The sequence below is a fragment of the Ptychodera flava genome, chromosome 1, assembly GCF_041260155.1.
Source record: "Ptychodera flava strain L36383 chromosome 1, AS_Pfla_20210202, whole genome shotgun sequence".
Classification (NCBI taxonomy): domain Eukaryota; kingdom Metazoa; phylum Hemichordata; class Enteropneusta; family Ptychoderidae; genus Ptychodera; species Ptychodera flava.
This window is the reverse complement of record NC_091928.1, coordinates 54,394,552-54,464,209: the sequence shown is the minus strand read 5'-3', so window position 1 is coordinate 54,464,209 and position 69,658 is coordinate 54,394,552. Positions and strand designations below refer to the sequence as shown.

Below are 69,658 nucleotides of genomic sequence, written 5' to 3'. Positions count from 1 at the left end.
CATCTCAAAAACGGCTTATCAGATCAGAATCAAATCTGGTACATAGATTCAATTAGCAAATGGCAAGAACTGATTAGTTTTTGGTGGGTGTGGCTTGCATACTTTGTGCTCATTTGCATAATTAATGATTTTAGAAAAAACGGATATTCATTAAAAACGACTACACACAATTTGATGAGATTTGCTACAAATGTTGATCACACCAAGAACCATTAAGGGGTAACATGAAAGAGAGTTGCTAATTTGCATATTTAATGAACTTTCCTAATTAGGGATGTATGTCTGATTTGACTCGATCAAAATCGGCCAAACTTGGTATGTATATTAAAGAAACTATGATTTAACATTATTGAAAGTCATTAAGATTTAACTGCAGCCAATTTCTTATTTAAATATTTAATGAACTTTGCTAATTAGAGATATATAGTTAAATTGAGTGGACCAAAGTTGATGAAACTTGCTACATGTATTGAAGCTACTATGATACAACATTTTTGAAAGTCATTAAACATTTTTAATTCAGTCAATTTCAATTTGCATATTTAATAAACTTTCCAAATTAGGGATATATATCTGAATTGACTTGATTGTAGTTGTTGAAACTTGCTATACACATAAAAGATACTGTGATATAATATTATTGAAAATCAAAATACATTTTGACTTCAGCCAATTCCTAATTTGCATATTAAATGAATTTTCATAATTAGGGATATTTATCTGCATTGATTAGATCAAAATTGATGTAACTTTTTATGTACATTTAAGACACTATAATACAATATTGCATTTTCTCTTCAGCCAATTTCTAATTTGCATTTTAAATGAACTTTCCTAATTAGAGATATATATCTGAATCAACTTGACCAAAGTTGACAAAACTTGCTATATATATTGCAGATACCATGATACAACATTATTGAAAATCGTTAAGCATTTTTACTTAAGCCAATTCCTAATTTACATATTTAATGAACTTTGCTTATTAGGGATATATACTTGTATTTACTTGATCAAAGTTGGCAAAACATGCTATGTACATTGATGATTATACCAGGTTAAAACAATATCGAAAGTCATTTCACATTTTCATGTCAGCTAATTTATAATTTGCATGTCTAATGAGCTTTCACAGCTCGGCATATATGGCTTGAAGGACTTGGCCAACGGTAATTACACTTGCTAAATAAAGTGGTGATACAATGACAGCAGTAAAAGAACTTTAATATTTTTATTTCAGCTAATTACATATTTGTATACTTCATGTCCTAATCGGCGGTGATTATTGTTCATTACGTTGATCATAATACTTTCAATGAAGTTGCAAACATGTGGCAAAGGTTAAAATTTACACATAACTGCAATATATAGTGAAACACGTGAGCATTTTCAGTTCATATCTGGTAATTTCACTTTATTATATTTTCATTTCAATTATGATTATATTTTTTGTTTGAAAAATGTTTCAAATGAAATGTTCCTGCTTTTTTAATCAAAATAAAATCATGAAACAAAAAATTTTTGTTTCGAAAGTCTAACGTTTGATTTTTTTCCTTTTCAAGAAACAAAAAATTATGTTTTCAAATATATTTTGTTTTATTTGCAATCGTTTTTCGTTTTTCTTTCGATATTACTTATTACGCAGGAATTCGTTTGTTAAAAATCGCTTTTAAAATAATATTTGACATAACAACAAAATACACTTATAATTTAGAGCTATTTTTATTAGTGACAACTCCAGGCCACCATAGTAGTGATGTAGTTACAAAAAAGACATATCTGCTTAGAGGTATTGACGGACAGTGTTTTGACGACACCCTCGATCGTCGCGTGTGGGAGGGAAATGCGGGCGGGAAATTTTATTACTTTTCTCAGAAATCAACTGTCAAAAAGGCCGGCAAGCGGACAGGGAGAATGTTTCGCTTATTTAATCAATTTCACCACGGGAGTGGCGGGCGAAATCTTGTGGTGGGGAGAGGGTAGTGGGGTACTTTTGTGTGGAGGGGAGAGTACTAGCGGAAAGTTCTCCTGGTCGGGAATGCGCATAGAGGAGCTCGAGGGCGAATGGGCGAGAGGCGAAAATGTTGATATCATGTTGGGACTAAAGCATCGAATAGCTTTCTCTTTCCTCTTCAAATCTTGGTATATCTACAAGTCTGAACACTTTACATCTTCTCTAAATTTTTCGTTTGGATGCCCATGTAGCGAGAATTCATAACTTTCTATTTGACGATTAAAACCCTGTGAAGACTGAACCATAGATGTTAAAATGAAAGGTCATTGAGCGGGCATCGCTGTTTTTCACCATAATAATGATCGCGTACTTTTTATAGGTTTGGAGGGACTGATTTCCAAATAAGTCTCCATGACAACAATGGGGGAGATTGTAGTCTTCTACAGTATACGAACACAGGGCAATGTATTTCAATACCAGGATTACGCTATTTCTACATATCATGGTTTCCATTTTTGTCAGTGGTAAACCTTGCCACAAATTTACTTGTCAAGAGAAAACCAAATATGATGTAGTTGGTTCACGAATTTGTGAGAAGACAATGATGGGAGATGCGTTTACTTCGTAACTCACGACCCCTTTTCCTTCCTGAATAAATATTGACATGTCCCAGTCAGTGGTAATAGATGTTTTTCTCTATATCGCTTTGACCGAAAATAGCTTGATATCTTACTCTTGTCGTCTTCTGTACACCGAACAAACACTCTGACCACCGTCACCCGATACTTTTGGTGACGTAAACGACAATTCCCGTGACTTTTTTCAGTTTGATCTTTGCTCTTCCTTATCGCTAACGCGTGAGAAATTTGCATTTGATAAGAAGGGGACAATGTTGTTTTGGACCTGAAACTTGAGAACAAAGGTCAAATCTGACTACTCTTGATTATGCTCTTTGTTTATAACTTGATATGAGAACAATTGGACCAAAAATCTGTTTGTTGAAAGTTGACATCTGCCATATCTTACTTTACAATAGATTCTGGCAAAAGACCAAAAACAACAAGATAAATCATTTGCAAAAGATTAACCTACTGGCATCCATGCCAATCAAAACGCAACACTGCAACGTTTGCCGAGCCGATATTATTTAGCAAATTAATGTTGTTCGTTACAATGACGGTCGATAGCACAACCTAAATCTTAATAATGGATACGATGTCAATATTTGACAGGCTCAAAGTGTTGGTACTGCTGAAACAATCGATGTAGAGTCATGACATTACTAACATGTTTTTCATCAGATTCACAACCACTATTCCTAATATTGTTTACTGAACATGTATATTCAGTTAAAGGCAGGGAATGCTGGAGTAGTAAACGTCACAGTTCTGAAACAACGGTTAACGTCGATTGGAACAATTTTGTATGGTGAAAACTTCCCTTTGATATCTGTCTTGAGATTTACTTCGGGCATGCCACATCTCGTTTCTAAATCCATACCCTCTGTCGAGATCTTGAGATATTTAGATGTTGAACTTAGCGGTATGTCAACCAATAGGATAGAAGTATAGCTTTGTATAACTTTGGAGCATGTGCATAATATAACTTATCAGAAATGCCGATTATAATCGATGAGAGACAGTGTCCTGAGAAATTTGCTAAGCGGAATCGCGGTATTTGTGAAAGCAAACAATTGAAATACCGTCAAGTGACTGCTGAATACTTCAGACATCAAACGTTGACTAAGTGCCATGATCACAGTGTATCCACCTGCTGTATTCTGAATGTTTTTTGTAAATGCAATTTTCCAACTTGGGACGTTAAAGGTGAGCTGTATGTTGCCTACAAAGTTTTAGCTACTATAGACTATAGTCTATAGAAGCTATTGGGATGGGTATCCGTCCGTCGTCAGTCTGTATGTATGTATGTATGTATGTCCGTTTGTGAGGCGTCCGTCCACTCAAATATCTTGAGAACCGCAGTACTTACTGATTTGATATTTGTTGTGTAGATGAAAAATATGATTTTGAGAAAATGTTTTTTTTTTTTTAATTTTGTGATATTGTTGAAAATAGGCAAATTAATGTCAAAAAAGGTGTTTTTGGTAAAAAATCTTCTTCTTCATAACCGCTGGTCAGACAGCTTTGTTATTTGGTATACAGGTCCCTAGGGATAACCCAACTTAGATTTGTTCAAATTGTGATGAAATATGCAAATGTGTATTTTTAAGGAATTTTTTGTCATTTTTGGTCAAAGTTTGACTTACATTGTATGTAATTCTTGTACTGTATAAACCCTATCAATTCACCCAGAAAAAAATAATTATTATGATTTTAAATAATTGAATTAATTAGGAAATCATCAAAGCAAAAATAATTTTAGTGTGGAATTATCAGAAAGTTCAACTTTTTTTGACAGTTCATTGTGAATTGAGGATTAAAACATGTAAAGGCAACTTTCGTGAATTCCAACTTTGATATATTCTGAACCACAATTTATGTTATCTAAAAGAAATTGCTCATAATAGTTTGTCATGATAGGGTGGTCAAATAAATAGAGATAGAGAAAGTTCTAATTTCCATTTATGGTTGACTTGGTAAGGATAAAATAAGATTACCTTTTGAGGAAAAAAATAGAGTGGTCAATTAAAAGAGTGGTCAAAGTGATAGGGTTTTTATGGTAAAGCTGGGCTGTAAGATTCCTCATGTGCTATTTATAGTAATTATGCAATCTGTGTAAACAGTGCAATGAAAGTGTAACATGATTCCTTATAATGCTTTTGATGACCTTGAACTTCTTAAGTTTCAATCATTTGTCTCTTCTGTGTGCTTTCTCTGAGTACGTACAGTCTCAACTATTCAACAGAACTTACTTATAATGTTAATTTGAAAGTTAAAATGTGCTTGGTTAATAGGATGAAAATACTGATATTAAAAGATAACCAGCTCAAGATTCTTTATAACCTGACAGATATGCTGTTTTTTATGACGTAAATCTTGATTTAAGCAAGTCTTGTTTACTTTAATTAGAATGTAATTAACTCTCGTTTATTTGCTATTATAGACTAATATAGTCTGATGAAATATGCAAATCTGTATTTTTACGGAATTTTTTTCCATTTTTGGTCAGGCAATCCTGAAATGAGCTATCGAAGATATCCACCTTCTTCATCAATTCATGTGTCACAAAACATGCAAAAGATTATTCTCTACATAACACAGCAGAGCTCTGTCAACTGTTGAGTCGCTTGTTTTTTCAAAACCGCTTGTCAGACAGCTTTAATGTTTGGTTTACATGTCCCTAGTATGACCTTAGTGAGATAATTTCATACAGTCAGGAAATGCTTAATTTTGTGTCCATGTCTATAGTAGCTTTAGGGACTTTGGCCCTATGTTTTAAAAAGCAATATTTCTCATAAAAAATGATACGAAAACCCCCTCATACAATATATTTTCAAAAAGCAGAGACTCTAAAATTTAGTATGGTAGCAGTAGTTTACTCAAAGGATGAAGTGGGTATATATTTCGGGTAAAAAACCTCAATTTTGGTATTAATGATGAAAATGAAAACTTGACGCTATTTTCTGAAATGTAATATTTCCTTGAAAGAAGAGTGTATGTAAAAAGGGACTATTTTATTTTGCATTATTTATCCTATTCTAAAATGGCGTGGGTTGAAAGACTGACACTCAAAAATAGTGATTGAAAACATCATCCAAAATTAAAATGCCTCTTATTCAAAATGCAAAAATTGTAGTGCCAAACAAAATGGACATTTTGTTAAATGGCATTTTAAGAACATAATGTGAAAATGTCTGAAAATTTAACCCAGCCAGAGTGGAGTTAAACTCTTTGGAAGTCTTGAAATTGGCAGGAAAAATGAAGATAGGAAATGGGGTGATTAGCATACATTTGCAAAAATTAACACTTCTTTATCACACAACTTATGACTGCTTGACAAACTTAAAAAACCCAAGCAATATTTTAATGTTCGGTTGACAAATTTATTAAAATTGAATGAATATTAAGCAAAATATTTTCTTGGTGCAGCGCCCCTTAAAGTCACCTTCTGATACTTCGACGCATGCGTACGAACGATACTATTGGAACCGGGGAATATCTTTGTCAATGATGGTAGAAAATTAACCAGATCGAGAGTGACGAATTGTATCGAAAGTGTATGTTTGGAAAATCGATTACGTGGGTTAACGAAAACCGAAATTAGAGAATTTCACTTACTCTTTCCGTGATTTATCATAAGGGCAGCAAAGCAAACTGACAAGTTATAGTTTCTAATAAAAAAATACACTCAAGATCTATAAAATCACTTCTTGACTTTATACGAGCTGACATAAAACTCTATAGTCTACTAGCATTACATTTTAAACATTAATGCCCTGACAAGGTCAAAATACAAAATATCCTCAGTTTTCAAAACGACACTTTCGTTTCCTAAAGCGTTTCCATTTCCTGACGACAGTCAAAGGGAACTTATCAAGAGAATAATTGTATTCTAGGTAGGGCATCATTTTAGTTTAGATATAAAAATCAGTGAAATGACAAATTTGTCAAAGTGGAAACTTTATCAACCATTCAATTTTGTCGTGTCACTTGAACTGCTTGGGTAGCTCTTTTCTTTCTACTGTAAAATTTTAGAAGGAATCGTCAAAGGAAAAAGGGAAACATCATTTGTCAAGCTGTGTCTTGATAAGCTACTCCTGATTATCACATGGATTGTTAATCTGTCACTGCAATCTGGCTTTTTACCCCATTCTTTGAAGTCTGCAGTCGTCAGGCCGCTCATAAAGAAACCAACCCTGGATCCATAAATTCTCAAAAACTTCCGTCCAATCTCCAATCTACCTTTTCTGTTGAAGGTAATTGAAAAGGTCGTTGCTACTCAGCTGAAAGACTTATTGAACCAAACCAATCTACTCGATCCTCTTCAATCTGCCTACATACTATATCATAGTACAGAAACAGCACTCCTCCTTGTTCTTAACGACATTCTAACTGCTCTTGACTCTGGACAAATTGTTGTACTGGTTCTGTTGGATCTATCTGCAGCGTTTGATACCATTGATCACGACATACTTTTGCAGCGTTTATCAAATCTTGGAATCAAATCTACTCCTCTTCAATGGCTTCGTTCATATCTCACAGACAGAGCCCAGTCAGTTACATTAAATGGACAAAGATCACTGCCTCAAATGCTGCGGTACAGAGTTCCTCAGGGATCTATTCTTGGACCTCTCTTGTTTCTAATCTATCAGCTCATCCACCACCATAAACTCCAGTTCCATCAATTCGCTGATGACAATCAGATGTACCTGTCTATCAAGAAATCGAATAGCACGTCTGTCGTATCTTCTGTTGAAGAAACTGTCAATGATATTATGAGCTGGATGACACAAAACAAACTGAAGTTAAACAACTCTAAAACGGAGGTCATTTTAATTTAATGTTTTCAGTTCCAATCGTTGATTGTGCTATCCCTTGCTTAGTGCATCGATCTTTGACACTCTCAACAAACTGCAAGCTTTCTGTAGTGTTGTATATATGATGTATTTACAACGTTTGGCCTGAGGGGTCATTTTGGTCTCGTCTCGTCTCGTCTCGGTCCGGGTTTTGCGACTCGCCGATCAAAATGTAACTCTCTACCTGATTCGAAATCCTATACGCTCTAGCGACTATCACGTGATTCCATCTATTGATATTGAGATAATTCGCACGAGTCAAAGCAATCTTTGTCTCACTTCTTCGCTAAAATGTGAGAAATGTTTGACAGAGGGAAGAGTTGTGTATAAAAGTCCAAAAGTGGCAGTTTTGAGAAATTTTATCTATTTAAATTTCATGCAAGAATTATAGATAGAGCGAAGCAATATTATATATGTATTGTAAATATACAGTTATATTTACGATCATTTGGTAAATATACATGTCACAATTTGTAGTATTCACCATTTTTGTGAAATCAGCTCAGAGACTCAACTGAGACTGAGGTAAGAGCTGAGGTAAAAACCTTATAAACGTTTAACTTTACGCATGTACAACGTTATATAGTACATTTTGACAGTACCAGGAAATGTACTTGTCAGTGACGACAGGAAATTAACCTGTTTTTCAAAAGTATCTAATTATATTAAAACGCGTTACGAAAAATCCCTTCATTCGATAAAATGAAACAGAAATTAACTACCTCTCAATTATCTATTCGAATATTTTGTCACCTAAATAACACGATTGGAACTAATTTAGGAGAGTTGGACCTCCATATTGTTCAAATTTCTCAAACGTGTTAGGTGCCCTATAGCTGAATGTTGCAATATTATAAATTACTCATAAAAACAAGTGTGTAATATATATGTGTGATGATATAACATTTGCAGATTAAACATACAATACTTCACCATCCAATTATCCCAAATTAGTTCCAATCGTGTTTGAACGTACTTTGCGCTTCAAATAGAAAAGTTAGTCACACTTCATTTTGAACTTATCCGGTATCCCTTGACATCCTCGAAACATGAAGTGATTGTGTACATTTTCATGGGTAAGCCTAATTCACGTGCCACGCGCCGTGTCGGGAGCCAGAAGTAGGTGCATTTTCACTCCAATTTAATTCATTGATTCATTTTCATGAATAAATCAACATTCGGGCTTCAACGCCGCCTTCTAAATGCAAGAACTGGGGACAAGCGAATGACCAGCGAATTCTGTGCGTATGCAGAAAGCGACTCGAGAAAAATTAAAGGGAGGGAGGGCCAGTATTTTTCAAAATCACACTGCACGTAAATTTGTAACATTAAAAATTGATCAATCAAAATTCTGTACATTGATTTTTTAGACCATATGTTAAGGTTGCTATATTTCAAATATCTAGGTCTTAAGCCATGATAATATCAAGAAGATTTTACAATATTATATTGATCAATCAAAATTCTGTACATTGATTTTGTAGACCATATGTTAAGGTTGCTATATTGCAAATATCTAGGTCTGCGTGCGATTGCCGCGCGATTCACGGGCCGCTTGCGCGTTCCACGAATCAAGCAATTAGAACCAGATTCACATTTGTCGATTCACCCAAGCTGATCACTATTGACGTTAACGGTGCGAATGTATTTCACATAAAACAATAGGATAGTTTCGATTTCAGAGCTCAAATTATAGTGACGTCACCTAAAGCACCCTGCGTCTGATTGGTGCATATTAGTTACGACATGGCTTTTTAATTCGATTATGATAGCCAACTGATAATAATCGTGAGAATCAGATCTGGTGGTTAAGGTTGGGATAATGCCACAGTCACAGCCTTGTCGTGAAGATGAATGGTAATTTGTATTCGGTGCGACGCCCATTCTTGTTTCAACTGTTACGGGTTAACTGGAAATGCCGGAATGCACGAAGTAAGTAATTCTGTGAGATCTGAAAAGTCCAGCGACAACCCCCTAACCTGGCATTAAAGACTGCAGTTGATATATTTTCTAATTGGTCAAATAGCATCTATTCTTTTTGTGGTAGCCAATCAACTTCATGAAGTGAACTTTACCATTGACAGGTATCAATCAAAACGTTGCAAACAGGTTTATTTTGTGGGCAAGTCCATCATCCTGCCAACTTGTATCAATCAAAATGTAACCAAAACGCTGTATTTCGCACGCGTGCAAGTAAACCACAGACCCACCACAACATATAGGCTGCGGGCAGGCCTACCATGAACGCGACAGGCATACACTCGTGTCAGGCCAGGTCAACATTGATTTTCGAAACACGATGCAGTCTTGGCCAGTCTTGGTGTCCTAATCACGGGCAAAAGACGACTCTCTCTCTCTTTACACTGAGTCTTTATACCTCCATGCGTAAACAAATGCATTTCAAGTTAGCCACTGTGACGCCAACCAGAGACTTTCCTTTCTTGTTCAACGAATTTCAGGCTGGAACCACGGTCCCTCCACAAACGTACATGTGACTGAAGAGACCACTATCGCATAACGGTGATAAAACTCGATTCGATACATTGTGCAGGATCAGGACGCTGCCTCAGCCGATTTTCAGTGCAGTGGCGTTCCAAAGCATAGCGCGATACTATTCGTTAAGGGGCAGAAATCAGCACGTGTTGCAATAAAAAGCCACTAAAATTAAAAATGTCATATGGACATTCCCATAGAACAAAGTGAATTTTCCCCACTCCAGACATGCCGCATATCAGATCTCGGGGAATACTGTTGTTGCAATTCAAACTGGATTAAGTAAACAAAGATACAGTGCGTATCGTTAACTTCAGTTATCAGGGTAATTACAGGGGATTGTTGATAACCCGATTATCAAAGATAAGAATAGTAATATAAGTAGTATAAACAACTATCGTCCGATAGCATTATCGAACATTGCTTCTAAGATAATGGAAGTTGTTATTTTGAGTAAAATTGACTCGTTTCTAGAAACTTCGCCTTTCCAGTTTGGCTTCAAGAAAGGACATTCAACTGATATGTGTCTTTTCGTTTTAAAGGAAGTTATCAACTACTATAGGAAACATGGAAGTAATGTCATTGTAACTTTCTTAGATGCATCTAAAGCATTTGATCGAGTGAATCATTGGTCACTTTTAAAGAAGTTGATTTCCCGTAAAGTACCAATCTTTATTGTGAGATTTCTCCTTGTCTGGTATAGGACTCAGTGTATATTTATTCGTTTGGGCGACTGTGTTTCATCTGGTTTCACAGTTTCTAACGGCGTGAAACAAGGGGGAGTTTTATCACCAAAACTCTTTAATGTTTATGTTGATCAGTTAAGTACACGACTTACAAATTCTTTAACAGGGTGTTATGTAGGGGGTTGCTTCGTAAACCACCTCATATATGCTGACGATATTTGTTTGTTGAGTCCCTCTGTCAAAGGGATACAGAAGCTGGTAAATATATGTAGTAATTATGGTGATATTTATGACATTACTTTTAATACTGGAAAGACTGAATGTTTATGTGTCACTACTGACAAGTCAAGTACTGTTCGTTTGCCCACGGTATATCTTAATGGTGTTAAACTTGTTTTCGTAGAGAACAAAAAGTATCTTGGTTATATATTAACAACCCACTTCAGAGACGATGCTGACATTGAACGACAGCAAAGATCGTTCTACGTTTCAGCTAATATGCTTCTCAGGAAATTCCGCTCATGTTCTTTTGATGTTAAATGTACGATATTTAAGATTTATTGTCATCAATTGTATGGGGCACACCTCTGGTTTAACCATACTGCCAGTGCCCTGAGAAAGTTGAGGGTCGCCTACAACAATGCGGCTCGGATATTTCTAGGATTTGACAAACGGAGTAGCGCCAGTGAAATGTTTGTTACCAATAATTTGTACAACTTCGATGCACTTCGTAGAAAACAAATGTATGGTTTTATGACACGCTTATCGAGAAGTGAAAATATGATTGTTAGGCTGGTACATGATCGTCTTTATTTCATCTCTGATATTTGTAAATTGTGGATCGATTCCCTGTACCTTTGATTTTGTCTTTCTCTACCAACACAGAAAATCATATTTTTGTAATGCTTTAAGAAAATTTTTCTACACGTGATTCATGAATTATATGGACTGATTTAGTCCGAAATAAAGTGAAATAAAAATAATAATAACAACCCCAAGCGGTCTTCCTACATGAATGCTGCTCTCTTCCCTTTCAGTCCATTGCACGTTATGGAATACGATTTTCAGTATCTCAGGTTTGTGAGGCTGGAAATATTCCTACTCTGTTTTTGTCTCGGTAGACTATTTTTTGTTCTAAATTTTAGCATGGCTGGTAAGATTAGTGCTTGTGACGGAAAATCCATGGCTTTAAAACATATTACGGTGCATGAAGATTAAATAAATGTAGGAAAAGTGGGTGCATATCTGATGTTCCTCATGACGCCGCATAGGCTGTGCTTGCGGGTTTTATTTCTCCATTCCAAAACAATTTTTGATGGGGGAGGCAACTCATATTTACAAATTTAAATTTTTCTTATTTTAGCACATGATATTGTACTGGAATTTCAAATTTTAAGTGAAACTTCAAACATATCAAATTTTGTAAATGGCGAGATCCTTGACTTTTAGCAACAACCCTAATCCGAGACCTTCAAACTCTAGGGTCTATGATCCAAGGCACCAAATATTGCATGTGATTGAGAAGAAACCAGCATGCAGTCCGGTTACATTCAATCTCTAAAGATTTTATTCCGTCTAATTAATTTCAATCCCCGACTTTTGTAAGTTTGGCGTAACAAAGGTAGTGTTGATGGGTATTATGGTGTAGCTTGAATATACTCTGGGCATGTATAAACTAAGTTAAACGCAATTCCTAGATTCCGTATACACTGTTTAATTAGGCCCTTCCTCCCTCCCTATAATTTCTCAAGAGTCCCTGGCACGCGGCACGCGACGCGTGGCACGCGGCACGTGGCACGTAAATTAGGCTTACCCCAATTTCATAACGTGCTTTTTGATTTGCACGCCCATTATTAATCACAAGTGTACGGCAGGTCGTGAACGATAGATTCACACATACAATGTCTCCGAGTCGGTATTTGACAACACTGTTTTTGTAGTCGCATTAAAAATCCCCAAAATGAATTGAATGACTGGATGAGCTATAAAGAGACAGCTGATATCACATATGGAAGCTAACTTTCCCTTCAAACTATTCATCTTTTCTTCGTCACATCCTTCTCTTTGCTATGATGTCATCCCTGTCAATGTCTCCACTAGCTCTGCATGGCAGGGCTTTGTGTTACAGGCGTTATATGGCCTGTGGTGGGAAGCCGTAGCGGGTAACACACAGCCCTGCCGTGCAGAGCTACACCAAAAAAAACATCCAAAGTAGCGATGTCAATAATTTTGCACGCCACTGACGAATACTTTAAGCCCTAAGTTGTGTCTGAAGCGATGAAGTCCATTTGAGTATGGATGGACATTGGTATGTCTCATAAAGTCCGCCATTCAAACAATCATACAAATTTGCAGATATTTTTGTGATCTCCGTAGGCCCATTAGAGACGTTAAGAGAATAGAACGAAATGTATTTACTCATAAGCCGAACAACATGTTTTCAATTTCATGGACTTGACTTGATTTATTTTTCAATAGGGATCAAAGGGTGTAAAATAGCGTGTGATGTAATTACCCTCCTCTTGTTATGTATGCACCCGAAATGAACGGGGATGTCAGTGGTATTTCCCACAAGTCACGTCACGTCATTCAATTCGTCAATAAATAGGCCTGGGCCAGTAGAGTTTGATACATTTGTACATTTTATGCAAACCTTAGATCAAAGCGACACCGTTCAACGTTATTCACATTTGTCGGTGAGGCAGAGAGTCGGACGTGGATTCTTTATTGCTTATTCATATGCTTATCCATATTTTCTTGTAATTTTTCCCTGTCTCACCGAACTCGATTATCATGGCTGATGAAGCGCAGAGAGGCGGCAAAGTTGTGTCGCGGACTGTGATGTTTTCCTGCTTACAGATGATTATCACAATTGTCATCTTTTCTCTCGTCATCGCAATTCTATGGCTCCACTTCCAGAGCGAGCTTTCCAAACTTAAACAATCCACGGGAAATTTGGACAACTCGCAGGCCAGTGGAGATCAGTCGAATTTGACGTTAACTTCTGGCTGCAATTCAAGACCTTGCAATTGCAGTAACCCTGATATCGATTCGGAGACGACGGGAGGCCATGGCGGCGTAAATGCTGATGACAGGAACATCAAAGACGGGGCAACGAGTCAGAATTTGTTAAATTGCTGTTCAACAAACCAGGAAACGGTAGAACAGGTAAAAGAAGGATACTATATTTCTTCTTACTGGCTCCTTCGAACGTAGTATGCACTGTGACCCGTAGCTCTGCATGGCAGGGCTGTGTTACCACAGGGAACAATTGAAAGGACCCTGGGGTGGGGAGGAGGTTTTTTGGTGCAACGGTTTACCTTATATGATTTTATTAATTTTGACTGTCATATTTCAAATAAAGAGTTCAACTCCAGACCGTCTGACTGCTTTATATATTACCGACAAGTCCTTATCTCCTCTCCAACTTGTGTATACACCACTGTAATTGCTCCGAAAACATTGCCAACTTGCTAATCCGCTGTCCGTATCAGTGGATAAGTGATTGAGTCAACACCACAGCCGTCCTTATTTTAATGCGTGTGGGACGGCCGGCTGTGGTGTTGAATCAATCACTTAATCCGCTGATACGGACAGCGGATTAGCAAGTTGGCAATGTTTTTGGAGCAATTACAGTGGTGTATACAAAAGTTGGAGAGGAGATAAGGACTTGTCGGTAATATATAAAGCAGTTATTTGAAATATCACAGTCAAAATTAATAAAATCAAATAAGGTAACCGTTGCACAAAAAACCTCCTCCCCACCCCCGGGTCCTTTCATCTGTTCCCTGTGTGTGTTACTAGCGTGTGGTGGGAGGCCGTAATAACGCCGGTAACACACAGCCCTGCCATGCACAGCTATGCGACCCGGGCGGATATTCCCACGCCACACTATGAATAGTGCAATGGGGATTCCCCTACTCATTTGCTTTAACGGAAAAAAGACAGCGACAATAGCTTTTATGTATCAAATTGCGTTTGAATGTCGAAATATATTCTGGACCGCGGACATCCGGGAACTTGCGGTTTTTCACGTCATTTTTGCGTCACACTAGACTTGGTTCAAGTCGGTGAATTTTTAAAAAATAAAAAATCATTTATAATAGTTTCCCTTGTTTCTCTACTATTTCGTACAAACCTATTCGGAATTTGGTAGGGCAGGCACAGGCGCTCCTGAGATGGGTAGTCTGCTAAGTAGATCGATTTTCGGATCGATCTATTGATCCCGTAGTCGATATGCCCGCCACTGCAACCTAGGTTACAGTGGCGGGCATATCGACTACGGGATCAACAGATAGATCGGAAAATCGATCTACTTAGCAGACTACCCAGCTCAGGAGCGCCTGTGAGGGCAGGACAGCGATGGAATGCGTTACCTTTGAGTCTGCGCAGTATTGTGAGTTAGATTCTGCCGAATGCTGCATGATCTGCAACTCACATGAGTGTACAGAAAGGGGCCAAGACTTGTACCGACGGCAAACTCTATTTCTTCACAGGACAGTGTCTTTTTAACCATCCTTGAATAACCGGCGATTATCGCATTTTGCAACATGGGCCCCACTAACAACATAGAAATTTCCACGCGTTTTCGGTGACACAACAGAGGTCATGCTGACTTTTCTTATGAATAATATACAAGTAAATAAAAACGTCATCTCATGAACAATTTATAGCAACTCAAACCCTGCAGGAAAGCCAAGTCTGTGATTCCGGGTGAAACTCCCCTGTGGCTAGTTTTCACCCGACTCATCGCGTCCACTCCACTCACTCGCGCGTTTCACATGAAAGCAGAATACAAATCATTGCGTTCACTCCACTCAAACATTCATAAATCACAGACATGAACCAAGTCCTACGTCACACTGCCGTGAGAACAATATTGAAGTGTGGATTTTTCAACCTTCACTTACACCAGTATTCAAAGTTTCAACATTATGTCAATGATAAACACTAAGTTCTGTCCTTTGTCACATAATTTCTGCATTGTTCATTGTCCTGTATTGTCAAATCCCAATTCACCTCACTCGCGTCCGTGAGGTGAAAGTGACGTCACTCCGCGGTCAAGAATTGATGAGAGTTGACGGCAATGTTGAACAGTGCAGATGAATTCATTTCCGATAATGCAAGTGTAAGCCATGACAATGAATACACGGACTCAAAGACACTATGGTCAACAGTAATATTACAGAGACAGACGTACATTAGGAATGATGAAATGGTCGATGAATTTTTCAGTATTAAAGCTCACAGCGTTTGCCGTACTCTCTTTGATGTGATGACTTGTTAAGATTTCAAGAACCACACATAGACATGCTGTAGTGTAGGCACACAAAATGTGTAATCCTGTCGCCAGCATGAATTTCAGTCCGGACTTACAGTTATGTGTTTTACCTATTGCAGCTTGACAAATTTTAATGTTTTAACATACTTTGAAAATTAGAATGAGATAAAAATATTTGATGTAAAAAACAAAGATACTGGAAAACTATCAAAAGAAAAAGCTACTGTCCTTTTTAAGAGACACTTGGTGATATTTTTCTTAGTTTTCTCAGTTTGTCTTTAAAATATTGCAGTTGCTGGCAATGTTCCTTCCACCGTTTTCAATATTGTTTGTTTAAATAAGTCTAATTTCGAAAAGGAAAACCCTGCAATATGACAGAAACACAATACATTATATTCAATATTGAAAACAACTTATGCAATTGCAGGAAAACCTAAATAATTAGCTGTATATATATATATGTATTTGTAATCAACATTACTGAAGCCAAACTGACTCATTACATATGCAAATTATGCATATATATATATATATATATATATATGCAAATTAGGCATCAATAAAATCACTTATTGTACGCATTGACGTACATTACATTTACGGTAGAAGGATGTAGCGATGTAGATGTTTTACAAAGTTAAAGTTATGAAAATATTATAAAAGTTACTGATTTTTTCCGTCATTAAATAATTAATTTTACTGGGTTTTTTTCAGTTGATTGCAAAAGCCCTTGAAGATGAGAGGCGGCTACTCGAACAAGCAAGACTAGGTAAGTAGTTTCAACCCTAAAAATAGCAGTGACGCGTGACCATTTAATTCCGTTTTTCGATTCTTATTTCTAAAAATATCTTGCATTGTATACGTCATAAGCCACATTGCCACATTTACCGATATAGATTTGCAAGAAGGAAGATGGAGAGGGACAGTCAGGTGGACAGATAGAGAGGAGACAGTCAGACAGACAGACAGACAAACGGGAAATACAAACATAAAATGATACAGACAAGGCAGAAAAGGACCGAAAATAAGAGACAGAAAGAACGTCATCGATCAAAACCGTGGTCTTCCACCAGCTAAGGGAGCAGTCGTTTTTTACAGTGGGGGAGTCGGTGGAACTTAAGCGATAAATAAAACTTAAAAAGCTACCCTGTCCAAAAGAAATGTCTAAAATTTGACCCCCCTGCCAATTCATGATTTGTAAAATGTAACCCAACCTCGATTCAGATTTGATTCATTAACTCTTTGCACGCTATGGCCCAGGGGTGAAAAATTTGAACCTTCAAAACTGAGTGTTTGCAAGAAAAAGAGTGATCCTCCAAAATTTTCATGCACAAAAAAGTGACCCTCCCCAGATGTCAGAGTCCATATCAATAATATCTTAATTGACATATAACTTCTCATTTGAACTTTGAACCTTCAAAGAATCCAATATCACATTTGTTTTTCACTCTTGCTCTTGCAAACATAATATTCTCAAGTACATATCTCTCACGTACATTTATATATTTTGTCAAACATTTATAAATAAGCTTATACGGATGTAGTTAGTTTTGTATTTTAAAAAAAAATATTCATAGTTTCCGCATAGACTACTAGAAATGTATGGTGAATCAACATTTCGGTGAACGTAAAAGTCACCCCACTCATTTCCACCGACCCCCCCCCTACTGTAAAAACGAAGCTCCCTAATGATACATGATGGTTGCTTTTTTGGAAAAAGAAAGATGTCTTAGGATATCAAGGTTGCATTACACAAACTTCTCCACTTAGTCACCGCCAAGCTTTTGACAATTCTACTACCCGATGGGATACTTTTTATCACTGGTAAGTCATTGTCATCTCGTTCAGTTTGTATTGTCCTATTTTCTCAACTTAGAAATCCAACAATCAACTCGTGGGGAGATTGAGCGGCAAATTCAGCGTCTTCGAAACAACAACAGAACTCAAGAACAGACAAGTTTAGGTAGCCGTAGTTCAATTCCCGTGGCTGTTCATGTGACCAGACAGATCAGAGAGATCAGAGATACCGTGATATGCCCAGCTGGTAAGTATACACAGATTTGCTCATCTCAGCTCTTCACATATTGATTGTGTCGAGTGTGTGATTTTATGGCAATACAATGCAATGTGTGAAAATCCTCGAAGCTATTCACTTATTTACTTAGGGAGCTTTCAGTAATTACAGGAGGGTGGACCGGGGGAATTGGGGGGGGGTCACTTTTTGGAAAACAGTTCAAGGGGGAGGGTCACTTTTTATAAACCTATCTTGGGGGGAGGGTCACTTTTGACAGAAGCTGATTTTATGGCCAAAACTCTGATTGTCCGTGTGATATTTCCTGAATAGGAAATCACCAACAAAATACGTATCCACAAGTTTCACAAGCAAAGAAGATGCAGTGGTATCCTACATTAAACACCTTGAACAGTTAAAACTGATAAAAGACAAGAGACAAAAACATATGCAACAGGTGGAAAAGTGTATATCAATTAACAAATGTACATAAATGCAAAAATATTGTCAGTTTTATATTTGAAAAAATGCATGGGGGTCTATGATGAAAATAGGAATAATTTTTTTCCAGTACAAAATTAGATAAATCTGTGCATTTATGTATGCTTGATTATTTACATTATTGTTCTTGATTACACTAGAGTGGTTACAAGTCCATGGTTGTGTAAGAAATTTGATTTTGGAATTTCACTGAAAAGTTTATTTACGGTATGTGGTGGTCTATGAGAGAACTCTGCACAATTGGATAAAGCACTAAATCAGCCACATCTTGCCTTCTTATAGATGCACAAAATATGGTGAACCACCCTCAAATGTATGAAATACCATATCTTTTCAAAAATTCTTACGTGATAAATTGTGACTGTCCCTCAAAAAACACCAGCCTTCCCCTCTGTAATTTGTCCCTAACATAATAATTGAACCAATTGTTATGTAAATTAGCTGATACTCTTTCAATTATTCCTGGGGAGAATACCGCAGTGGTTGGGGGGAGGGTCAAGTTTTAGAATGTCGGACAAGGGAGAGGGTCACATTTTAGACTGGAGGATAGGGGGAAGGGTCATATTTTACGGTACAGGTGTGCGTGAAATTCCCCCGTCCCACCCCCTGTAATTACTGAAAGCTCCCTTATTCATCTGTCGTCCTATCTCTCTATCGGGCTGGCGGAATCTACAGAAAGATGTACACGTGCCGCCTGAATGGTTCTTCTGATAAAACTTATGGAGAAAGAGAAAGAATATGAAAAGCACGTGTTTAAAGTTGTAAGCAACTACCATAGTTTCACCGTGCGAATGCGATGTGTAGCATGCAATAGAGTACAGTAAAGTGATCGTTGGAATTTCAAGAGAAAGTGAAAGAAAATGAGACGTTACTATCTTTCCAGATAAAAACATCTGAAGTTGTTACGGTGAAATATCAATTGAAATCGAGCAGAATTGACCAAGTCGGCACTTCGGAAACATCCAAGCATAGAATATCATAAAACTTGTTGGCAGGGGATGTCTTTCGCCACTGAGCGTGAGCGTTCGTGGTGCACACATCTTTATGGCGTTTCCGTTCGGTTAGACATGTAGTGATGTACACGGGTCACATTCTACGGTATTCAAATTAGTTACTGCGGTTTCGCAGACGCCAATTAAAACGATTACGTATACATTTTACGAGCAGAAAAAATACTTGTTGGCGGACTACCGGGATATTAGGTAACAACATTTGACGCCCACGTGTTATGCATTAAGATATTTACAGACAATAAACATTCCTAGGAATGAAATCGAAGTATTCGTCGAAATACAATTATCGGGACAACTCAGGGTCTGTTGATTTACATATGAAAAGCTCTCGATCGTATTGTTTGGCAGCGGAAATGTCATCTGCAGGCTTAAAGTTCATGAAGTTTGTCAGCTTACAAGGCTCCTGTTAGACTTGGTTCAAGTCGGTGAATTTCAAAAAAATAAAATCATTTATAATATAGTTTCTCTTGTGTCTCTCCTATTTCGTACAAACCTATTCGCATTTTGGTAGCCCAGGCCAAATTTTCCCAGCCATTTTATGCATCACCTTTGAGTCTACGCAGTGTAGTGAGTTAGTTTCCGCCGGATTCCGGGTGAAACTCCCCTGTACAGCGTTCACCCCAGTCACTCCACTCATGGAGGTAAAAGGAGAGAACCTCCATGCTCCACTCACGCACACGTTTCACATGAAAGCAACATACAAATCATTGCGTTCACTCCACTCAAACATTCACAAATCACAGACTTGAACCAAGTCTAGGCTGCTGTTAGCGATAAGCTTATGCAGACCATTTCATCAGATTTACATTACCATTCAGCAGTACATACAAGTGTTGTTGACATCACAGGGCCCTCAGTGCATCTACGAAACGATCAATATAACAGAACCTGTGTTCTTGAGCTGTAGCTATGTCTTGTTATTCTCCATTGGTCTATGTATAGCATTGTTAGGAAAGTGAAGGTAATGGTATTTACCATCGCCTAGCGGTAACACTTGCCAAAGCAAAGATAAACTAGTACTAGTCTGTGATACTGAAAGGTTATTGAGTTTAATAGCAAATTTATCGAGGTCAACGCCTACGTACAAAGTGTGAGCGACCATCATGGTAGAATATGCCTTCTGATCTACCACTTGTTGGGTCTCATTTATAGCTCTTTGAGTAAGAAAAAAAATACTATCTTTGTTTTTCGAAATTCGAAAAGTGTAATTTTCCCATACAGTTAACACAGAGATGGCGGCCATATTGAATTTCAAATATCAGTAAATGTTATGTACTTTGTTTGCCTTGTACCGAAGTTTGCACGGTGACCTCGGATATTTATTCTCGATTTGCTAAGAAACTGGTTGAAAGTTTCACAGAGGAAAAATTAAGTCTTCAACTTTTCGAGGTGCATACTCTCTTAAAGCGTCTAACTGCACCTGTTGATTTACTGTATTATCAACAACTTGACAAGCCAACAATACCATCACCATTCAGCAGGACGGTTTCAATTTCCCTCACATCATAGTTCCTGTAATAATATAATGATGACAATAGTCATTTCTTTAACGGTCTTCGACGATGTTTCGATCAGCAAGTTAGTTTCGAGATGACATATCCGGTATTATTTTCGGTGCGCAAGCCGCGCAAGTTTCTTTCGGAAACCACAGTAAATTGACAGTTTTATGTGACCGCAGTTGCTTTACAGTAATATTTATTAGCCGATAGTGGAGTACAAAACACTATGCGATATAGTAAGGGTGTTGAAAATTTAATCGACCACACTGGACGTTAAATAAGCACACAGTCATGCGTCTTAGACTAACCGATGGATGAATAAACGGACTAGGTGGAATAAGTTATTGCGTGAATCATATGAATGAATGAATGAATGAATGAATGAATGAATGAATGAATGAATGAATGAATGAATGGATGGATGGATGGATGGATGGATGGATGAATGAATGAATGAATGAATGAATGGATGGATGGATGGATGGATGGATGAATGAATGAATGAATGAATGAATGAATGAATGAATGAATGAATGAATGGATGGATGGATGGATGGATGGATGGATGGATGAATGAATGAATGAATGAATGAATGAATGAATGAATGAATGAATGAATGAATGAATGAATGAATGAATGAACGGACGGACGTGAACGGACGAATCAATTAATGAACTGGTAAAGACAAGACAGTTGAATCTCTTACGTAATCATTTATTTTCATAAATTTCAATTTCAGGTCAACAGATAGAAGGGAGCTTGATCAAAGTGGGTCCATGGGAACCATCCAATGGACTTGCATTCAGTGAAAACGTCAACATGGCCAGCGATGGTTATCATTTGATAGTTCCGAAGTCCGGTCTCTACTTCGTCTATTCACAGGTCAGTATATAGAAGTACATCTGAAACGATAATGCGGTGTCAGAAACAGAAATCTTCAAACAAAACATGTCATTTTACATGCAAACATGTCGTCACCTTTACCCGTACACCCCCCCCCGTCAGAGTAAACAAGTCCAGAATAATAATTTATGACAGTAGGCTTGTCATTAACGATTGTGGTAAAAGGGCCATATTGTGCATGCTCATCTTCAACACTTACATAGTTTAGTTGCCATCGTGAGCTTCGTTTTGCCAGATAGGCCGGTGAGGGCGCATCTCCATATGTGGTCGAAGATTGGAGCTTCGTAGCGTACGAGCGGCTGTGAGAGAGTCTGGCACTCAGCTATCTTCTTCCCAAACGTATTACGGTAGAAGTTCTGTGTTTTTACTCTCGGTGATGGTTCGCAGCTTCTTCTAATCACGCCAATGAATGTATCTTTTTAGGTTTACTTTGTCTATGAACATGATGAAAAGGAAACTGGAAGATCCAATACGGACAACGAGTTGGTACACCGCACTAGTCGTGGTATGTATTTCAACTTTAAAAATCATACGCCGTTTACTTTTTAGTTTTGATCTAGACATGGAAAACGTTTCTTAATTTAACAAAAAATTCATTCCATCGATCAACAAAGAGATAATTATCCTCGTGGAATACTACACTTTACATAATGCCGACAATTCAAGGGCTAGTTTTTGCTCAATCTCAACCGTACCGAAATGAGCGTTCAATGTAAAGATTAGACATATTTTGAAAACGTTGAAAATTTGCATCATACAAAATCAAACCCTTAGTAAGCTATGTAGAGATGTAGAATATGCGGTGGATTCATCTGTTTTGATTTGTTTTGTTTTGGTTTGTAGTTGCAGGTAAAACCGATAAAGACTTAATGAAAAGTGTTCGCATCGGAGAAGGTGAGGTGACAAATGTCAGCAGTTTCCATTCCGGATTGTTCAAACTTCAAGAGGGAAACAAGATCTACATGAAGGTGTACCTACCTAGCAATGAAGTGACGGTGAAGTGTGAAGATGAGTCGACATTCATGGGAATGTACATGGTCAATGACGACCTGTAAACGTAGTGGAAAAAACATCCACTTCCAAAGCAGCTAATTGGAGTAATGTAGCTGCAAGCCTTGATACAGACAACAAGAACATAGAGTCCGGCAGAGACACAGAAAGGCATTACCTATAATCGAAGCTCACATTTCGTCATTTATAAAACAGTGTTTGGTATATTTTAGGTTAAAAGGTCATTGTGTATTTGCCTTTTGAATTTGCTTATCAACCGTGTTCTCTCAATGAACACCAGTATCACAACACAGAGTTGGCGGCTTTTTTTTACGCGGACAGTCGAGAGAATATATTGATAAGCTACGATGAACGAATGAGTCTAAAGTACTTTATTCACCTGTGACTCGCTGAGATTTTTTTATGTGAATTAATGTTGTCTTCAGGGGCATTTCCAACGAACCAATTCTCATTTAAAGAACTGTACTACGTTGAAAATTTATCAAAATTTCCAATCAAACCTGTGCCATTTTATTGTAAATTCAGTTATTTATCGGATGGATGAATTTTGCTTGCCTTAAACCACTGATGAATAGTTAATTTAGGGGACACGTGCAATAACATAGCGACTATTTTCACATGTCCCCTATCTCACACTCAGTGATGATAAGAAAGTCTTTTCTTCAACATAGCGAAAAGTTCACTCTGAAGTTAGTTTAAAAGTTTAGTGTCTCATATTGTTCTGTGTGCTGTTCAGTTTATCTATTTTGTGAAAATCATGTACAGACATATTGAAATGCACGCTCTATGCATTTTGACAAAGAACATTAACTTTTAATAGAAGTCATTAGTAAAAAGAAACTAATTATATATATATATATATATATATATATATATATATATATATATATATAATATATCTATCTATATATATATATACGGATTATAGATATATAGACTTATTTTTGTAGAAGATAAGTTTACAGCAAACACAGGAGCATATTCTCATCTTTTGTCGGTGATGACGTTTCTAATAGGTAAACATCAAGGCGAGTGGATCGTCGGGTACTCATGCGCGATACTCGAATCAAAAGTAATATAAGTCATACATGCAAGAAAATTGTACAAAGCTTTTCTAATGACGTAGTCGGATACAATTGCATCTTCCATGTGTCAGCCTTCGAATCCAAGCAGAGTGGCACTTTCATTCCAGAAATAAACAAAACGCATTTGCTACTGTTGCAACAACGGACAATTTTGAACACTTCGATAATTGACCTGCGCATGCGCACCTGGTGACCGACCTGCTTTGTCTGTTTTTAAAGGGACAAAGTTACCATCATGTGATGTCATTTCCTTCTTAGTAGTTTCACTTCCAGAACTACCTTAGTAACTACCTTGTGTCGTGAAATATGATTGGTGTAACATTTCCGAATCAGTAACATAATAAATCCATGCCATGGAGGGAGAATGACATCGACAGACTGTCACTTTGGACCGTTCAACAAATTATAAGAAATGTATAGAACTTTTTTTCAGATTTTGTTTGCACAAATGCTGCGATGCCGATAAGCACGGATTGTAATCGCAAAAGTAGCGAGAACATTGAATCCAGAGGACATTACGTAGGCCAAGACAACGTTTTCCTGAGGTCCTGAGGGTGCCTCTTGAAGTGAACAAAATTCTTCTGTTTTACTATCTTTCCACTTTGATATCATTGCTTGGTCCCATGCTTGTGTTTTATGTGTGCATGCACAAACTGACATTTTCTCAACAGAATAATAATTATGCAGAGATCTCTGAAATCGGAGTTCATATGACAACTTGATAATTTGTATTTTTGAAAATAAAACGCACAATGATATGAATGAAACACATGCTTATGTTAATGATTACTTTTTTTGTAAAATACTGACAATCTGTTCTTACCAATTTATGATTTTCCATGATTTCGGTAAGAGTGAGGATTAGAGGGTATACCCTATATCATTAGTAACCTAGGGAGTCCTACTAGGGTGAGGGTTAGAAATTGAGTTCTCAGTTGGAGGTTCACATAAATTATGAAAATGCTTCTATTTTCAAAGGTCCATTCATCTCCACTCATGCTGAAATTTCCAAAATATGTATTACTGTTTAAATTATATATATATGTGACAGGGTTTTGTGGAAAATTAATTTAAGTACATATTTGATTTGGAATAATTTCTGTTCAAAGATTTCCAGATATACTCATTTACGTAATGAATAAAAAGTGCCAAACATTCCGACGTTGGTGGCGCCACATACTCATTTACGTAATGAATAAAAAGTGCCAAACATTGCGACGTGTATATATATAGGGTTTCCATGTGTCAACCCTTAGCCTTGCCTACCATTTTGTGTCTTGTAGGTGAGTCACTTTTGTACTCTTGTAATCCGACATTGTCAGGTATGTAATCTTTGCCATCCGAAGATTTTGACACTGAGCATTTGTATATTGAACATTCATCTTTAGGACTATGTAGTTTTATTTCATTTTGATAAGTAATTTCTGTGTTTTTGAGTTATTTGAAAATGTGTGGCAATGTCAGCCATGTGCCATGTGTATTACTTGGACAGTATACTTTCACTGTGCCACACCTCAGTTTCTTTACTAGTTTGTGATATTTAAACTGTGAGCCTTGCCCACCATTTTGTGTCTTGTAGTGTTTTGGCGGCCGTCTTTAATAAATGTAATGTGTGACAGCTGACAACCACAATTTACGAAATCTTGGTGTGTTTTTCAAGACGCCCATCTCAACGCAATTCCCAGCTTGCACCCTCAACCTGAATGCTTGTTGGCGACCTTCACATACACACACACACACACACACACACACACACACACACACACACACACATACATATATATATATATATATATATATATATATACGAGGTATGCGGTTTGACTTGTCCGATACAAAGTGCTCAATACAAAAGTAGAGCGAGATATATAAGGTTGCTGGAGAATTGATTTTAAAATTTCATCTCTACAACGTTGTTTCGTGAGTCACGAGACTCACTCATCAGGAGACTAGACTAGAGTGAATCTACATGGGCTAAACATCGCTGGTTCCGCAGGTGGTGGAATTTTGGTTGAGATTGACAGTTGTTGCATAACAATATATTGCTGCTGCTATGAATATTTATGTTTACGGAGAGGACTGATTTACTTCGTTGGATGTATTTGGGAGTTACTAGTTTTCGCATAACAATGTCTTCTGTGACGGCATGATGACATAAGTTCATTTCTTTTATTGAGTGTGGAAAATTCTGGATGGCGGATGATAATTAATTTTTCGTTGTAGGAGATGAAATTGTAAAATCAATTCTCCAGCAACGTTAACCCTTATATACCCACTATCACTGACTGGCCTTTTTATTAAGTGTAACTCATAGCTTGAAGATGAGACTGAGTCTGAAAACTTATAAGGAAAGAGTACAGCTTCAGACAGACTTAGATTTTGCAGACAGACGGAATTGAAAACTCCTATGATCTGGCCACAAGATAGAAAGTATCACAAAACGCTTACTTGGATACATACTGTCTATAGTTGCACTTATTAAAGGATAAAACAAAATATGTCACTTTCATTAAATACTACATTTTCGCAAATATCTTTCTTACAAGAATTATCAACTCTTCTTGACTGTACTCAAACTGATGTCAATAGCAGACACAGTTCTCAAAAGGACTATTCTCAAAGACACAGTGCTTAACACAAGATATCCACAAAACATCTTGTACATTTATCCTACTAAAACTAAAGAATATACATCTTTTGCCACACAGCTTTAAGCATGGAGAAAAAAGGTTGGAATAGAGAAACCCCTAAACATATTTAGGATTTTCAGAACCCGCCGCTAGAGGGCGCTTTTTAAAAATCAATGCTTGGGTCAGAGCACAGTCCCTCCACCCAGGGAGGACTGTGGTCAGAGTAACTGTTTGCAGGCAGTTTCCTTTGGGATATGTAGCTCCAATGTTTGGGTGTATATGGTTGCCTGGACGATTCCATTATTTTGTAGGGGTGAAAGAGAGAAAATATGAATAAAGGAAAGTTTTATATGCATATACTTGGACATTTTATGCAGTTCAATTTTTTATTAAAACCATTTATCAAATTTTCACATTTACACAGGATATTCATGTTATTTACAATTACATTTTATGTTTACTTTTGTCAGGATGTGACCAAAGATCTTGATCCTTGACTATGTATTACTAAATAATATAATTGTGGCATAACTAAGGAGGGATGCATTTCTACCTATGGAGAGAAGTAAGGGCATATTGACTACTCATAGAAACAATTAGTTATCTGGAGCATTTTAATGTATGTATCAAAGTGAGCTGGCTTTAATAAAGGCTCATCTATTTCACCTGCTTGCTGTTGGTGACAAAAGTTTCCCATCAAGCTCACTGCATGCTGCTGCTATCATTTGAAAGAATCTATGAAAGATTCCCAAGCTGAGATGCAGCCCTCAAACTGCTACCTTTTGGAAAAACATTTTTTAAATCAAGTTTGAAAGCATGAAAATTAGTGACAAAATAGGTATAAGTATCAGTAATGCAAAAACATCAAATTTCAAGAGATTATGGAAAGTGTTCTAACCCTCTTTAAAGGGATGTCACAGTATGGCTTGGCTTTGCAATTACATGTATGGTACAGTGACCATGTAGATTTCTTGCTGCCAGCTTGTACATAGTCGATGTGATCTTTCTTAATTTGGTCTAAGGTCCTTGGTTGTACATCTTGTTCTTCAGGTGGCAATAAAGCTGTACTCTTGGTGGTCAAACACCATAAACAGAAAAACTTTCCTACAAAAATAAAGGTGCTTTAGTAAATTGTGTCATTTCCTGAAATGTAATGTTTGTTACATTACTGTGTTAAGAAATCAGTGTCTATTGTAAGTTTTGAAATGTAATTATGCATATGTCTTACCAGATGCACCTGACAAACCATACATCATGGTGGGATAGGGATAGTCTCCAGCTAGACTGAGCACTATTTGTTTGCCCCTATAAATATGATAGAAACAATACAGGTGAAATATGAATGCATTTATACATTAAAGAAACAGCTTTATTTCATTCAGTGTGCTTTGTAAGCTAATATGACATCACCAACCAACCTACATCTACTGGTATGGTGACTAAAAAATCATAGCCCTATTAGATGTAAACCTATAGGACTAACTTAAAGAAATGTATAGAATTCTTGAGAGACACACTTGCAATAAACATCATTGCATGGGTACATTATATCTGCAAACAGAAATGAAATTATGTCAACTTACTTCCACACATAACCATCTAGTGCATTAACCTAGTCTCCATTGATTCTGTAGGCTAATCTTGTGTTTGTATCTGAGTTGCCAGCACAGAAAATGTTCCACACAACAGTGTTTTCCACTGATTTGGGGTGAGACACATTACACACTTGAAATACTGACTTCATAGTCCCTCCCCTTTATCCCCACCAAATTTTACCAGTATTTGATCTGTGGCAAGGCTGGATAGCTGTCTAGTCTGAAAACAACATACTTGTTAGCAAGTACAAAATACAATTTCTCCTGTCTTGAGATAAAAAGATTATTCTCAATTAACAGAAATGAAAATAGAAATATTTGATAAATAACAACAACAACAACATCATCATCATCATCATCATCATCAGAGGTCCTTATCATGCAGGGAAAGGGTTAACTATTATACTTGTCATATACTACTACCCAGTGTCTGTAGGGAAATCAAAGGATACATTTTATGAGTTATTGTTAGCAAAAGTCAATGCATAAAACATTAGACTTAATACTGTAGGTGATAGGAAAACTTCTTTGCTGCATATTACTACCACTCATACTTAAAGAATTACAATGATGACCTTTTAACAAACTATGCCATGCATTGTTTTAACCATAAATTTACTTTTCAAGATGGTTTAGTTTATCTAGGATAGCAGCAGTAACATCATCAACAGCAACACAAGGAGCTAGCCTAATCTCTGAACAGTGCTTGCCATCAGAGCCCCTGACTGCAAAATGAAATGGTAAATTCTGGGGGGAGACACATTACTCCTGTAAATAAACGGATTTTGCTTTTTGAACTACCAACTGCCTTCCCTTTGCTTTCTCTCTATCCTTGGCTTCACTCTGCAGCCTGATTTTACATTCTTTGAACCATCTGTGAAATAAATATAGCTGTTATATCCAGTCAATTAGGGAACAATGAGTTGAGCAACAATGTTCCTACAAAAACTGGAGATAAAAACTTGAAATCAGTTTCAGTTGTCCTGTTGAAAATAAATTAAGATAAATGGTTAGAGCGCACTTGAAAAGTACCTCCTTAATTTCTTAAACTGCTCCAAGACAAACCACTTTCAGTTTCTTAAACTGCTCCAAGACAAACCACTTTCAGTTTCTTAAACTGCTCCAAGACAAACCAATTTCAGTTTCTTAAACTGCTCCAAGCAAACCAATTTCAGTTTTTAGACAGAGACCAGTATCCTCTGGAATTTCAGGTAGGTATGGCGCCAACACAGATTTTCTCTTTTCCTTTTCCAAAGACTTCAGCTCTGCTTGCAACTGTGGTGCCACCATGGTGCTGGAGCCAACTACTTGGGAACATGTCTTGTTCATAATGTGTGCCCTCAGTTGCAGTGTTTTCTGTGACACATCAGTGTTGTCTTTTCCTGGAGCCCTTACGGACAGTCTCAGATTGTCGCATAAGTTTAAGAAACGATATTCCTTCATTTAGATAAAACCCCCCTCCTCCCCCCTCCCCCAACGAAAGTTCAGAAGTGCAAAATGTTGATGTCTGCCTGAGAGTACAATGTAGCATTTTACTATAGCTACTGAAGAACTTGTGATCACAAAATAAAAGTGCGAAAGTGAAGTTCACTAATTTAATGGAGGTCAAACCCCTCCCCACGTAAACTAACAAATTTTGCTTTTTGAACTTATGCGACAATCTGAGACAGTCCCTTATAGTCTTCATATGAAAGGACTAAAAAGGAAATGAAAGAAAATAGATCAAATCAAGTATTATTATTACTATTATCATTATAAATACCGGTACTCTGTTGTGACCAAAATTGTCAAATAAAAGATCATACAGAACAGTCAATAAAAAATACATCACAATAACTCACTCTAAAACTGCATTATGTAATTATTTAAGAAAATATACTCAACAAAATACACTGAAATAATTTCATTCATATATTTTTGCAACTTACTAATTGTATACTCTGTGTCACTGATTCAAACTGAAAGTCATATTTTTTTGCAAAAATATATTAAAGAAACAATTTACATTAACTTACCTGGCCTTTTGTTTTAAACCTGATTAAATCCTCTCTGTTTTCACTAACTGTATCTTTCATTTCACAACTTTGGTTGCAAGGTCTTCAAATCCTGGCACCTGTTCTATGTGTTCATGATCAAGCAGAACACCAACTGCCTGGACTGGTGTAACAGGTTTTGGCTTTGGAGTTGGTAGTGTGGATACAGTGGGGTTACTGACATGTGAAGTCTCCATGTTTGCTGTTACAAGCACAGTTATGTTCTACAAGTACTGGCTTGGAGGGGGGGGGGGAGATACATGTATCTCCATATGTACCAGAAACCACATGAGCTGCCAGGTTGTTCAAAGTGCAGACTTCTCTGCAACCTTCCAGTGAAAATCACAAGTTAATTGCAATTCATCCATTATGTTATTTAGGGTTGCTGGAACTTTTGTGACAGACATTTCTGTGACTTCAACTCTGCAGAGAGGACAAGATTTTGATGTCCTAAGCCATTCCTTCAAACACCCTGAGCAGAACAAGTGGTTTCCCTCACACAGCAATTGTACTGACTCACTCAATACCTCCTTACATATCTGGCAAATGTACGCTTCACAAGGAGAAATAAATCTATCTGGCGGTGGAAGGGAATTAAAGGTATACTGTCACCTGTTTCAATTTTGCTACAGTTACCATGGAAAGAGAAAATCTAACCAATCACAAATTTTAAGCGGGTTGCCGCTTTTTGAAAACAGTGCCCTCACATGGCCATTTGGAATGCCTCTTTGACCATATATGGGCATATTTAGATTACAGGTGACTGTATACCTTTAACAGCAGTTCTGTACACTGGCCCTGCTTTTCTGGTAGTCAGCTCCAAAATTCAACTGTTACTGGCATCCTCAGATCTTGTTTTGGAGGTATTGACCACTTTACCTGCTGCTGGGACATCACTTGTGAAAGTCTCTATCTTCCTATACTTTGCAAAGCTAACTTTCTTTCCCCTCTTGCTAAAATGTTCGCATGTTTGACAAAAAGTTCTACCATGCCTTTTCCATTCCACATTCACCTCTCTCACACAGTGCCTTATGTTATTTGCTGCCTCCTTCACATCTCTGTCAAGCGTCCGTTTACAGTTTTTGCAAAAATTTGATAGATGCACAGTAATTCTTGTCTTTCTTGATTGCTAGATTGAAAAATTCACTCAATGGTCTGGAAAACTGACAACAGCTATATTTTGTTCCGACTAATTTACCAGCACAAACTTGGCAGTGATTTCGCAAAATGCCGACGTGGTAGTTGTAAGAGTTCGCCAGGATCGATTCTACTGGCAAATTTAGAAATTTGCGACCCTAGATCAAACAAAAGCGTAAACAATCCGGTTGCTATGGCATGACATGGGTGAAAATTTACACAACTGCGACGGAAAACTATCGAGTGTGACGGCAAATAACATATAGCAATCTGGAAAACAACATTTGGACGACACTTCATAATTATTTTTGAGATTGATGAATTTTAATTTATCAAGAACTATGATGTCAAAATACAGTGAGAGGTAAAAATTCAACGTTATCTTGCCTGTAAACTGCAAACCTGATTCACCGCTTCGACCACGCAATCCGATGCCTCGCTAGATACCTCCGTGTCTGCATAGGTACATGAAGATTGGTGATGAGAATTACTGAATGGGAAAAGAGATATGTAGAAGTTTTGGTGTAGAGAAGGTTGTTTTAATAGGTCTAGAATTGGAGCTTTAAAGGTGCATTTCTACTGTCCGTCACTTTTTGTTTCTCTTTTCCATTATTTTATCCTTTTACGTCAATAAAATTTCTTACTCTTCTTCAAAAATCATGTTGAAATGGCAGATGTTCAACTTTTCAACTGCATATGTGGGTGTGGTATAAAATGTTATTGTTGACAACAATAGACTTGAATTCATTGAACATTGACAATGTCTACTTTATATAATGTGCTGATAGAAAACCAATACTAATGATATTTCAATATACCACACGCAACGGAATAGGAAAGCGTAATTGTTTTACAGAACCAAAAATTATATTTATTGTCTGTTAAAGATTGTAATTGTTAAAGGGCCAGTAGGTATAACTTTTTATAACTGTTTGATTAGTTTTGTTTTGTGTGTTAATTGCAAGTTTACCGTATGTTCTATTTCCCAAGGTATGTTGACACTTGATGTCTAGTCTGGACAAGAATTCACTTGTCAACAATAACAATGCAGTCAACACATGTACACATTGAGTTGACAAGCTGAATACTATGTATATCAACATGCTTTGATGAGTATAACAAGAAACTGTATTTGACATGAAAACAACAAACGTGCAAATATCATCGAATAGTTCCAACACTGTCCCTATAAATGACTGTGAAACTAGTAAAAACTCACCTTTAATTCTTCCCAAAAGCCTGTTTTGTTTTGTTGTTGGTCGCTTTCAGTGGTTTTCATCAACTCTTTGACTCTGGTGTCAATACCAGATGCACTGATACGTGTAGCATTGAATGGCTGTGAAACAAATTCAGTGAAACAATATTAATTAATTTATCATTTATTGAATGATTAACACAACAATGTGTAATGTTGACCATATAAACTCAGTAATTTCATGAAAAATCAAGAACACTTGATCTTATCATCATCTTGAACATTATAGATTCTATAAAATCAAATTTGAAGTGTATCAGACAAATAGCAAGTAGATGAAAACTTTGTGTTAAATTCAAACAACACAGAAATTGAAGGTGGTGCTGCCAGGCACACCTGAGCCAGCATATGGATTATTAACTCTCCGCAACACTCTGTCTGAACGGATTGGGCAGCTACAGGAAAATTCATGCTGCAGGTATTTGTACCATATTACATGCAATTCTCTTTCGTTATGGCAGCTACAAACACTACTGCATCTGTGCATGACAATCTGTCCGATGAAAAGGTCAAATTACTGATTTCAGTCTGTTTTTTAAACAAATAGCTGAAATTTTGGCTATGCAAAATCAAATTGCTGAAAATCTAAGACAAGAAGGTTGTAAAAGGTAAAAGATGAAGTGGTACAAGGAGAATGTCAATGCCAACTGTCCCAAAACCAATTGCAAAGATAATGGGCGTGGCCATGTCATCGTGGCTTATAAGCCACAATGACATTGGCCACGCCCACCATCTTGCAATGTGATATGCTTGGCCAAATGCACATTTTGAACTCCTTAACCTTCTCTGTGTGGACAAATGCGGACTCCAATTATTAATTCTCCATCTTTGCAAATAACAAATAGTGCAGGTATGAGCAGGTATTGAAAATGCAATCTGGGACCACAAGCTGGGACTCCCAGTTTACCAAAACTGCAATCTGGGACCGGTCCCAGATTGGAATTTTTGACTATCTGGGACCAGTCTCAGATTGTGTGTTTTGCCATCTGGGACCAGTCCCAGACCATATTTTTTAAAATAAATGGACATTGGCTTCTGGCTGTCACACATCAGTGACCATTTTTGGTGTTGTGTGTTGTGATGGCTATTGGTGGTGTGCTGTGTGGCTATTGGTGACGGTGTTGTTTGTTGTGATGGCTATTCTTTGAAACCGATTTTATTTTCTGTTGAAAGAAGTGAGAGTGGTGATTTCTAATTTTGTAGCTCAAAGCACAGGAGAGTGTTCATATGGGGTGTGTGCTTTTTTGGTTTTGTGTTAAATGCTACTGCTGCTGGTGTGCCAGTGGGTTTTGGCATAAAAGGAAGGTGTTTTTTTAATATTTGTATCATTTATCTAAGTCTGACTTAACTGTTACCGCCTTCAGAAGTCATTTTCTGTTTGCACATTGTGGTTTCAGAGGGTATTATGACGTCAGTTTTTCAGTCTTTTAGAGCATGGAAGATGTCAAGGAGGAAGAACAGGACCAAGGCACACTTTATTCCGTAGTTAGGGACTGGTCATGTTTCTTCAGCCTGGGGGGGGGGGGGCGGTGGATTCATGGGGGGGTCACCCTGTTTTTGACTTTGGTGATAGGGGGGTCACCATGTTTTTGAAATGCCCAATAGGGGGGGTCAGTGTGTTTTTGAATTTTGACACAGGCTCATCATTGCCTAAAATGCTAGTGTCAGCCACAAAATTCATCATTCAGTTGTATTTTTCGGCGCGCCCTTCGGGCGCGTAACTTTAATAATCAGTCATATTTTTCAGCACGCCCAACTTTAACATTTCAAGCATACATACATCAGAGATATCTGTATGTTCAATATTTTTCAGCGTGCTCTTCAAGCTCATTACTTTAATATATCATACATCTTTCAGCATGCCCTTCAGGTGCATGACTTTAATATACAAGGCATATATATCAGAGATATCAGGATGTTTCATATTTTTTGGCGCGCCCTTCGGGCGCCATACTTTCAGAGATATCTTGATGTTTGCTAAGTGAAAGTGTACCATTATGAAATCTGCATTTCATATGAAAAGGATGACAAATTCCTGATACTTTTCTGTTCTCTCTGTGAGAATTCAGTATGAGAAGCAACATGCACAAATATTTCACAATATATATTTGATACAGTGACTTATTTTAGAGATAGAAAAATGACAAGATATCTTTCCTTCTCATTGATGCAATTATTTTCCTTTGTTTCATAGGTTTTCTGTAGAAAGATGCTTTTTTATGAACAAAATAACAGTTAAAAAAGGCAGTTTTTGTCATTATTAGCTGTGCTTTTATGGTTTCAATGTTACACAAGAAAAGGTCCTCTCAGACACTGTACACATCAGATTTGGCTAAAAAAGCTCTCTATGGCTCCTCAGTAGATTTAATTGCATGGTTGGCAAGTCTTAACACCCATCAAAGTTTTTGATTCACTGCTTTTTCCTCTTTGATATTAATGATTGACATCCATTTCTGTACAACAGTTCAGGACATCTGGTTAAGCAGAGAAAGTGTAAAATACATTCACAGCTCATTCAAAATACAGCTCATTCAAAATGTACTGTATTTAAACTTTAAGATTGACACTTTGAAATTCCTATCTTACAACTGACATGTCAACAATTTCACTAAAACATAGAATGACTATTTAAAATATAAATATATGTAAAATGTAAAATATATATAATATATATATATATATATATATATATATATATATATATATATATATATATATAATTTATGTCCATCTTTTGTTTTACCTTTGTCGCGCCTGGGGGGGGGGGTCACCCTGTTTTAGAAATTTGGAATAGGGGGGGTCACCCTGTTTTCAAAATTTGGAATAGGGGGGGTCAGCCACTTTTTGACGTCGGCAAAAAATAATCCACCGCCCCCCCCCCAGGCCGAAGAAACTGACCAGTCCCTTAACAATAAACTATTGTCTGAAACCTAAGACTCATTAGGGATGACTTTTAGAAAAGGTGTTGTAAACTACTTGTTGCAAAATTTTTAATTTTTTCAGGACAGAAACATTAAATGTTGATGAACAGACATAAAGTCAGGAAGTTGCAGTTATGGATCTTTCAATGCACAAATCAGAAATACTGTGAAATATTGAATTTCTGTGGATTTCAGGAACAAACTAGACTTTACACACTGACTGTCAGGCATTTTGTTTTGTCAGATCAATGGTGCTGGGACTGTGGTCAGATCATAGAGCTAACACTTTGTTGGTTAAATAATCTCTATACTATATATACTCTCCATAATTCTACTTTTACACTAGAGCTGCCATCCCCTTTGACATGATGTGAGACTTGCAGTCCTAAATTGTAAACCTTAATCAGGAACTTTACCAGAAAGCAAACGCTATGACCAGGGACTTGTCCAAGAATGCAAAAAGCACAACTGTCCCAGTCCCAGATAGCCAAAAAACACGTCTGGGACCATGAGGCCTAGTTTCACAGCTTGTGAACGCAAGTTGTACATGTACCTCCATATTATTATTACTGACCGCAGTAGCCCTACGTACAGGTCTGTATGTTCCCGGCGTTATACGTATATACGGTCTCCACACACAGACCTGTACGCAGGGCTATGACCGCAGATGCATGATTTGCCGTTCTCGAAAACACAAATGTAATTGATATTCCATGCGCTAAATGTGAAGGCAAAAAACTTCCCAGTTTCGTCTGTTTTTCGCGTCGCACGCAGTTTGAACTCGTAATTCGGTGTTTTGATGGCTCCCAGTCCCAACCATATTCAACCGGTGCAAGACGAACTATGTATCTATTGCAACTCATTTGTTTTGAAAAAACCCACAAGCATCGGTTTCGATTGCATATCTTATCATTATTTCTATCACAGCTTTTCCTTGAAACGTATGAAATTAAACATGGTCATTACCTACCGTAGGTTTCAGACAGTCTTAGCCTACTGACTGAATCTTGCTGTCGATTACGAAGCCATGGAAAATCAAAATGGCGGCTGGAGACGTCACATGACAGAAAGCCCTACAGTATTTCCGGGTCTCGCTCTCTTCGATCGTTGCGCAATTGTCTTTAAATGTAGGTGTGATATGTCACTTTGATCACAACCATGTATTTTCAAATTGCTACAATGGTGCTGCAAATTTTCACAGAACATGTACGTTACTTCCGGGTGCGCGAGGACACTTTAGGCCTACATGCAGATAACAATACACTCTGCAACGTCATGACTGCATACCTATTTTTAGACTTAACAGCCTGACGTCATTCTTTCCCTGTCAGAACCTCCAGCGTGTTTCTGCCCAAGTCAGAAAGCAATACACTTTTAATAGTAATACTATTTGAAGTGTCGCTCGCAAAGGTTAAGGCGTGTTGAAAGACACGTCACCAGCCAAAGTGTATATAAAAAGAAAAGCAACAGACGGGTAAATTAAAAAGGTATCGTCCGACTTTCTCAAAACAGCCGAACAGCCGAGGAAAACAGAGTTGCTGTGCAGATTCTATAGGCTACTTAACTTAACTTACTTAACTCGGCCAGCTCTGGTCAAGCCACTGGCCCAGCTCACCAGTTTTTGAATACTTTGTCTGTTACCACGAAAAGAGTTCACGTAGCTTGAACAAGAGCAAGTGAAAATGGGACTGTACCTTTCTAAGATCGTTGAAGCTATTGGAAACTTGTCAACATCACAAGCTCGAATATTGATGCTGGGCTTGGACGCTGCAGGTCAGTAATGTTGGACTATGTACAACCAATAGGCTATATTTCATTGGTTGTTCCTCCATCCCCTCGCCTTTCAACATTTTTTACATCAAAGTTCTCTGTTTTCGTTTTTGTCACCCCGAAAACCGGCTTACGACGAAAAGATGTGCCATTTATGAAAGGCACTCTCGACGCTCAAGCCTACTCATCCCAAGTTTTTCATCTTAACCAGTAACTACGACGTTACGTGTTTCAACGTTCACATGTACAAGTCCATACGTATTTTCTCTGCTCACCCTGTAGCATAGCAGATACCGTATACTCTTTCTATGAAGCAGGGCGCGCCATGGTGTTGGAATATGATTTATTCATCTGTTTTATTGCGTTTGCTGAGAAATGTAAAGTGGCCATTGACTTCTGTTTTTCCAGGTAAAACTACAATTCTGTACAAGGTCAAACTCAATGAAACTGTGACAACGATACCAACAATAGGTTTCAACGTGGAAACTGTCAAACCGAAGAAAGGGTTAGAGTTTACTGTATGGGATGTCGGTGGACAAGAAAAAATCAGAGCATTGTGGCGACACTACTATACAGGATCAGACGGTAAGGACTGATGATACTCTGTCCTCCCTGACCTAATGCACATGTCGGCTCACTAGCCACTGCACACAACCCATCTCAAACACATCAAACAAACTGAATATACTGAATTGGTGGTGTAGGCCTACAATGAACAGAATCGACTTTGGGTTGTTTGGTGAACTTCAGCCTCACACGAATGGCCTTCATCTTCACAGTTGCGTTTGGTTCGATACACGGCCACTGTATGCTCTAGAAAAGTTGCCGTAAAAATACCATTGTCCTATCCGTCGGAATGGTTATTTTTCTGGTTCTTATTGTTCCAGGTCTAATATTTGTGGTCGATAGTTCCGACAAATTGCGACTTTGTGAGGCCAAAGAGGAATTGTTTGCCATTTTAGAAAGTGACGAAATGACGGAAGGTGTGCCTGTTCTAATTCTTGCAAACAAACAAGACTTACCAGGTAGGTTGTAATACCACCCAAATCTTTCCTTTATACGACATGTATCATTAAAACTAAAACGCGTGTCCACCACCAGCTTTTAACCATAATGGAAACTTTACCGACGGGTTTACACAAAAGGTAAGCTTACTTTTAATATCACCTATAGGCTACATAACCGAACGCAATGGACTCTAGTCACACAAACAATTACAAAAATTAATCGATCATGATTTAAACGTTACATCCTAAACAATACAGAAGCGCACAAATTGAAAACCAACGGATGCTGAGCGCATAATCTGCCACATTTCAAATTTACTAATCCAAATCTACAAATTTTAGCCTTAATCCATTGGGCCTATTAAATTGAACGTCTTGCTATCAGGTTTAAAATCACCGACAAAGGACTACCAACTGTATTTGCTGATGATTGATTGTCATCGAAAGGTTTGAGTTACAGCAGTTTGTAATGTTTTTCAGATTGGCTCTTTGCTAACATTGGATCCATTGGTGGCAGGATATCGATGTTTTCACACTCGAACGCTTGATACCAAGAATACCCGGCATCAAGCGTCGCGGGTCGGAGTGTGATAAGTCCGCCCGAAGTTCTGCCGATGGATCCAGGCTAATTGTTGGCTTTTTTGCTTCTTTGCAGTGCCTTGAAAACAGAGAGACAACAATAATTGCTGATAATGTGATCTGTGTATATTTCAGGTGCATGTAGTCCCGCAGAGATCATCGAAGCATTGGGTTTGAAAAGTTTACGTCACCATGCTTGGTATGTGCAAGGTGCTGTGGCTACTAATGGTAGTGGTATTTACGAAGGAATCACAGAACTTGCGAACATGGTAAAGACTCACAAAGGTCGCCGATAACAGTCTACACAGAATGACATCACAAGCTTTGTGACCCGAACAATAATAACTGACTGGTCGTGGACGAATAAAAATACACCTGAATTTTTTCAGTGTTTATGGGTTGGTGTCCATAGACGTACCAGAACAAGGTTCCATGTTCATGCTTCCGGTGTAACCATATCGTGGAATTACTCTTGGTTTCAGTTCACAGCACATTGCAATAAGGCAACTGTTTGGTGAGATTTCTTGGTACTGAGCTTTGATTCACACCTACCAATCAACTTTCAGAAGAGTTTGTCATAGCCGGCACACTGCAGAGGACATTTCAAAGCATTTCGTGATCACACCCTTTACATTTCCCGAAACTGTACTACGTAGTTGAACTTAGGCAAACGCCTTATTGAACGGCTATATAACTAGTTGCAATGCATGTGACAGGGGGTATGGAGAAGTTTGTTGGTTACCGAAAAAGTTGCCAATAGTCGTCTCTCTCTAGTTCTGTTGTCGGCTACCGAAAAGGTTTTCGATAGTCTCTCTCCGGTTTCGTTTATCCGCCGCCAAAAAAAGTTGTCGATAGCACAGGCGCTCCTTTGCTGGGTAGTCTGCTAAGTAGATCGATCTTCTGCTCGATGTATCGATCCCGTAGTTCATATACCCGCTACTGTGAGTATTTAGGTTGCAGTGGCGGGCATATCGATTAAGGGATCAATAGCTCGAGCCGAAAATCGATCTACTTAGCAGACTACCCAGCTAAGGAGCGCCTGTGGTTGATAGCCCTAGCCTCTTTCCAATTTCACTTGTACGCCGAAAAAGTTTTTGATAATCTCTTTCCAGTTTCATTTGTCAGCTTCAAAACATGGGCCCAAAAAAGCCCCTCACAACTGTTACACTACCCCTAAAATTAATGATACACTCCGCTGGTTACTCCATTGGCAGGATACTTGACAATGTTAGGTCTGCATCAGTGTAGCTTTACGCAGGCAGAACTTGTTGTAGAAATGACTATGATAGGACCTATCAGTTACCAGTAATATTTCATACTACATACAGTGGACATTTACAAAACTTCACATTTGTTTGTTTAAGTGAAAGGTAATTTTTGATTTGTGGGCATTTGCTTATGGTAGCATTTGCATGCACATCACACCGAGGACTTTAACTCAGGAGTCGTTTTATATTTACTCTGTAATATTTATATTTAGTCTCAGGTAGATTTTCACGATGTACATATCTTTTTGTGACATGTATACAGGCATACATTTTATGGTATTATTCTGAGTGAATAAATCACATATCTATGTAGTTCCTCAGTCCTTGGCATCCAAACGGTGATTGTTAAATTTTTTATCCAACCGGGTATATGAGAGTGTAGTTCTAAATGTTTTGAATGAGCGCACGATCATTTGAAAAATCGAGTGGTGTGTTTTTTGAGTGATTGTTGCACATCTTGCGAGTATTTTGTTAAGGTGCGGGCATATCGACAGAAAATCGATCGATCTGGCAGACTACCCAGCTAATGAGCGCCTGTGTGTAGAATGTCCATTACGAAGAGAAAATGATCAAATCTAATTGGCTTATTCCAAATCCTGAAGGAGCAAACACTTTATTGGAACATTAAATCATGGATGAAAAAGATCGTGCAACGGGAGATGCATTTCCCGAGAGCGGTTGAACGGAAATAATGCCATGGTGATAATAATCAGAATTCTGTACGCCACCAGCGGCATCCTCGTAAATTTTTTCGTTTTTATAATCTGCTGTAGCTGCAGTTTACACTCGTGTCGTATGGTATATCGGCTACTCAGACTGATGAGAAAGCCTGGCAAACTTTCGATACAGTAGGGTTAAATGATTGTCGTGTTGTACGTAGTCTCTCAACTCCGGAATAGAGACTGCAGTTACATGCAGATTACACAGCTGTCTCGCCCTGTCTGATCGGTTCTATAACTTAGCTTACAACACAAGATAGCCCTAGAGTATGACGAGTGTCCGGCTATCATGTGGCTAGGCTGCTCAGTCGGCAAAGCCAAGTTGTTATTCCACAGCTGAAGTTACGTCCCCTTTGTTCAGTATGACTTTGTAACGTTTTTCTCAAAAATTGTCAAAATTCCGAACCGTAGGCTTATATTAGCCTATACTAAAATGAAGACATGGCGGACGATAAATTACAACGAAACACCGCATGAGCGCGAAAAACATCACTATCTCGGAAACGATATGCGAGAAAAATAAGTTTCATGGATGTTTGATCAAAAGACATTTGTTTGTTGTTTTGTAACCTGTTTTCATAGCTAATGTGTTTCACTGCTTTCAGCTAATGCACTCGACAGTCTTGATCTTGGCCAACTTTCCGAAGGTTTATGTTAACAGAATCCTGATCCAAATCATCCGATGAACAAACTCTCAAGTAGTATTCATGTTGAAGGTCATAGAGTTGGGCTTTTTCATTCAATACAATAATAACTTTATTGACGTTATTCCCTCAAAGGTGAACATAGTCAAGAGCTAATACTACAAAAATAAGAAAAGGATACTTATCAAAAACTAATAAATATATGTGTATATATATATATATATATATATATATATATATATATATATATATATATATATACGAAAATGGTTTGCTTGTCAATGCAGGCAAAGTATAGTGCTCAATGCATTTCTGCAGGGCGGTAATACTGAGAATCTAGGAACTTGTAGTTGTCACTCTACAGGCTGTTTCATGCGCTAAGCAATCATCAGGAGATCCTACCGGACAGATGTAAGTTGACCACGTCACGCGGAAATACCCCATGTTTATATAGATCAATTAGCGGTAACGTCCGCGTGAACAAATATGTAAACACGAGAGATTACAAGATACCGCGGAACAATTACCTGCGTGATAAAATCGTGTATACGTTTGGTGGAATACGCCCTCAACGTTCATACCGTTGTCATTCTAAATCTACCCGGAAGATATGGCCCTGCATTTTTACGAACACATTTCGCTCCTTTTCATTTTGTTATTGAAGTGTTTTTAATGTTTAGAAGTTTGTTTGTATTCTGTACTTCTTAAATGTAAGATCCGTTCATGCCATGGGCGATAGTTTCACCCATTAGGCTACGTGGGACCATTTTTACCCTGCGTACGTGGTGGTGCGGTAGGCCATGTACCGCACTTGATCACGTTGCACGCATGTTGCATTTATGTCAGATAAGAGTGCCTGAGAATTCTATCTTCCATTGGTACGTCTGAACTCGCAAGTCTTTTGTCGCAAGTCCCAATCAGCGACTGTCTCAAAGTATATATGCGTCTGTCTCCGATAATATCTTTGTTCAGATGAATTTACTTCTACGATCATTGCAGCTACAGTTTACGACATGTCAACAATTGCGAAGAGTGCACATCTTGAGCAGTTTTGGCAGGGTACGTGTGATCAAAGAAATAAAATACATGAACGTAACAAGCTTATTTTCTTATTGTCTGTATTATTTCACGCAGATGGAATGACTGTCTTTGGATTTTGACGGTTGAGTGTTAAGTAACGTGTTATTTTAACATGGATGATTTTCCGACCTTAGTTATCGAATATTAAGTGGCACAGTTCGGAAAAATTTACTTACGTCGCAAAAAGCTTGTCATTTTTTCAACAGACAATCTCTTCCAACATTGTTATCGATGTAGTAAATGTACAAACCCATACCTTTACTTACTTTCAAGTGGGGTGAATTAACCAATCATAGTGTCGTATTATCTTTTCTAAACCAAAAAAGCCTCTGCCGGCTTTGACGTCGATTTATTTTATTTACAGCTTTATGGGCCTTTTTTCATTTGATATCGGGACACGTTTTCAAATGTCGAATTATCTCTTCTGACTTTATCAATGTATTTAATTTACAAGCCCATGGGCCTTCATGTTTGCAATTTTGGTATCAATTAACCTATGTCGCATTAATTTTTTGGAAGAAAAATCGCATTCAACTTTGTTGTTGACGTATTTTATTTACACATCCATAGGCCTTTTCCCGATATCCAGCCGGGACAAATGTACCGACATTGTAATCACTTTTCTGAGTCGAAATTTCCTTCCGACATTGCCATCACTGCATTTCTTTCTAAAAACACGGTGCTCTGTACATTTTCAGTATCATAACAAATGTTCCGATGTCGTGCCATATATTATTCTGAACCTGAAATCTTTTCCGACTTGACATTTCGAGGAATTAACGAAACTGTACAAGAGTTCATCTACTTTCGTAGGGATAATGGAGATGACATGTAATGGGTAACCGTACTAATAATCGAGTAATTTTTTTTTTCATAAAGTATTTGATAAAAATTCTCACATAATATTAGATATAATATACGATAAATTACCAAGTTTTCACATGCAAAACAGACCAAAACTGAACAACACGTAATTGTCAACGCATACAAAGGTTAGGCTCAGCCAACCGGCCGATGATGACTCGGACCGGACAAGATACCCGGTACATGGTACATGAACGCATCAGAACACTTTATTAGTTCATGATCCCATCAGGAATGCAGTCTTGTGGAACTTTTTTATTAAAATGCTTGCTTTTCTTACTACGGTCATCTTCAAAGTTCCTGCTTTCCCGAGATGTCCAAGTTCTGGCTCTCCCGATTTCACCCATGTCTGTGCAATATGGATCAGAATTGACTTTCATATTTCGAAGATTTGACTTTATAGAAAAATCCTTAACAATTTCATTTGCAGATTCGACAACGGGGATGACTGTAACTTGAGTAAACTGATTTAATTATCCAATTAATTGCTGTTTCGGTACGTACTGTTTGCGAGAGTAAAGCACACTGAATTTGAAACGTCATTTCTACTGTTTAATATACGCATGTGTATTTGATTCATACGGGTTGCAACATCACCTTTGTACGTGTCGACATGCCTGGCCTTCCCACAAGCACGGTCAGGAAGGTCTCTGCCCACGCCCGGGGTCTCTGCTGACTGATTCAGCCTACTAAAACATTGTTTGGTCAGATCGAAAGATGGAACCATAAAAGAGTGACAAGTGACTACTGCACCACGTCGAGGAGGCAGACTGTGTCTACAGTTTCTCGCGAACCACCGTCACGGTACGGTCGCCACTGTGTAAATATGCTTCCCCCCATCGAGCCACCACTGGCCAAATGCTCGAGGGCGAGTGCGAAAGCACAGGTTAAATTTTTAGATGCACTGACAAACAGCTGAAGCGGCTACGGGCAGTCTGCGTCGATATAGGGCCCAGCGAGGTTTTTAATCGAGTGGTACTGGCATGAAGTTGAATCATAGACCCTCGAGAAAACGAAGGTCTGTCGAATGTGCCAGTGCTGCGTGCAGTGTCACTTATGCAAGCATGGCTCGTTTGCTAACCCAGCTATTTCACCTCGTCTCAGTGAAGTCTTATTGAAATCCTGAGCAAGCATTTCGGGCGTTAAATGTGATTTTGATGACTACTCAATCAAAAGTTTAAATCCATTTCTGATCGGAGTTTATAGGAGACGAACTAGTGTAATTCAAAGTGGCGTATATAACGGCAGTTCCGTGTGATGATCAACTTCGCTAGCCAGCGGTGTTTCCTCGGGCAAGGACCCGGGCAATTCCCTCGGAATGAAACGTTGACCTACCAACACCGTGCGGACCCAATGATTTGTAATGTGAACCGGGCCGTAGTCCTTCCTTATTCAATGGAGGTAACAAATCACTGAGAGCCGTTAGCATTCGTTGATAATCTAGAATCCTTCAGGTCAAATAGTTATTTTTCGGAAACAGTCTCCATCATCAATGGTCATGGTCTCATTTTAATACGACACGCGTCGAAATGGCCATGCAAGACCAGACTGAGGGGCAAGACAGTCAGTTGCCGATCTTCTGCAGTGGAGGATGATACAGAAGTGGGCAAAACTGTCAAAACATATAGCGTGCAGATACCTCGCCTTTCAATATGAAAAATGTAACAATATAGAACGGGGAGAGGATTGCAGAAACGCTGTCAGGCACGCAGTGAACACAACCAGAACGATGCACGTGGTCTGGACGCTCGATCGAACGTATTCAGTACATGCAGTGGGTGCATACGGCGATGATGGGTGATAAAAACCAATCACGTGCACACGATAGTTTGTAGAGCTTACTTTATCCCCGACTTTATCATATCGATATATGTATATTTCCGAAACATTGTGACGCTACCAAAGTTAGGCAAACGCAATTTTTTTTATTAATTTATTCATTCTATATGTCAAGTGCAGTTATTGTGTCGACATCGCCCTTCCAACGTGCACTCTATGGAGACGTCATCAGTCTTGATAATACCGTACTTGTCACGTGCACAGCAGAAAACGCCAATGTTTTTGTTTTGAAAGTTTGTTTACAAACAGCTTTTCTAGGCAGCCGCAAAGTATCAAAATGAACGTGTTTTGTGTGCCGGGATTGGTGAGAGGCTTACTTAAATTCCTAGAAAGAGTACTTCCACGTAGTATGGGTTATTTGCTTTAGTTTTACGAGAAAAAAATGACAATTTTGATTCATATTGCAACTTTAAAGCCTTATGTCTGATAAAATATTGTCTTTAATACATAACTCCTGTAAAACCATGGAAATATGTACGAAACCACGTCTATTAGCATTTTATTTGACCTGTTATGAGCTGGCAATGAAGCGATGTGACTGATCGAGTGGAAGGACGGACGCGTACGTGAAACGCCCCTGCAACAAAGTTGAATGAACTTTTGGTGAACTCTATCCCTGAACAACGGTAGTTTTGCGTTCTTTCAAGGACGAATCGCGGACATTCGAGACTCTTTCAGAATGGCGTGTGTCTGTGTGATTGTCTAGATCAGCTGTATTTTGTGTTCAATTTTATGGCTGCAATATTATTTTTTTCAAAAGTAACGAAACACAAAACAGTGAATTTTGGTGTACGGCAATAATGCAATGACCCGGATGAAATCATACCTTGATAAAATAATGCCGTTAACATCTTTTTAGATTTCTTGAACGTCACGAAAACGGGTACAAATGATCGTGCATACAAAGATCAGTATAGCAGATTCTACGTTCGGTTCGTCGTATTAAAATCATAAAACCCGGTCAAAACAATCACTGATGCCAACAACAAAAATGCATGTGGCGAGGGACCAGTTGTTTCGTCCCGTAATGCTAAGATAAGGAATAATTGTCAGGCCTTCAGGATAATTTCTTGTGCCGTACAATTATTCAGTGACCGATCAGTAACACTGCTAGTTTGTCTATGGAGAAATTTACATCATTACATCACAACGGCCACTGCCTGTCGCAAAGTGTGGGGACGGTAATATTTGCTCAATAAACACTGAAAGACACTTCCAGGTATAATCTGTTTGACAAATTCTCAAGTAGTTAATCAGCAGTTGACAGTTTGTTTGCAGATTACAGTCTGGTTTATATTTCCAACTTCACCTCTCAACCTACAAAACGATCACAGCGCGTTGTGGCGTTTTGTACACAGTTGCTTTGTGGCGGCCTGAAGCAAGTTCCGTGAATTGCCTAGGAAGAAATTCCATTGAGGAATCTCAAGTTCTAAATGAGGAGTAATTGTAATGTCTCTAGAAATGAAGATCAAAAATTAATAACAAGCATTACCGCGCAGAGGAGTTTGGCAGCGATGGTGAAAGTTCAGAAATACCCCAACCACTCATGAACCTCCATGCTCCAACCATGAAGGGCGGTTGTCATGCCAATGGCGTTGAAGTGTTGTCAGAAGGGGTAAATAAACTTCCAGGGAATGCGGGCAAAGGCATTCACTTGACTGTTGGTTCACTCTAAAGAAACTCATGTTAGAAGTTGCGGTACTGAAAGTTATTACTGTGATTATCAAAGAAAGCAAACAGAATGCCATACCACCAGCATATCAAGGGCATCAAGTGTTGTTGACACTGGCCAAATCCCACTGAAACCAGGGACGGTGTAAAGTAGTCCTCTTTAGGGAATACATTTGGTCGTGCCCGCGTAATTTAAAGCCCTGTGCTGTTTTATATCATGATTTCTTGTTATTTTACATATGTAAAGCTCAAAAGGGGACAATATGACCTCTACCGTACTCGCCATAATCAGCGGAGACATGGGAGCAATTTCTCTGCCTTGATTATAAACTTTTTTTTGCAAAACGTCATGAGCAACTTTCAAAGCTTACGGACAGTTTTTAAAGGTTTACAGTAAATCACTGCACACTTTCGGGGATTTGCCGAACAGAACATGATTTTTAAAAACCGTGTTACCGGTACACGGGACCCATCTCAACGGATGATTTCGATCTCTGTCACAGGGAGGTTTACACAATACAAGTGCACATAGTCCTGGATGGTTAATGTTATTGGAAAATACAAGTGCCAGAGAAGTAACTCGCGATTTTTTCCTTTCTGATTTCCTGACATTGACAAAGACTAATTAGAATAGGATTCTTTTGATGTCTACAAAATATTCACTTGTCCTAAACTGTTCCTGTTTGGAAAAAAATGACCTTCACGTGTTTATTTTCAGTCCTGGTGAGGTAAAAACATTTTTAACATTTATCTGTGTCGTACAGAAACCTTTAAGAAAGGTGTCCCGTACAAAAGAATTTTATTCTCAACATTGTGAGCAGGTCACGTCTTTTTGACCTATAACAAAACATCCGATAAATTATCTTATGAAAAATAAGTTGGGTGCATGGCAGGCCTGTTAGAATGAAAAGGTTAATATACAATGTTGGACGTCAACACTAGCAATCCAGCAATCCGTTCACTGTCTTTAGTTTTCGAAACCAAGTGTAAAGAAATGAACTTCTCTTACACATGTCTGATAGTTGCTTAGTAACAATGACTAAATCAGTGTACGTGAATATATTAAAGCGAAAGTGCGTTGAACCCACATGCCGTATTTTCAATGTGTTCAACGTCAAAAGAAAATTGGCAATCTTCAACGCTGGAAACTACAAGTACTAGTAACTGAAAACTCGTCAGTAATTCTGTACTTCAAGCCTTGACATAAGGCATGTCAAGTTAGAATTTTGATGGTGACCGGGACGTCTCGCATAATTTTACAGGAGAAATACCGTCACTTTAGTCAATGGCGTAAGACAAATGAAACGTAACTCTGGTAACCCGGCGCCTCGATGAAAATCAAGAGACCCTATAAAAGGCCTATTTCATTCGAAATCATGGCCTTAACTTTTAAGGTTGCAGCTTCATATTATTTCAGAAATGTATTAACGGTTGCGGCAACGGTCAGGTTATGTGGTCGGACTCGAGCGGACTCGTATCAGGATCATTACGTCACGCATTGACATGACGCATGGGTCAAACTGCGACAATAATAAATGGGGTTTGAGCCTGTGAATCGTAAAAGAATTATTTCTCATTAAAACATAACAGCAAAGTAAACAGAGAAATAAAGTTTTAACACATTTTTACACGATATAATGATAAAAGTAGTATAATCATACTGCTTTCGGTAACATTTGATGGTTGTGAAATACCGGTAGTTACAAACACCAAAAAAATGTTCCGAACGTAAAAGTGGATGTCTTTCAGTGTTGAGAGCATGATATCGGTTTTTCGTTTTGCTTTCATTTGCCATATTATATCACATCAGCGTGAAGAAAAAAGTCAACTACTAAAACAACAGCTGACATTACAGTGTGAAGGTGACACGGAAACGAAAGAAGTTTCGTCGTATGACTTGACCTGCTATTGCCACACTTTTCTTCAGTTATACTTCTGAGGGGGAAGGGGTTCAAGTAACGAGTGATACAAAGCCAAACACTTTAGACTAGATTGAAAAGACGTTATGTTGTCCAAAAGTGCAAAATGTTGATGCCGGGAGATTAGAAAAATATAAATGCTGCCCCGAACGCGTGTACCGCGGTAATCAGTTTCAGATCACACTAGTACCGGTCAGACCGTGATAATCATACCTGTGAGTAAACCTTATGAATGAAATGAAAATATTTTTCCAATAACTATGCCTCAATGTACCGTAATTCAAGTTCACAGCACTAAACTTTGTTTTCTCTGCTGAAAGCGGAAGTAATGTAACTAAGGATGATTTCAATTGTGTCACGCAATTAACACGATTGGAACTAATTAGGGATAATTGGCTTTTAATATTTTTCAAATTTCTCAAAGTGTTAGGTGCCGTTTAACTGAATGTTGCAATATTGCAAATTACTCGTAAAAACAAGTGTGTAATGTAAAAAGAAAGACAGATTAGATTACATTAGTAGCTTAAATCGGCATTAGTTCACCGTCCAATTATCCCAAATTAGTTCCAATCGTGTTCCTTAGAGTTGTTTCACGGCATACAGGACCGCCTGTGACAAAGGAAAGGCCCATTCGCTATGTCATAGGAGCAGCCCGGCGCGACTGTGATGGCTACTGTCACACATGTCCGACCGACCTAATACAGTACCTCATTTCTGTGTGATCACAAAACACACTTTGTTATATTCGCTTAATTTATGTTGTCTTAGAAAATGGCACTTGCGCTATGCAGATGTCGATTTCATAATTATGATTTGTATTGCAATAGGGCGAAAATCGTTTGTATAAATGGAAGACAGTAAAGATTCATAAAAAGCGTCGAGTGCGTTAAAGCTTACGGTATCGGGAAATAAACTGGCACCCAGCCACGGTAGTGTGAAGTGAATTTCCGCGGAAGATTCGATCGTTCAATAGCTGCGGCCTTATATACCCCCAAAAATTAGTGGAAATTATACGGCTATTAGAGAGTTGGCTCATACCGAGGGCACGTCCAGCTGTTTTTTCTAACGTAAGAGTAAACCTTCTTTCGAGCATGTTACTGTAAATGCGGCCAGGGAGAAATTAGTGCATTGACCTTTTAACTTGCTGCGGTAATTTCTGCATATTGTTATCTGCCGCGCGACTTGCTTTTATTCCAATAGGTTTTCATAAATGATATAATGAGAAACAAGTTTAGACTATGTTGAAGACGTATTATGTTGTTCAATATTGAAAAATGTCCATGGGCGACGGGAGATTCAATGGTTCTCTAAACATGAACTTCCGCGGTAATCAGTTTTAGGTCAGAGTCACACCCGTTATGGGCCTTGGCTGTTTGTGAAATATATCCTGCGTAAGCGTAAGTAATGTACTGAGGGTGATTTCAATTGTGTCACGCAATCCCATGTACTATGATTAAATTGAGAGTTGTTTCACGGCATACAGGACTGCCTATGACATGATAGAAAAGGCCACTTCGCTATGTCATAGGAGCAGTCCGGCGCGACTGTGATGGCTACTGTCACACATGTCCGACCGACCTAATACAGTACCTCATTTCTGTGTGATCACAAAACACACTTTGTTATATTCGCTTAATTTATGTTGTCTTAGAAAATGGCACTTGCGCTATGCAGATGTCGATTTCATAATTATGATTTGTATTGCAATAGGGCGAAAATCGTTTGTATAAATGGAAGACAGTAAAGATTCATAAAAGCGTCGAGTGCGTTAAAGCTTACGGTATCGGGAAATAAACTGGCACCCAGCCACGGTAGTGTGAAGTGAATTTCCGCGGAAGATTCGATCGTTCAATAGCTGCGGCCTTATATACCCCAAAAATTAGTGGAAATTATACGGCTATTAGAGAGTTGGCTCATACCGAGGGCACGTCCAGCTGTTTTTTCTAACGTAAGAGTAAACCTTCTTTCGAGCATGTTACTGTAAATGCGGCCAGGGAGAAATTAGTGCATTGACCTTTTAACTTGCTGCGGTAATTTCTGCATATTGTTATCTGCCGCGCGACTTGCTTTTATTCCAATAGGTTTTCAATAAATGATATAATGAGAAACAAGTTTAGACTATGTTGAAGACGTATTATGTTGTTCAATATTGAAAAATGTCCATGGGCGACGGGAGATTCAATGGTTCTCTAAACGTGAACTTCCGCGGTAATCAGTTTTAGGTCAGAGTCACACCCGTTATGGGCCTTGGCTGTTTGTGAAATATATCCTGCGTAAGCGTAAGTAATGTAACTGAGGGTGATTTCAATTGTGTCACGCAATCCCATGTTACTATGATTAAATTGAGAGTTGTTTCACGGCATACAGGACTGCCTATGACATGATAGAAAAGGCCACTTCGCTATGTCATAGGAGCAGTCCGGCGCGACTGTGATGGCTACTGTCACACATGTCCGACCGACCTAATACAGTACCTCATAACACACTTTGTTATATTCGCTTAATTTATGTTGTCTTAGAAAATTGCACTTGCGCTATGCAGATGTCGATTTCATAATTATGATTTGTATTGCAATAGGGCGAAAATCGTTTGTATAAATGGAAGACAGTAAAGATTCAAAAAAATAGGTGGTTAAAGCTTACGGCATCGGGAAATAAACTGGCACCCAGCTACGGTAGTGTGAAGTGAATTTCCGCGGAAGATTCGTTCAATAGCTGCCATATTTACGCCGGGCCTTATATACCAAAACAAATTTTAGTGGAATTATACGGCTATAATAGAGAGATGGCTCATACCGATACCGAGGAACGTCCAGCTGTATTTCTTAACGCAATAGTAAACCTTCTCTCGAGCGTGTTACTGTAAGTGTGGCGAGAGAGAAAGTGCATTGAACTTTTAACTTGCTGCGGTAATTTCAGCATGGTATCTGCCGACTTGCTTTTATTTATTCCATTAGGTTTTCAATAAACGACATAATGAGAGACAAGTTTAGACTACGTTGGAGACGTATTATGTTGTTCAATAGTGAAAAATGTCCATGGGCGATGGGAGATTCAATGGTTCTCTAAACGTGAACTTCCGCGGTAATCAGTTTTAGGTCAGAGTCACACCCGTTATGGGCCTTGGCTGTTTGTGAAATATATCCAGTAAGTCCTATACCGACATGGATCATACTTTTTAAAGTCATGATAGTCAATCTTGTTCATGCCTACGTAAAAATATGTCAACCGAGGGGGGAGCCGTTCAAGTAACGAGTGATACAAAGCCAAACACTTTAGACTAGATTGAAAAGACGTTATGTTGTCCAATTAAGTGCAAAATGTTGATAGATGCCGGGAGATTAGAAAAATGTAAATGCTGCCCCGAACGCGTGTACCGCGGTTATCAGTTTCAGATCAAACTGGTACCGGTCAGACCATGATAAATCATACCCGTGAGTAAACCTAAGAAAATGAAAATATGCCTCAATGTACCGTAATTCAATCTCCCGGCACTAAACTTGTTTTCTCTGCTGAAAGCGGAAGTAATGTAACTAAGGATGATTTCAATTGTGTCACGCAATCCCATGTTACTAATGATTGCTATATTGACTTGAAGTTGAGGGTTGTTTCACGGCATACAGGACTGCCTATGACATGGTAGAAAAGGCCACTTCGCTATGTCGTAGGAGCAGTCCGGCGCGACTGTGATGACTACTGTCACACATGTCCGACCGACCTAATACCGGTACAGTACCTCATTTCTGTGTGATCACAAAACACACTTTGGTATGTTAGCCTAATTGTTGTTGTCTGAGAAAATGCACGAGGACTATGCAGTCATCAATTTCATATGATTTTTATTGAAAAGGGATAAAATCGTTAGTATCAATGAAAGACAATAGAGATTCATAAAAAATCGTCGAGTGGGTTAAGCTTATGGTATATCGAGATAAACTGGCACCCACCTATACGGTAGTGCTTTACTGCATCTCGCTTACTGATGTGAATTTCCGCGGAAGATTTGTTCAATAGCTGCCATATTTACGTGGGGCCTTATATACCCCCCTAAAATTAGTGGAAATTATACGGCTATTAAAAAGTTGGCTTATACCGAGGGCACGTCCAGCGTCATTTCTAACGTAAGAGTAAATCTTCTCTCGAGCGTGTTACTGTAAATGCGGCGAGAAAGTGCATTGACCTTTAAACTTGTTGTGGCAGTTTCTGCATATTGTTATCCCCTGACTTGCTTTTATTCCAATATGTTTTCAATAAATGATATAATGAGAAACAAGTTTAGACTATGTTGAAGACGTATTATGTTGTTCAATAGTGAAAAATGTCCATAGGGCGACGGGAGATTCAATGGTTCTCTAAACGTGAACTTCCGCGGTAATCAGTTTTAGGTCAGGGTCACATCCGTATGGGCCATGGGCCGTTTATGAAATATATCCAATAAGTCTTATACCGAGATGGATCAATACTTTTAAATTCATGAGAGTCAATCTTGTTTACGCTTACATGAAAATATGTTAACCCAAACCACACTTATTCAAATTGCCCCGATCTTAAAATGTTTCTCACCGTGCACTTGAAATGAAAGTGCGCTGGGTTACGCGGGAATGTAATGAACAGGTTTTTACTTATGTCACGCATACTTGTAAACATGTCTTTTTCCGTTCAGTGTTGAGATGGTTTGTTTCGAAGATTTTTTTTCTGTATGAATTATATGCAAGATGGGTATGTTTGCTGTTTGACTTCTTGTGCTAAATATTGGTAAGACCCCTTTTTACCCGGTTGTGCAATTGTGTACCACTCTCTCACGTTGTTTACCCGTGTTGTTACTGACTGAACCTCAAAGTTACCGTATACAGGGGTTCATTAAAATGAAAATCAAGTCTCAAGCTACATTAAAAATACAATAGTTCTTTACTCTCGGGAAGAGTCATGTGTTTACCGCGGTATTAAAAGCAAATAAAACCCGACGTCTGCTTGAAATTCCGCCCACCTACCCACTGATGACTTCGACCTTTTTTTCGACATTATGGCCTGAACTTCTAATATTGCAGCTTGGTAGGATTTCAGAAATGTTACCAATATTCGGCCGGAGTTTTATTGCAGCACTGTATCTTAACTGTTAACAGGTCTCAGGCGAACTTGTAAGCCTACAAGCAACTTAATGATTGGACGTAATTACGTGAAACGAAACCCGTACGCAGCGTACCTAAAAGGATCACTTTAAAATGGTATAGAGTCGATAGTGAAAAGGTATAAAACACACGTATCGTAAACGGGGCAAGTGATTTAAAGGTGAGTCCTGCCACATTTTGAGACTTTTTCGTTTGACTTGGGGCATATACTACAGTTCTGGTTGTCAATGAAATTGGTATTAATAAAACAAACATTTACACACAAACTGAAGCTTATTTGAGCGGTTTTTAGACGGTTGTATTATGTTATTTCGACGAAAACACGGGAAAAGTTGCACTTTTCGATTTCCATCATGGCGACATTTTCCGGAAATTGCCGAGCTCGCCCCGTTTTGGCGTAAGTAGCTGTGATGTCACTAATAGAATGGGTGATGGTGACTTCGTGCATTGACTATGGAGATAGTGATAATTTCATGAGTGAAAGCAGTGCAACTGAGAATATCATCGTCACAGAAGATATGACAAAGCTGTTCAGAATTTACAGGCCTGCAAATTTTAACAGTCGGAACCTTAACTTAAACGAGAACAAAAGCGGAACTCTTGTTGACCGTCGCGTCAGTGACAAGCCCACCGTGACCACAGTCAAACACACCAGTGCACTACACCGTACACACAACCGCAAGCTAACAAAATATAAATATGTCTGGAGTTGCCATCCAACCTTATTATTACTTCTCAACACAAATTGCCTCGTTCAAAATCTGTATGTAAAAATTTGAATTACACCATGACGCTTGTAGATAAACGTAGTAGAGATCAAGTTGAAAATTGTCCACCGTTTAAACACACATCTTTCCTATCATTCAACAGCTGGAAGTGGAACAGGCTGAGGGTCATGTTAGCATAAACACTGAAGGTAGTATTCTCGCCGCAAAATCTTCAGTTTGGCGTTATAAAACCTCACATGAACATTGGCACTTTTAAAATATGTGACCGTAAAGACATGTCTAGCCAAATTCTCGGGAAGAGATACATTAAAATTGACATGATGTAAATATCGGGCACACTGGCACCCGAGGCCGGGCGGCTCAGCCGGCCATTTCTGTGACGGAGTGATCAGCTACGCTTCCGCAGTTTTTTTTCTTGATTAAGTGTCAGCGATATAAAGCACAGTGTTCATTGTTTCATGACTGCGAAATTCTCAAAGAAGCTAAATATTTTAGGGGAGACTTAGTCGAGCAGAAGGGAACAGATGACGACAACGCGACTGCTTCGTCAACAGTATAAACTTCTTTGCTACACGTTGTGTCACTGTTACTGGCAGCGCCGTGCTGTATTATACACAACCTATCGTTCAGTCTCGCAAAGAGTCAGTCAATCACTACGTAAACTTTTTAGGAATATAAAATTAGATATCTCCTAACGTTACTAATTATAGAGTCACACATGCATGGGATCTAGTACTTGTATTCATTTATTTATTTACAATCACTTTCGTAAAGCATCTGAATCGGCGATCGGTCTTGGGGATGTAAACACGGCCATACTTATTCTCCGCGGCCCCCGCATCCTTGACATGTTTTGGGCAACCTGTCGCAGTCTTGCTGCTGTTCTCGCTCTTGTCCACAGTTGATGATGATACACGCGAAGCTTTCTGGTGACAATGGTCGTACTGGTACGGCATTGCGATTACATAATCGATGTAGTAACTCCAGGAATTGTAAAGTCTATCTTACCGTACATCTGGCTTCCGAACCGTGTTTATTCTAAGTCACGGCACTCGAAATGTGCACCGCAGAAACGCTTGTCTGAATGCCTCTTTTCCGACCCTTTCTTGTAATTTTGTCAAATGCGGCTAATACATCATCCTAAAATGCAATAAACTGACAATGGCTGCACAGTTACTTCAGCCACCAAAGGCGTAACTTCTCACCATGTTGAAGCCACAGCCGTAAGCATTCGCTATGGCCGAGGTGAACACACTCACTCGTACATTCTATTAGTTACGTCATTTCCGGTGGCAATGCCCGCGAATTCGAACGACCGAAAAAAAAAGACCCCGAATGGCAGCTAACTTCAAAGTCGCACAACATATTGCATTTTAATAATATTTAACCGCGTCGTTTCATTGGGGTGATGCATTTATTTGATAAAGTGGAAATGGCAAAATCATATAGCATGGCTCATTTTAAGCAAAATTAACTTTGAATTTATGCGGGACATACACTTTAAACCTTTATTGTGTAACATTGTTGCAATTAAAGAAATTCAAGATAAAATAGCCTCACTGATGATACCCAATATATACATGTGAAGTAAGACTTGTAGCATTTTGAGTTGCCCGATGCGATCACTGTACGCTAGGTAAACACATAGATCTATTTTTTACATCCATGGGTAAACAGTATAGCGATTACTGTAGGATTACTATGACAACTCATTACCATAAAGGTTGCGAGTTGGCGAAGGGTAATGTTTTATTTCACACCATGATACCGGCAGTCGCAGATCATTATTTTGAAATCGCAGCTTGCATGTCGATGTCATATGGCGCGTAATGCATGCCAAAATTAACAATCCGTTTTCTTACACCACTGACCGAATTTTTCCACTAGTCATCCACATTCGGCTTGCCGATTTCTGAACCCACTCACTGAATTATTCAAGTGGTTAGCGATTTCTGAACCCACTTACTGCATCCTTCACGTGGTCAGCGATTTCTGAACCCACTCACTTACATTCAAGTGGTCAGCGATTTCTGAACCCACTCACTGAATTCTTCATGTGGTCAGCGTTTTCTGAACCCACTCACTTACATTCAAGTGGTTAGCGATTTCTGAACCCACTCGCTGATTCTTCATGTGGTCAGCGATTTCTGAACCCACTCACTGAATTCTTCATGTGGTCAGCGATTTCTGACCCACTCACTGAATCCTTCAAGTGGTTAGCGATTTCTGAACCAAGTCACTGAATTCTTCAAGTACTGAACTCCCTAAGCTCAACTTCATTAGTTTCTACTTATGACACGAAACAAGACCCCTACGTCACACAGCGTCATGCCTACGTCAAATGTCGTCACAAAAATTGTGGTGTCAATTTTTATTAGAATGCTAAGGGGTCGAAATTTACTTTGACCTCTGAGTTTTACGTCGACAACAAGTGCGTTTACGTCAACTAACACACTCTGTCAGTGGATTATTTTTATTTTATTTTTTCTTCCAGGCCTTAAAGCCCATTATTTTTAACTTTTAACCTTTTTTGTTCGAAATTACATGTTATTCCCTTTCATTCATCTTGAAATGTTGTTCAGTGAAGAAATAAGCCAAATTTGTGCTTCTGTATATAGTGACATACAAACGCTAAATACTGCCGATCGAGTTAGATTGCCGCGCGGGTTTGTTGACAACGCACATGTATACGTCTTGCAGCATGTCTTGCACGAGTGATCGCTCGCATGGAAGTACAGCTCTCGTCATCGTACGGTTTCAGAAAAACGACAATATGGTAATTGAATATCGTAATTTAACTGCCTGTAGCTAGATTTAACTTTACCAAAGGCGATTGAAACCTCTACATTCAGTGTTGATAACTGACTTTGAAATCTTAAATTTCAGCTTCGAATGATCGTGATGACAATAACCCTAACACAGAAGTGATATTTGCAATCAATACCGTTATTTCACGGTGACCTGTAATTGATTTTGAGACGTACAGTCGTGCAAAATTAATTCAGTCCGGTGATTCTTTTAAAGTGTCTTTACTCTTTACTTGATGGTGAAATAAATTTCTTCTGGTATAATGTCTCGCATTTGTTTTTTTTAACTCGTCGCCACGTGACTTTCTTTTGTTGAAAAAGTGTCCATTTCACAAGTTCTTTTGTTTAAAAGTGTCCGATTTACTAGTAAACCGGACAGTTTTTAACAAAAGAACTGTCCGATTTACTAGTAAATCGGACACTTTTAAACAAAAGAACTTGTAAATCGGACACTTTTAAACAAAAGAAAGCCAGGTGGTATACAGTAAAATATTCGGTTATGGAAATAAGAGAGCATGGTTAGAACAATGGGCACGAGGCGGAGAGTGGTATAACTAAGTTAAAACAAGGAACATTCCTAGGAAACGATAAAGGAAATGTTCTTAACGTATTTTAAGACCTTAGAATAGTTAAGTGTCGTATAATAAGAGGCTCTCATCAGCCAACAGTCCCAAAAAATTCCTGGGCCATGCCGCGCCCTGCCCGGGCAAATGTCCACGGTCGCTGGCTGAATGACCTGCGAATGATTTTATTTTGTTCTCCTCTGTTTAAAAACGTACTGTTACTGTGTTTCAGAGGATACAGAACTTTGGGCAAGTAAATTTACTTTAATGTGTATCCGCGCACTTGTCTTCCTTATAGCTAAAGGCATGATACTTTGTAAATTTAAAGTTCTGAATCTCCATCAAAGATCAGCGGACATTGTCAATATGCAATGATTGTAACGAGAAAAGAGAACAAATCGGAAAAAAGAGGGTGAGAGAAGAGAAAAATTACAAAATAACGGAAAGAATGAAAGAGAAAAAAGAAAAAAATTGTTCATCCTGAGTGGGATTCGAACACACTTGCTGGGGGGGGGGGGAAGGATTAATCCACACACCTCATGTGTTGTGTGTGTTTGAAGCTGCAATTTTGTTTGTATATGTTCTCGAATTCATTTTAGGGGGGCAGTTTGAGTCTCGAAAACGTGAAAATTGAGATCGCGAACACGATTTCACTGGTTGTTTATTATGAAACAGCGATAGGATTTTAGCAAGCGATGTCAGCAATTCAATTGTCAATTGAACACGTGGGTCTAAGGCTAATTATTGAGAACACACTTTTTGTCACACGAGGAAACTCTTTCAACACGAAAGCCATACATTTGACACCATCTGATACAGCAAAATGGTGACATAAGTGTACAATTTGCATTTAATGGCAAGTTATCATGATTGTGTCGATAAGGTGCTTTTTCTTGCTTACCAACACGATCATCGTGTCGATAGCCAGAACGTTATTTGGGGCCTGCCTTACGCATGGACCGAATATTAGGCTACGTCCATGCTTAGCGGTACGCCATAGCTCACTCCGAACGTCTCTAGACTACAGCCTAAGCAAATTGTGCAGATATATGTGTCATGAATTCTTTAAAAAATAAGTAAACAACAGAATCAAACCAAGAGGTTAGTTTTGCTGTTGGGCCGGGTGTGCACGGGGACGACTTTGCAGTGAGGCCGGCCGGGATCTCTCTTGTGTTCGAACTTCTAACATGCCTGGGGCGCCATTAATGTTGTGCTCGCATCTAGCCGGTTATTGTACTACGGTAGTCCTTATGAGGATTAGATACCCGTTACGTTTGATATTATTTGGAAATACTTTTAAATTTACTAAGTAAGACTTTTATACTGTATTCAAGATATAATTTGTTCCTTTCTATGCATTTTCAATTACGGCAACGATATGCGAAGTTGATGGGCTGTACATGTATTGCCTATCCTGTACATACGGCGTCGCCCGCCGGCCGTACACCAAACTTCGTTTGAGTAGACAGAGCAGAAGCAGTCCCGCCATTTATTTTCAACGACATTTTCATAATACTGCATAATGGAAGAAACGACTAGTTCAATGATTACGATGGTGAAATATTGAATTTTTATTTATATATGTTTTTCTCTCTCAATTCATTCAGCAAACTTGATCTCCGTACCGTCGGTCACAACGTGCAATATGCCTTGCATGAAGCTTACAATCGACTGCCTCCATCCATCGTTACTTTAGCTGTTCAAGACGTTTGTTTGCACGGCTCATTATAGTCGGAAAATCTGTAAACACCTACATATTTATATCTTTCCAGTATTTCGCCGAACTTTTGCGCGTCTTTGGCTGAGTCTCCAGTTTCGATTGACCAGACCTTTTCGAAGAGCATAGGTTTCTATGGACGCCACAGTAAAACAAAACTTGCGTCACAGTCCCTCTATCTATAGAGGGACTGTGCTTGGGTAGATTGACGGTGGTGTCATTACGTTTCGTCTTGTGTGTCAAGAAAGCCTGACTTCTGGTCCGGACAAGAAGTCATTTTTCACTCCTTTTACTGTTCATTGTACACGTTTTGTGAGGCGGGCTGGGCATGCGAACCATGCGATTCAGTGTCTATTAGATTCATTTCCGGGTCACATCTTACAAGCTTTGATAAAGACCCCTAGCGTAATGGTCAGCCACCTTAAGAATCCGTGAGTGAATTTGACGGGTCTCTTTTTGAGTGACCGGATTATGATAGAAAAAAATATCAAGTCTGCTGAGGTGCCTAGCGGAATGTAGGCAAGTAGTCAAAGGATTCGGTGAGTTGGTTCAGCAATCGCTGACCACTTGAAGGATTCGGTCAGTGGGTTCAGAAATCGCTAACCACTTGAATGTAAGTGAGTGGGTTCAGAAATCGCTAACCACTTGAAGGATTCAGTGAGTGGGTTCAGAAAACGCTGACCACATGAAGAATTCAGTGAGTGGGTTCAGAAAACGCTGACCACATGAAGAATTCAGTGAGTGGGTTCAGAAATCGCTGACCACATGAAGAATTCAGCGAGTGGGTTCAGAAATCGCTAACCACTTGAATGTAAGTGAGTGGGTTCAGAAAACGCTGACCACATGAAGAATTCAGTGAGTGGGTTCAGAAATCGCTGACCACATGAAGAATTCAGCGAGTGGGTTCAGAAATCGCTAACCACTTGAATGTAAGTGAGTGGGTTCAGAAATCGCTGACCACGTGAAGGATGCAGTAAGTGGGTTCAGAAATCGCTAACCACTTGAATAATTCAGTGAGTGGGTTCAGAAATCGGCAAGCCGAATGTGGATGACTAGTGGAAAAATTCGGTCAGTGGTGTAAGAAAACGGATGTTAATTTTGGCATGCATTACGCGCCATAGATGTCATATAAACCGGATTTCGGTAGGGTAACGTAGGCTATAGGGGATGTAGCCACCGCGCGATGGGAAGTTGCGTGTCACGGGCTTTTGTGTACGGAGTGCGCATGTCATGTGGCAGATCGTCCATGTAGACGACAGGAACACGAAGTGTCTGTGACCGGCTACCAAAAACTATTTCACCAAAACTCTACCATGCTACATACAAAGGGGGAATTAAGTTTAGTCACAATAGTTGGTCGATATCGACTGCCGACCTGCAGTGACGAGCACAGTGACCTGGGAGAACATGTGATTTCCAACGCGTTTTGTGTTGTCCCTGGGGAAAGCAAGCATTAATTTATTAATTTATTTACGCAAGCTTGTTGATCTGCAGCAATCTAGTAACATTAATCATCAGAAAGACTGTCACATCGCGGGGTCAATCAAGCAAGTTTCATCGCTGTTTTGAGCTATTTACCCTTCAGGACATTCGTCGACTTCAGGGAGGTTGTCTTCTGTTCCCTAAATCACGGCTCATTTCTGACACAATTTAAATGTTTGTCTACATCTACCGATAAATCCGATGTTGAAAACATTTCCCGTTCACGCTATGGCTAAAATAAACTTTAAAATTCGTTTCGTTCCCGATGCTATTTCACAATGTTTATCGGTAAAGATAAAATCCGATGTCCAAAACTATTCGTTATTACAACCGAAAAACTAAGTTAAATTGGGTCCGTATCTGACACCATTCATATTGTTTGCAGTTAATCTGAAGTTCAAATTTGATATCGTTCCGACGTTTATTTTAAGGCTAGAAAACTTAAAATCGGGTCCGTTTATAAAACTATTTTACATAGTTTGTCGATACAGATAAAATTTGGAAGTTCAAATTTCATACTGTTCCTATGTTTTTACGACAGAAATAAAAAATATCAATCGGGCGCGTTGTAGGTCATCAATAAAGTCCTACATCATACATTGTACTTTCAGATCATCTCGTAACTGTTCTGTGTGGAGTGACTGACCGTGAACAGTAATTTAAGTAGGTCACTAGAGTTTAAAGATAACGTAATGCGGATGTAGGAGAAAACGTACTAACATCCAGCGATTATTAGGAAATTACCCCTTCGGCCCCCAGCTATGGATGTTGAAAACTTTTCCCGTTCTTACATTTTAATAGCTCAAAACAAGTTACAATTCGGTTCATTCCTGACACTATTTATGATTGTCGGTACAGATAAAATCCCAGGGTTCCGATTTTCAAAACTGTTCCTGTTCAGACGTTTCAAGGACGATCGTGTTAAAATGAAAATTGGATCCGTTACTGACAGAAATGTCATTGCCGTACAATGACCCTACAGTAGTAAAATCCGATGTTCAAACTGTTCACGTTCCGATGTTAGTACAACCGAAAACCGTGGTTAAATTGGGTCCGTATCTGACACCATTCACATTGTAGGTAATCTGAAGTTCAAATTTGATATCGTTCCGACACTTCTTTTACGGCCGAAAAACTTAAAATCGGGTCCGTTCATAAAACTATTTTACATAGTTTGTCGATAGAGATACAATTTGAAGTTCACATTTCTTACTGTGCCTATGTTTTTACAGCCAGAAAACATAAAATCCGGCGCGTTTGTAGGTTGATAAAATTCTACTTTCAAACATCTCGGCACTGTTCTATGTGCAGTGACTGACCCTGATATGAGTACGTCAATAGAGAGTTGAAAGGTCATGCGATGCGGACGTCGGAGGAAACGTAACGATGTATAGCCCTCAGCTATCATGGATTATGGGCATGCGGCAAAACACTGAATTTACGTTGGGTGCGTTACCAGTTTAGCCCAGGCAAACAAAGACGACACACGGGGAATGTTAACAATCTTATCGACGATATTTCCGATGTGCGTTGGTTGTCTACACATGGTTAGAAACCTTGGTCAATCTACGTAACTAGCCCTGCGTACGATGCTGTGTGTTCCACTACAGCTAATCGCCCCGCTCACCACAGCCTTGCAAAGACCCATACGTAGGGTCGGTGACTTCAAATCCATTTTGGGACGACGTAAAAAGCCAAATTACTGCCGAAATTCAGCGTTCTTGGGCCCAAGTCGTATCCCTGCCTACCTCAGCTACTCGATCGCTTCCAAAAATGCCAGTCTTTTATTCACTTCTCGTAAATAACCGTCGATGTCGGCAACTCTCTCGCTAGCCCTGAGTACGATGCTGTGTGGTAGGAACACACAGCATCGTACGCAGGGCTATCTACGTAACGTGACGATGAGGTTGGAAACAGGGCCCATGAAAATAATCGGTTGTTTCCAGTGTTGCGTTTTCTTGACTTGCCTCGTTTCCTCCATCATTATGATGAGAGGCTTTTTGTAAGGAAAGGGGGTCTAAAGAGTGAATTTCTCGGCAATTTATATCACGCAATATACCGTTTCAGAAACAAATAACCTCACACACAGCCTATACTGTCTACATGCTACAGTCGGCGTCATGGAACGAAAATCTGTTACCCGTCCAATAGAACTAAACGAGGTTGATTTTCTTGAAAAGTCTGAAGTTTATTTGAAAAAATATTCAATGTTACTATTGTTAGAAATACAATAAAACATGACAATGAACATTGCATGGCATGCACTATAGACAAAACAAAATAATTAGTCTATGTTACGTAGGCCTGTATGAAAAGTTCCTATTTTTTAGTCCTGCGTACGATGCTGTGTGTTCCGCTACAGCTAATCGCCCCGCTCACCGAGGGGTGAGTGGGGCGATTAGCTGTAGCGGAACACACAGCATCGTACGCAGGGCTAGTATTTTTTAAGTTCTACATCGGCCAATCAAGACACTTTGCAATACAACAACGGCACTGGCGTTTCAAACCTGCGCTATTCAACACACGGCCATACCGTCATTTGATCGGGGACGTGCAAGGTGGTTCTGAGAAATTCTCGTCTACGATGATGAACCGTAGGTGGCGCTCACACTTACTGTTCACAAGCAACGCACTGTGTTGAAGTACACGCAATGTCGTGTTTGCTCGAAGTACACGTTCATTGTTCGCGTGAAGATTATAACCCACCCGCGGTACATAATGTCCGATAACGATGTTTACCTGAATTAATTACGATAAAATACCGTCGAAATACTGCGTGAAGTGGTCAACTTACATCTGTCCGGTACAAGTTCCTAGATTCTCAGTATATATTATATATATATATATATATATATATATATATATATATATATATATATATATATATATATAATATATATATATATATTATATAAATATAAGATATAACATGCGATATGGGATGTGGCAAATGTTGAAAGTCCGATTGTTGATTATGTGTGGGCTATTGGAACTGTTCGAGGTATTTCATAACACTAGTGTGTGTATAAACACGGTCCTCCTGTTCTGTCTATCAGAGGAACGGTGGCATCAAAATCGCAGTTGAAATTCCCACTGTTGTATCTCTTAGATGATTATGAAGTGTCATGTTATTTCTGAATCTACTTCTAAAGGCAGGAGGAATATACCATATACGTATTGTTCTTTGACATAGCTAAATAACTTAGTACTATTGTTGAAAATTGAATCAATTTTTTTTAAATTTTTTATTAACGACATCAATGCACATATCACAATTAATGGACTTTAAAAATTGTAGCCTTTATTTTGTGCTTCGACGTGCTTCAGTAGCACATGTATCAGTAAAGCTTTGTTCTCAGTCTCTGGTTACCACAGAGGGGTGTGAAGTATCCATATTGTCAATTTTTGGTCTCCATTGAAATATTTATCAATCAAATACGTTTTCTGTTGGACAAATTTGATACTAGGGTGTAGCCTCAAACAACTGATCCAAGTTCGTTTCCAAGTTCAGCATTTTATCACTTTCTACAGGTGTTATATTTTAAGTAGATTACAACCCCGTCGCAGCTAACCCGTTGTGAAATGTAATGGTCCATATTCTTGTCCACATTTACAGGTGGAACCCAACTGCAAGGGTTTACTTCAACGAGAAGAAAAACATCAGCAACAAGTCATGATTTAACACTCTTTCAAGGAACTCAAATCTTCGTGACTGTTGTTACAAGTAATATGACAGGATTTGAATCTGTTATGTATTCCGATCCTATTGTGGTTGACTTAACTGCTCCAACTTTGTGTTGTGCAAAGGTAATACTTTCCTATCGACGTTCACCTTTGTGTTTACCCACTGAAAGTTTATGAGTGACAGCATCATTTGGTCTGCTGAAAGTAAATTGTACATAAATTATGTGTATTTTATCACTTCTAATATATATCCCGGATGTTGGCAACATCCATTATATTTGTGATTGCAATAACGACTGCAATGTTCTTTGAGCTGGCGATGTAAGTAGGTCAGGTGAAAATTCATGCAAAATTCTGTTAAAGTGACAATAAGCTGTATCGTTTGGCTATTTTTCTGTCAGAACTTTCGTTTTGTGGTTTCCCTACTACACTTTCTGTATTGAATCCCCAAATTATAATTTAAAGCCAATTACTTAGTATATCAACACAACATATATGAGTATCATCTACATTGTTATTGTTGAAAATTGTATTCAAGTCCGGACTAGAATTAATTTGTAAACAATAAACAATAATCACTACACACATACAAGCTGTGTTGACAAAAAGAATACTCGACATTTCAGCATGACAAACGGATTAGGGTCAGACACGGTAGTTGATATACAGAAGCAGAATTTCCAGTGTGCGAAATTAGCGTCGGTCCGACGGTCCGAGACCGACAGATTTCTCGTCGGGCCGAAACTTTTTAGCAACATATCGGTCCTTATGACCGACTGAAATTTGGAATAAATAATGAAAATTTCTCCGTCAAGACCTGTAACAGATGCAGATGATGACTGACTCTGAATCATGTGATTCAGACTTGAATGTCATGCATCTATCAATGTTTCCCACCATGGGAGTGGGAATGCGTGGCAACAGGGGATATTGATCTCACTCTGTGTCCTGGTAGTGGGGAATTCAATCTCTATGGTACGCCAGACCGGGGGGTGGGGGGGTTGGGGGTTGGGTTGACAATGTCGCAACATAGTAATTTTTGTCTCGCGACTTTTTACATTTACGAAGAGTATAATCCCTCATAGCACGGTGCAGCTGATTACAATCAGATCAGTATGAATTATGTCCGTGCATGCAGATTCTAGCAATGGAATGAATTGATGTTGGTGCAAGAATGCGATACAATATTATAATAATACTTGTCCAATGAGTGTAACCCTGGTAATGTTAGCATTACTGATCGTGGTTTTCAGCAGAATCGAGTGTCTGTCAAACTTTTCAGAGTCATTTTAATAACTTTACGCTTTCAAAGGGCGATGAGACCCAACAATCGCTCAGGCAAAACTTTTCGATCAAAAAATATGCATTCATTTCCGCGAGTGGCGACGTGTGCCATTCATGTTGTCTGCAATTTCTATAATCGAGAAAAAGTTATGATACTTGTTCTTTTAATTAAAAGTATAACTTCATCTGTTTCTTCATGAATGCAACAGAGGCCACATTTAAGCATATTTATTTTTGAAAAATTTTGAAAGTAATCCATACGTCATATCAAAATACATACCAGGTATTTTCTCCCTTATGTTTTACATAACAATAAAAAAGAACAATGTTTGCATAAAAATTATTCATACACTCCCCTTACTCATGACTGTTTTCAGGGTACTAAGCTATTCACTCACTCTTCTACCACTCGCGTTGGCTAATTTCAGAAGTGATTTTCACATGCCCAGGAGTAGTGTACAATAACACACAGCAATTTAGAGAACGCCATCCCAATAGAAAGTCATGAGAGACAAACTTTCTCGCTTTCATCAGCCACAGGTAGCCAGTGCATGAGCCTGTATTCGCCGGCCACTGGGTGTTTGACATAATTTTATAGTCCTAGAGTGGGGGATTTGAGAGGGCTAGAAAAAAATTTCAAATTCTCCTCGGCCTGTCAGTCCCATAGTCCCCCCTCCGTGGTGGAAAACATTGATAAATGTGTGCGAATGACAGTGAGGAAGATGAGGGCTGTGATCTTTTTTAGATTCCAGATTCATTCACTTACACTATTCTGCAATGTATGTGAACAATAGTCCTTTTCAGAGAATGCTTACTGACTATATTGATAAAAGGACATGAAAAATTAAATATTACAACATTCGAAAGCATAATATTGGAGGAGAAAATGACTTTTAATTGTCGTTAACAACTTCATGTATTGAGGACCGGCAGTTTTCTGTAATGACCTGAAGCTTTGGCTTGGTGCAGGTCCTTATGACCTGAAGCTATTATCTCTTAATTTCGCACACTGAGCAGAATACTGAAAAACTTGCCACAAGTTACAACTTATGTCCCTTTAAAGTGACAATAGATGTCGACCTTTCATAATCTCTTCTATAACTTTCTTATACTATTCCGTGAAGTACGTTTAAAGATAGTATTAGCGGTGCAAACACAATTCTATCTGTCATGATAATTCTGTTTACAAATAAATTCTAGAGTCCAGTCGTCAACAATACTTACATACAGATAGCCTTGACAAATTCAATGCCGGGCATTCGACATGACTTGACGAGTAGTGCAAGCAACATATCTTTCACAGAAAAAACACTTGAAATACGTTATAGTGCACAGCCACTTAAGCCTTGGTTATGAAAATTCAAGCATGTAGGGATGCCTGGGTGCCATGTTGTTTGTCTCTCACAGGCCCCTTCCTTGGCTACGCAGGTATGCGCCCTCAATGGTCTTTCTAACAAGCCACGCTCTCCGGAGCCAGCGGAACTTGGATCAACACTGATATCCCTTGTTACTGTTGTTATCTCGTAGGGCACATGTCTGTCTGTTAGCATGGTACAATGGCAGGCAAAATGGAAAAATATGGGTTGAGTTGCTCTGACCGATCAAAAATTCAAAAAAGTCGAAAAAAAGTTTTATTTTGCAGTTATAAAAGTAAACGATGTATGACAAACCTTGTACTGTGTCAGTATTGAATATGAAAGGAACTTATCTCATTCTCAATGTGGATACTGAAAAATATCATCATTTGAATATATTGATGAACCTTATGGGGTGACATAGAATGTACCAAGTATAATTGCTGCAGTGCAACTTTACTCTATTTTCATCCAAAGAGTATCACTAATACTGCTCTAGAGTTGTTTAACAGAATCACTAAATTCCTGTTTTACAAAGCAGACGATACCACCGCTTTACACTTCAACCCTCTGACATTCTACTACCTTATGAGCTGCTAACGAGTTATTTTGTCAGGGCTATAAGTCCCTACGTTGGTGATCGGCCGAACGAATCAATTAAGGGGATTAGGGAGGGCAATTAACAGATATGGACTGTTTTCTTTGAAATACTATACAGAGATAGCTAGGGTAAAGTAATAGGCACACACTAGACACAGGTAAGGCTTGTATAATGAAAAAAGTTAACTTGAATACTAGTATATGACATTTATTGATCATGTTCATAACTTCTAGACGAATATTGTTCGCGATGCCCTGTCTTTTAAGTATGCATTGCATATCTAAAGTAATAATCACTCTTTGGGGACGAGTTCTTCAGAAAAGTGCACAAGTAAAATTTTTGAAACCTAAGTCAAAACAAATCAGACAAATGGAGTCTTTTTGTCTGTTTGTTTGGTATATATGTTATCGATGACTCAAAATTGACGTAGACGATGTTTACTTTTAAGACACATGTGCCCTATAAACGAGGGACAAGGCAATGGTGGTATTCACTGTGTAGGAGGACACTGAAGAGGTAACACACAAGTTCATCCTTACAAGTTATCATCATAAGTATCTCTGCAATCCAAGCGATGCACTTACAATCAAAAAATGATAAGACCTGAGGAGGATTTTTTAGGATTTCCATGCGTCACTGGCGAAAATCTAGGCCTGAAATGGCTGTTGGCTTTCTGAAACTCGCTGTCAATCAAACACAGTGTAAACTTGACGGTCAATCAGTCGCGTGTATATCTAGTCCTCGTCGTGTTGTCATTGCACATTGCAAACAACACGTGAATCGCCTTATATGGCAACTGTCCAAATGGCAGATAAAAGGATGATTATACAAATGATTTTGCAACTTGCCATTGCCTAAAAACACCAATAAAATACCTGACCCCTTTCAAAGGAGAACAAAAGACAGAAACACCTCAATCTTCTTAACACCATAGTTAATCTCGATCCGGGCCTTTTCGACCCGGGGTTTAAGTCAGCTATCACGAATCTTAATGCATGATTAATTTGTTTCGTCATGACTGAAATCTATTGTGATACCTTGCTGACCAACCGTAAACCCAGGATCATCAGAGCAACATACAGGCAAATCAATATCAAATCATTATGAAGGCGCGACTTGACACAGTGTTTACATATTGGTCATTTACTTTCTACTATCGAAATTTGACGTCCAATTTCTTTTATACGTAAACAATCTATAGGGCCTATATCGGGTCTAACATCGACACTAGACGATACTAGAATGACTTGCCTTGTGTCGCGGCACGCCGGATCTGCAAATTGCCGGCAGTATACCTCAGCAATTATTTTGGACTTTAATAATTGATACTAGATCATACCAGAATAACTTGCCTCGCGTCTCAACACGCCGATATTTGTCGGCGATTTTTGGACATCGATACTAGAATGACTTGTTACTAATTATAAGAGCAAAATTCTTCAGACAATGCGACTGTGAGTCAG

The 69,658-nt window shown here is 38.6% G+C and overlaps 2 protein-coding genes and 1 long non-coding RNA gene across 3 annotated transcripts; 2 read left to right on the top strand and 1 right to left on the bottom strand.

The window, feature by feature from the left end:
• Positions 1 to 13,269: 13,269 nt before the first annotated feature.
• LOC139141093 (tumor necrosis factor ligand superfamily member 10-like) lies at positions 13,270 to 25,562 on the top strand. Its single transcript, XM_070710671.1, has 6 exons — positions 13,270 to 13,777; positions 16,605 to 16,659; positions 17,767 to 17,934; positions 21,655 to 21,797; positions 22,242 to 22,323; positions 22,662 to 25,562. The coding sequence occupies exons 1-6, from the start codon at positions 13,403 to 13,405 to the stop codon at positions 22,871 to 22,873; spliced, it is 1,035 nt and encodes a 344-aa protein (XP_070566772.1). The 5' UTR covers positions 13,270 to 13,402; the 3' UTR covers positions 22,874 to 25,562.
• Positions 25,563 to 31,611: 6,049 nt separating this feature from the next.
• Positions 31,612 to 36,574, bottom strand: LOC139141086 (uncharacterized). The gene is made up of 2 exons (XR_011554133.1): positions 36,456 to 36,574; positions 31,612 to 32,645 (listed from the first exon to the last, which is right to left on the bottom strand). It is a non-coding gene; the product is annotated as an uncharacterized lncRNA (long non-coding RNA).
• Positions 36,575 to 36,961: 387 nt separating this feature from the next.
• Positions 36,962 to 40,429, top strand: LOC139141079 (ADP-ribosylation factor 3-like). The gene is made up of 4 exons (XM_070710656.1): positions 36,962 to 37,258; positions 37,664 to 37,840; positions 38,143 to 38,280; positions 38,977 to 40,429. Exons 1-4 carry the CDS (start codon positions 37,168 to 37,170, stop codon positions 39,135 to 39,137), a joined length of 567 nt encoding a protein of 188 aa, XP_070566757.1. The 5' UTR covers positions 36,962 to 37,167; the 3' UTR covers positions 39,138 to 40,429.
• Positions 40,430 to 69,658: the final 29,229 nt, after the last annotated feature.

Coding starts and splice junctions, on each gene's coding strand:
- LOC139141093 (XM_070710671.1), top strand. CDS start 13,403: ATGGCTGATGAAGCGCAGAGAGGCGGCAAAGTTGTGTCGCGGACTGTG. Junction 17,935..21,654: donor TACCGTGATATGCCCAGCTG/GTAAGTATACAC, acceptor TTTCAATTTCAG/GTCAACAGATAGAAGGGAGC. Junction 22,324..22,661: donor GGTACACCGCACTAGTCGTG/GTATGTATTTCA, acceptor TTTGGTTTGTAG/TTGCAGGTAAAACCGATAAA.
- LOC139141079 (XM_070710656.1), top strand. CDS start 37,168: ATGGGACTGTACCTTTCTAAGATCGTTGAAGCTATTGGAAACTTGTCA. Junction 37,259..37,663: donor GCTGGGCTTGGACGCTGCAG/GTCAGTAATGTT, acceptor CTGTTTTTCCAG/GTAAAACTACAATTCTGTAC. Junction 37,841..38,142: donor CTACTATACAGGATCAGACG/GTAAGGACTGAT, acceptor TTATTGTTCCAG/GTCTAATATTTGTGGTCGAT.